Source organism: Eurosta solidaginis, chromosome 2 (genome assembly GCF_040869045.1).
Source record: "Eurosta solidaginis isolate ZX-2024a chromosome 2, ASM4086904v1, whole genome shotgun sequence".
NCBI lineage: Eukaryota > Metazoa > Arthropoda > Insecta > Diptera > Tephritidae > Eurosta > Eurosta solidaginis.
Window position 1 is genome coordinate 57,798,364 of NC_090320.1, and position 65,562 is coordinate 57,863,925.

Below are 65,562 nucleotides of genomic sequence, written 5' to 3' on the forward strand. Positions count from 1 at the left end.
GACTTCGTTTATTTGGGAACCAACACCAACACTAGCAACAAGATCACCACTGAAATCCAGCGAAGAATCAATCTTGCCAATAAATGCTACTTTGGACTAGGTAGGCAATTGAAAAGTAAAGTCGTCTCTCGGCGAACGAAAATCATACTCTACAAGTCACTTATCGTACCCGTCCTGCTATATGGGGCAGAAGCATGGACCATGACAACAGCAGATGAAGCGGCTTTGGGAGTGTTCGAGAGAAAATATCTTCGAAAGATTTATGGACCTCTACGCGTTGGCGATGGCGAGTACCGAAGAAGATTTAATGATGAGCTGTACGAGCTATACGCAGACATCAACATAATCCAGCGAATAAAAACACAGTGGCTGCGCTGGCTAGGCTATGTTATGCGAATGAATGATGATGCTCCGGTCAAGAAAGTGTTTCTATCGGAACCCGCCTATGGAAGCAGAGGTAGAGGGCGGCCCCCACTCCGTTGGAAGGACCAGGTGGAAAACAATTTAAACTCCCTTGGTGTGACCAATTGGCGCCGGTTCGCGGAGCGGAGGAGCGACTGGCGCGCCTTGTTGGACGGCCATAACCGTTTTGACGGTTAAGCGCCAATTAAGTAAGTAAGTAATACTAATTTCACACAGACGGCTTATTGAATAATAAAGGCAATTTTCTACATTAAGACGCTTATTGAGCTCAATCTTCCCTACAAAATTCGAATCTATTATTATTTCATTAGTAGCTAATCGAATGCCTAATGAAGTCAAAAGCACAATGCAACTCTGTTGGCAGCGTTCCGCTTCCGTTTCCGTTTCTTAGTTTTCAAAGCAAATGTCATTGTCTGCATGGCGGAACGATACAAGGTGGCCGCATCGAACAGCTGATTATAACCTTTTTTATTTGATTTGATACATCAACTACCGGCGCAGTACGATTTTGACATTTGTCCATCGAATTTACAAGTACATGGAATTTTTTTTGTTTGTAGGTATGTCACCATGCTCCCACCTTGTATCGTTCCGCCATGATTGTCTGTCTCATCCTTCATACTAATCGAGCAGTTACTTCTGTGTGAAAGCAAAAAATTTACGATTTCATTAGCAGGTGAAATGAGATCATTAAGTTTCTGTGTGAAAACAGTATAAGATAATAGGCTTTATAGGCTATAATAGGCTGTGGTTTCGAAGTCGCTGAACATGATGACGGCATTAGTTTTTCTCCGCAACCAATATATCTTGCAAAAATCACGAAAACTTGTATTGTTTTAATCATTTTTGGATTTTATAGAAAAAAAGCGAATGGTTAATTAAAATGGGAACTTTAATGCATATTGTAAATTTAATTTTCAAAAGTTAAAAACAAAAGTTAAAAAAATATCGGAATTATTAACGAACTAAAAGTTTAAAAATTTAGAATTAACCTCAAGAGTCCATTCCTAAAGTCATTGACCCGATTACACGTAATATTACTGTTTTTCGTATTATGATTATTTAAGTATTTTGTTCATATCTAGAAGCGAGTTGATTCTGCAGCATTTCATGTTGGAAAACAAATTTTAAACAGTTTTATTTTACCATTCAAAGTGATAATTTCCTATTTTTTGTACATTTTTTGTGAATTTATCGTAATTTTTGCGAGATATATTGGTTGTAGAGAAAAAATAATACCGGCATCGTGTTCAGCGACATCGAAAACATATAGTCAACCTATTATCGGATACATTTTGTATCAGCTATCCCCGCCTTCTCTGCAAGGAAGCTCTAAAATGGAGTCGTAATAAAATTATTAAAAAAAAATTTTTTTAATTAAACGGTTTTATTGAAAACAATAGTTCTGAAGTAATTATAATACGAAAAGCTAGAAAATAATTAGGTAGGTCCTAGGTACTAGTCATCACACTCCTTATCAATCTAGGGCGTTTATCAGACAATAAAAATAAATAAAAGCGTTGAGCGCGTGAAATTTCTAAAAATGTGAGGCGTAGAATAACCTGGTTAAGGTTGAGTTGGTTTTACTTATGACTATCAATAGAAATATGACGCGTCCAATGCTTTTATCTAATTGTCTGATCAACGCCCTAGATTGATAAGGAGTGTGATGACGTACCTAGGACCTAACTAATATAATTTCTGGCTTTTCGTATTATTATTACTTCATGTATATATTGTTTTCAATAAAACCGTTTAACTTTAAAATTTTTTTTAATTATTTTATTTTCAAGTTTTTAGTATTTATTTAATTACCTATTATTTCTGTTGTTGTTGTAGCAGTGCTTCGCCCCATCCAATAGGTGCGGCCGATCACAAATTGTCATCAATACCTATTATTTCTCATTCTATTTAGTTCATTTAGTGGCTCATTATTACAAGGACCCTTTCCTGACAATTCGTTACAACCTAAGTCCTCAATACATGATCCTTCCAAAGACTTTACTCGACTCTGCGCCACGTATGCTTGTTCCTCCTCCAACTCCAAAATATTTTGATGTCACTTCTACCGGACTGTATGCAATATTTGTTCTTGTATATGTGTTCCAAATATGAGCCAAATCGGACCACAAATACGATTTTTGTGAGTATCTCGATCCTTGCGCCACCTACCGGCGATTTTTTCATAGGTCGCTTTCTATTCTTGTATGTATTATGTGTTCCAAATATGAGCCAAATCGAGCCACAAATACGATTTTTGTGAATATCTCGATACATGCGCCACCTAGCGGCGATTTTTTTCATAGGTCGATTTCTATTCTTGTATGTATTATGTGTTCCAAATATGAGCCAAATCGGACCACAAATACGATTCTTGCGAATATCTCGATCCTTGCGCCACCTAGCGGTGATTTTTTTCTTATTATTCCGGGTTCTGAACTATATTCCAAGTTTCAAGCTTGTAGCTTATCGGGAAGTTACTTAAATTTCAATTACAAAATTGGTTCACAACGGCCGTGCATGCGGCCTGCCTGTCAAGTCAAGCTAAATAAAACCGTTTAAAAAACGAACACTCATCGGGTAAATTTTCGAGATCCGCCTCCAAACTCTGGGAAATGACTTCTGAGACCTATTCGAAGGTGTTTAGCATTCAGCACCAAAAATATAAAGATATGATGCAAAATCGGGTCAGTGTGCTATTCATATATTGAATTGCAGTTTTTAACTGGGAAAAATTTTAGAAAAGTACCAATAAGTGGGAAAAATAATTTTACTTTTAAAGGTGAAAGCACCCTTAGCCAAATTAAATGTCAAATTTTTCATCTTATTCTTTGCTTGCAACAAAAGTTGGAAGATGGCTACTTTTTCATGTTAGATGGCGCTAGTGTCGCTAAATCTGCGGTTGTCCATAATAATACGTGCAAACTACTCATAATGCATAACACTGTGTTAAACACATCTATATGAAAAACTGCTTATGTGACACGGCTTTTACTCTCCATCGTTCTGTCGTTAGCGAGATAGCAACGAATAAACACTGCGCACGGCTGTCGTAAAAATGCAAATCTAATAACAAATTGATACATATGGATAATATTGTTGTTGCATTTGCATATTCATTTTCTATTGTGATCTGGATCACTGTCCATTGGAACGCGAGGATTGTGAACATTCGCCTTATTTGTATAGCAATAATCCCGTGAGTTACATATTTAGCTCCGTATCACGCTCAGTTCTCCCGGGAATGCTATGAACTATTGGGAGACTTGAGAAGCAGAGGTCGTATTATTTATGTACACATGAATTGTGATAGGTAAATGTCGCTGCTGTATTTTATTTAACACATACGTGTTGCGTTCCAATGAAGCGTGATTCAGATATGGATAAAAATTTAACATGCATATGCAACAACAATGTGATCCAAATGGATCAATTCGTTGTTGCATTTGCATGTTAAATTTTTATCGGTATCTGGATCACTGTTCATTGGAACGCGAGGATGGCTAAAAGTATAACAATAAAGGGCCAATTAATTGTGACTTATTCATAATCAGATAAACAACTGATCGAACCAACCTTATGGAAATCAATGTAATCGATTAATGGTGCCATACCATAACGCTAACGCCATAACCATACCATAGCCAACCAATTGGTTTTTGGTTTCTCGCCATATCCATAACCTAAAAATATTTGAGTTGGTGAATTTATTTTTGTAGATTTAATTCATTGTTTTAGATACGTTATGACTAAGAGACTTATTTTTTGTGGAATATGTTTGTAATTTTTTGCGTTTTCTTCATTTTTATGAAATTTTCACGATTTTTAGGTTAAGGCACAATTAATCGATCACATTGGAGATGGTTAAACTTCCGTAACAATGAAAAACAATTTATTGTTAAGGCCTCGCGCTCGATTCGAACCCACGATCTCATAAACGTTTTTCATTTGAAGGTCCAAAATCCGAATTTTCGCTTAAAAGAATTTCAAAACTTCCGATATTGAGTATTCAAACTAGACTTGAAAGGCGGAAACAAAAAAGATATAAAAAAGTGAAAACAATGCACACTCTAATACGTAGCTACTAAACAAATTAATTTGTGAGCTTATCATTCTCTAACTTCGAGGTTGAAATACGTAAATACGCTTAGCTCATACGAAAAACTTAATCTAGTCGAATTGAATATAAATGAATTGTTTATATATTTGAAATTTTACTTTTTAAATAATTTTTTTTTCGGTCTGCAATATTTTCATGGAATGCGCTACTACATTTTTCACAGTCTAATAAATCAAATTCAAAAATTACTTTAAAAAGTCCAGATCTCCACAAGAGATTTACCAAACTCCGCGGGTTGAGTTTTTGGTAATTTTCTATACTTTCACTCGAACACGTTTTTGTGAATCCATTCAGTGTGTGCGAATCAGATATTTTCCACTACTAGGTACCAACTATTGGCGGCCACCGTGGTGTGATGGTAGCGTGCTCCACCTACCACACCGTATGCCCTGGGTTCAACCCCCGGGCAAAGCAACATACAAATTTTAGAAATAAGGTTTTTCAATTAGAATAAAATTTTTTCAAGCGGGGTCGCCCCTCGGCAGTGTTTGGCAAAGCTCTCAGTGAAAACTCATCTGCCTTGCAGATGCCGTTCGGAGTCGGCATAAAACATCTAGGTCCCGTCCGGCCAATTTGTAGGGAAAAGCAAGAGGAGCACGACGCAAATTGGAAGAGAAGCTCGGCCTTAGATCTCTTCGGAGGTTATCGCGCCTTACATTTATTTTATTTTTTAGGTACCAACTATTTTCCTATAAGTACCTCCACCAGACTATGGGAAAGACGTCCGCCCAGATATTGAGTCGCTTTAACTGCAGTATTGAACGTCGGTAGAGAAAGTGATGAATGATGAGCTCCTTTTTCTTCTCATTGCGACGGCATTTGCACAGAGATCTTGGCCCCAATGTTTTGTAATGCTTTGTTTGGTTTCAAAGAAAAGCTTCCTCATTTCCTATCCTATCCTTGCAAAATTTAAACAGTTTGTTATAATAAAAATGCGTCATAGAAAAAACGACATTGAGTCGCTTCCAAAATGTGGTGTTTGTTGCGGCTTATATTTCTAAGCATGCTAGATTTAGCACCTCCTTTGTCTAACATCTTCCACTTCACTAGTTGGGGAATGAACGTAGTAGCTATGTTACGAATCTAGCCTCAGCCAGACAAGACACAGGGGCGACCCTACTCCTCATTATAGGGTCAATCCATGCTTCCATAGGCGAATTCCGAACCCTCAGTTCAATTTCACTGCAGATGGCCCTTTCCAAGGTTTGGATGGTCCGCTATGAAGTGTTTTGTTAGCTTTGTTTTTTAAGTAACAGTGTTCACTTGCGGCCTTTTTTTCGGAAGTTCTTGTTGTATCTTATGTGCAGGTCAGTAATCCTTTTCTTGTATCGAATAACGCCCATCCTTGAAACACTTCTTTCCCAGGATCAGAACATCATCACCCCTTGCTATGGGGCCCACGCAATGATGCTTTTGGCTCCGTAAGGCTTCCAACAATATGACTTTAGCTCCGGATGGCTCCCAACAACAACAATAACCAAATCGAAGGAATTTCAAATGCGTTGCGGCCGGCATATCACACAATGAAACTAACGGAACAAAAAAAAAAGTGAAAATAACTGCTAAATCTTTTCGTGAGCGAAATTGAGGATTGAGAGGAGTACTATTGAAACAGGGTTGATTTCAATTTGCCACCATTCGTTGCAAATCTACATAGGTTTGTGCATAACATAAATTGTACGGATTGCATACAATTTTTGCGTGTATTTTGTTGTTGTGACTTTACAATCCGTGCAATCCATGCATTTCGTGCAACCCGTGCACTATTTGCAAGACATAGTGAATTCCCCTATTGTATTTCGTATCTTGTGTTGTTGTATATTCCAGAATGAAACCAATTTTGTGTGATTTTTTAGTTTTCATTCCGGCAGGGAAGCTCTTGTACTTAGTCTCTTGGACACTGTTGTGTTCATACCACTCATTGCAGCGCCTGGAACAGCCTCGTCCACAACTACGAAAAGATAAGGGTCACATTTACTTACTTACTTAATTGGCGGTTAACCGTTTGTCACCCCAAGGGAGTTTAAATCGTTTTCTACCTGCTCTTCCAGCGGAGTGGGGCCGCTCTCTTCCTTTGCTTCCATAGACGGATTCCGATAAAATAGCTTTCTTATCCGGAGCAACAACTGCGTTTTAATTCGCTCGACTATGTTGATGTCTGCATAAAGCTCGTACAGCTAATCATTAAATCTTCTTCGGTACTCGCAGTCACCAACGTGACTTGTAGAGCATGCTTTTCGTTTGCCGTGAGAGGACTTTACTTTTCAATTGCCTACTTAGTCCAAAGTAGCATATATTGGCCAGAGTTATCGCTGGATTTCGAAGCTGATGTTGTGTTGACGCTAGTTCCCAAATAAACGAAGTATTTTACTATTTCGAAATTATGGCTGCCAACAGTGGCGTGGTCGCCAAGGCGCAAATGCCCTGACTTTTTGCTCGATGACAGTAGGTACTCACATTCAAACCCATCTGACTCAGCTGACGGTATTGCTCAGCGTTATTTTGCACAACTGCAAAAGTTTTGTGGGGAAACAAAATTCAGACATTGCGGCATATAGGCAGCTCCTTTTCGAGGGCGGCTTTAAAATCGACGAGGAGGCAATGTGTGTCAATACTTTTTTCGCGGTTTTTTTTTCAGGACTTGGCGCATTGTGAAAATTTGGTCGATGGTAGATTTACCATGTCTGAAGTTGCACTGATAAGCTCCAATCAGTCGATTTACGGTGGGCTTCAATCTTACGCACAATACGCTTGACAGCATCTCATATGCGATATTTAGAAAGCTGATTCCGCGATAGTTGGCGCAGTTTGCAGGATCCCATTTCTTGTGGACAGTGTAAAGGACTTTAGGACTCCAGTCGTCGGGCATGCACTCGTCTGATCATATTTTGCAAAGAAGTTGATGCATGCGCATTACCAACTACTCGTACGCCGTATTTGAATAGCTCGGCAAGCAATCCATCAGCACCCGCGGCTTTAACGATTTTTAATCTGGTTATTACTACTTTGACTTCATCATAATCGGATGAGGGGACATTAATTCCATCTTCATCGGTTGCGGGATTGGGTTCATCATGCCGGTGTGGTACAGCGCTTTCTGCATTAAGTGTTACCTTGATAATCTATAAGTAATCTCTGCACATCGGTTACAAGGTCGCCGTTCTCGTTCATACTTCAGTTTGCCGCGTACTTAAAACCTTTTGTTTGTCGCCGAATTTTTGTGTAAAATTTGCATGCGTAATTCCTGGTGGCTAGCAGCTCAAGCTCCTTGCACTCACGCCTTTCTGCTTTTTTCTTCCTGTAAAGCCGTATCGCTTTCCTTTTCAACTCGCGGTTGCTTTCTCACACTATTCTTGCTGTAGCCCTGTAGCCAGCGCCTTTTCTTGGGGCTGCAACGCGGCGTTCTTCATTGTACCAGTTGCTTTTTATTGGTCGCTGGTAACCAATTTTTTGCTCGTCTGCGTAACGAAGTGCTTTAGAGATATGCTCTCACTGCTCATGCATGGCATCGGGTTGACTGTGCTCTCAGAGTGCAGGTGTGAGAGTTGGGTTGCGAAATCATTGGCAGTCTGTTGCGATTGCAATATTTCGACGATAGCTTTTCTTTTGTTTTTTGTTCCCTGTGTTAACTTTTTTAAATATGGAAATAAATATATATCAACAATCAAATTTTCAGCAAAGAAACTGTACCTAGTCGTCATTTAACGAAGTTATAGATACAAATTATGCTTTATACAAAACGTCATGTCATAAAAAATATATCCTAAAAGTACTCTCAATTACTAAGTATGGAGTTTATTGAAATTGTATTATGTGCGTATTTAAAAACCCATTAATTAAGTACACTATGTATATTAGGGTGGGTCGATTTGTATGGACGAAAGTTAACCTATATCGCGCCATTGATTTTTCGATAGGATTTGGGGTCAGGAAAGAAAAGTTCCACTACGTATACCCAAAAAAAAATATTTTTCGAGCCTGCGAAATTTCATTTTTTCTACTTTTTCGGCTTTGATTTTTAAGGTTTTTTTCATGACCAACTCAAAAAATTTTGATATGTATACCCAAATTTTCATATGGCCGACCCAAAAATGTCTGCTAAAAACGTTGGCGATAACAGTTTTTTCAAAAAAAAAAAAAAGAAAAAAAAGAAATAAAAGAAATATTTCCGACCCAAAAATGTCCGCTAAAAATGTTGTCGATAACAGTTTTTTGAAAAAAAAAAACAGGGTATACATGAAAATTTTACAATCAAATGAAAATTTTTTAGTAGGTCATGAAAAAAAGTCAAAAAATTGAAATTTCGGAGGCTCAAAAATTATTTTTTTGGGTATGCGTAGTGGAACTATTTTTCCTGAGCCCAAATCCTATCGACAAATCGATGGCGCGATATCGGTTAATAAATCGACCCAGTCTAATGTACATAATTTAAGTTTAAGCTAAATTCGAAAAATTAAATAATTTTGTCCAAAAAAATTTTGTGTTTATGCAAACTTATCATTTTTAAATTTGCATTATATTATTTAAAAAATTGTTTCCTAATCATAAAAACTACAATAGTAAAGTTTCTCTAAACTAAATATTAATAAAAAAAAAATGCTTAAATATTCGTAAGCGTTGAAAAATTATTAAATCTAATTGTAATCATATTATGAATGCTTTAGTTTAAAAAATATGTAAATTAGAATTACTAGCATAAAGAACACCAATTAATTATAGTTATAATATTTTAGTTGTTGTCTCCAATAACAATAAAAAAATTTTTAAACAATCAATAAAAAGATGCGCATAAAATTCAGAAAAAGCAAAAGCATTTCTTATTTAAATCGTGGACCCATTTTAATATTTTTCTTTATACCCAGCTGTACTTGTACACAGGGTATTATAACTTTGAGTGTATAACGGTTGGTTGTACAAGTATAAAGGAATCGAGATAGATATAGACTCCCATATAAATTACTTTCGCTCTTCAATTTAAATAAAAACGAAAGAGGGTTTTTATGTTTACTTTATTTTTAATCACCGATTACAATGTCGATTAGAGCCTGGCAAAAGACTAAACGTAAATATCAGAATCAAACTATTTTATCTAAAGCGGTGGCGAAGGCAGCAGCGGTCGCAGTTGATATTGTTGTTGCATTTGTCGCATTTGCTGTTGTTTATCATTCATTTCAAAGCATTGTTGTTGTTTACTACTTTACTTCAATATTGCCACGCGCACCTTCACAGACATAGCGTCAGCGTTTTTGGTGTGGACGGAATGTTCACATTAAATGCATTAGTAGGTTTCATATTCGGCAATTCATATGGGAAGATATTGTTTCCCATAAATCTGCTTAGCAGGTGTTAACTACTCGCCTCGTAAAAACGGAGCTGTCCTCGGCTTCTTTTATAACTCTTTTTACTGCTGTTGCATTTTTGCGTCGCTGATAAAATTTCCAAATTGTGACTATTACGATAAAAGTTACAGCGATGATTATTAGGAGGAATAATGTCATTGAAAATTGTTTTGAGTGTGTGTATGTAATTTCCCGCAGGGATGCAATCTGGTCTAGATTCTCCAAGTTTCCACGATGAAGGTAAGGTAAGGATAACAGGGGAATAAGCTCGGTCATATTCAGTATTTCAGCTGGTGCAGCTCTCGGATAGGAGCGAACGGTTCTCGTCCAGTTTGTGTAGCTGATGTTGTTAATGCTGGCGTTATTTTTGAAGGATACAAGGAGGGTACCTTTAATTTTAACTTGTGGGAAACTGTCTTCGCGTACTTCAACCGTTTGATCGTTGATAACCACCAATCCATCGTCAATTTCTTCCAGAGGAGCAATATGGTCAGCTGGTATCGACTTGCATGCAGCTGGTTGACGGCTCAACATATTCAGTAAGCATGTGTTCCTTGTGTATGTAATTCGACAGATAGCTTTTCATGTTGTTTCTTTACATTCATTAAGTTGATGATACTCGCTACTACACTCCGCTAAAGGAGAAAAAGGTCATCAAAGATTTGCTTTGTGAACCCTTCTGCTGTCGACCAGAACTGTTGTGCCTAAATCTTTAGTAACTGTTCCTTCCAAGTACAGCTTAGTAAACTTATTGCCTATCCTCTCGTTGGTTGTCACAAACACTTTGTCACCTGGATGGTAAGACTTAGTCAGGCAATTCTGGTTCCGATTCTTTAGATCGTTATGCTGTTTCTTAACTAACCTATCTCTCATCTCGTCAAGAAATGCCTGCACATTGTGATGAATGATGCCAATTGGTCTTTATTTTGTTACTGAATGAATAGTTCTATTGTACTTGTAAGCGGAGAGGAGAATAAGGTCATTTGTGTCGTTTAAGCCCTGGGTCAACTTAATGCAGCGGCCTATTTCTGCAAGCGTGCTGTGAAATCTTTCCACGTGGCCATTTGTAGTACTGTGGTGAGGGGAGTTGTGTAAATGGAAACATTGAAGTGGTCCTGTAATAGGGCTTTTATCGTACTTGAGTTCAAAGATTTTTCGTTGTCACAGATAAGATATTTTTTGTCCTTGAAGAAGTTCATGATTTTGATTATGGGTTCCTTTAAATCTACTATTGATCTTTTCGAAATTGACTGGACCACAGCGAATTTAAAAAATGTATAATGCAAGTTAAAAAAATTTTTTTGTCGGTTGAATAAATATCCATGTGCAAAATTTCGCCGGGCCTACTTGGAATGGGAGTTTCGCCTATTCCAGGGTTAGGTGGGTGGCGTTGATATTTAGCTTCTTTGCATGTTTTGCATGAAGAAATGATATCCCTCAAGGTTTTTGAAATATTGGGAAAGTAGTAGTCTCCAAGAACCTGATTAATATTTTCCTTCAGTGAGCGGCGAGCTCTTTTATGCGCAGACTGCAAAATCTCTACCTGGTCGTCCTTGTTAAATATGTCGGTTACTTGAAGTTTCGTGTAAACGAACTTGACCGCTGGAAAGCTCAAAAGTATTTGGTTTTGTATTTTCCCCAGCACAGGAAGTTCACACAGCAATGCGTTGACTCTATTAGGGTTTAGGCAATTCTTTATTAGGGTGGGTATTCTTTCAACCTTAGTGAAAATAATGCGATGCCTGACTTGAATTTTGAACAGAATTTTCGTAGTTATGGATTCATTGTCCCCATTTTCAAGAATTATTTGGTTCCCGAAACAATTGATAGGATTTTTAACTGTTTTAATCGTCATTGTTGAGGATTCCTCACTATGAACAGTTTCATCAGATCGGTCAGTGCTAAGAGCATTAATATGCTGTCTTGACAACGCGTCAGCGACAACATTTTCCTTTCCGGGTTTATAGTGAAACTTAGGGAAGAACTCCTCCACAAAAGATCTCCATCGCTTTAGTTTTGAGTTCGGATACTTATCCGAAATTGAGAAGGTCAAAGGTTGGTGAACCGTAAATATGTTAAGGTTTTTGACACCGTAAAGGTAATTTATGAGCTTTTGTAATGCCCAAACAATGACGAGTAATTCTCGCTCGTTAGTAGCATAATTCTCCTCAGTTTTGGTCAGTGTACGCGAAATCATAGTAATAGGCCGACCTCCTTGAGAAAGAACTGCTCCCAAAGTATGAGAGGATGCGTCTGTAGTTAAGTCGAAGGGTTTTTGAAAATCGGGGTAAAGGAGAAGCACATCCTCGAATGACAGAATATCTTTAATTTTCCTAAAGGCATTGTGGGCTTCTTCGTCGAATTCAACATTAGTTTTCTTTGAAGCGGTGGTGCTTACTGTTCCATTTTCGCCACATAAGTACTTGGTGAGGGGTTTAGCTATTGACGCATAGTCTTTTATAAAACGTCGATAGTAACCTGATAGCCCGAGGAAAGAGCGCAATGCTCAAAGTGTTCTCGGGACCTCATAATTAACAATATCCTGAACTTTGTCCTTTGACGTTTTGATACCACTTTGTGAGACTACAAATCCGAGGAATTCGACCTCTGTTTGAAAAAATTGGGTCTTTTCTAAAGAAGCTCTCATATTAGCCAAATATGACTTCTGAAGGACACGGCTGACATCGCTGAAGTGACTCTCGTAATCTTTGGAAAACACGATTATATCATCGATGTAGACGTGGCATATTTTCCCTATTTCCTCCCTCAGCACGTCGTCGATGGCACGTTGGAAAATACTCGGGGTATTTTTCAGCCCAAACGGCAGTCTACAGAACTCGTATTTTCCATTGTTTACGGAAAATGCGGTTTTCTCTCTATCCCCCTCAGCCAGTATTATCTAGTGGAAACCCGATTTAAGGTCTATCGTTGTGAAAATTGAGGATTTACCTAGGTTCGCTAGTATGATGGAGGTGTCAGGTATAGGGTATCTATCATTGATGGTCCTTTCATTGAGCTTCTTGAAGTCCACCACCATTCGCATTTTCTTTTCACCAGATTCGGTCAATCCTTTGTTAGGAACTACCCATATAGGACTATTATAAGGACCTGGAAGGTCTGATTATTCCATCGCCTAAGAGGTTGTGGATTTCGCTATTTACAAATTCTGATGCCGCCATTGGATAAGGATATGATTTTTAATAAACTGCCTCGTTGTCTGTGGTTCTAATTGTTGCTACAATATTCGTATTGTAAGGAAGGGACTCCTCTGGTTTAGAAAAGGCATGCTTAACTTTAAGCTCTTCGATTAATGGGGTCAGTACAATACTGTTAACGTCTTTACAGTGGATATGTTGCAAATTTTCTGAACCAGTCTTGTATGCAAGAATTAATTTATTGAGGTCAAGTTTAGCATTGATTTCACGCAAAAGGTCATAACCTATTATACCGTCGAATGTTTCAAGAGTTGGTAACAGAATTCGTGTCAAAAATATTGATAGTGCATTTTTGCGTAACGCGATTGGTACCATGAATGTATTTCACCAGGAATGTTGACTCTACTGCTTTTACACCTTGCCATCCACAGTTCTTTACATAGTTTTTAGAAGCGCCGGTGTCGATCAGAAATTTTACTGGTTTACCTTTGAACTTCCTGCTAACAAACGGTAGCAGGGACGCTACTCTAAAAAATTTATTTCGTCGCTCGGAACTTCTGCTATTGCATTGTCATTATTATCAATTTCCGCATTGATTCGCTGCATTTTATTATAATTAAATTGGTCACTACCATGTGGTCTTTTTGCACTCGCGGCAGTGCCCCGGTTGAAACTGGATTTGCAAATGGAGTCCTGCCTGAAGGGTAATTTGGGTGATTACGAGAAGAGGAAGACGTTTGCTGAGTAGGATACCTGAATTTAGAAGGACTGGGATCAACCTCCATTGGAGTGACATTTTGTTGAACTTGATTACTTGTTACTCTTTTGAAATGAGGGCTATTGGCAATGGGAAAGGACCTAACATTAGTTGGTTTTGCCAAACGATTTTCTGAGGTTCTGCTATCGGCAAACCTTGAGGCGAACAATGATCTAGCTTGGTTAGATTCCAATTACTGCGCCAGAGAAAGAGCTGATGGCATGTCCTTCGGTCTAGATGAAAATAAGATGTCACATAATGACCTACTAAGTCCGGATATGAATACCCTAAGAGCGTCTTGACGATATTTGGTCACAAGTGATTCAATAACCTGTCGCTCGCTTCCATAGGTCATAAGAGTTTTATTAGTTATGGCCGTCAGTTTCCTTTCGACCTTGTCATAAAAGTCATTAATTGTCAGGCCTCCCTGGCGGAGGGTGGACATTTCCTGTTCTATAACATGGATAGGTTTCTTATCAGCATAGGAAAAATCAAGTCTTGCTATAATGGCTTGAAAATTAAGGACGGTGTTGAACGAGGAGAGCACAGAAGCTGCGCGTCCTGTAACCTTGTTACGAATAATCGCCACGGCTTGGTAGTGTTTACAGCTACCAGCAAATGATTCAAAAATTTTGTAGGCGGCATGAGCTGCCTGCCGCCATGACACATAACGTGTCTGGTCACCAGAAAACTCTGGCAAAGATTTCACCACGTCCAGTGATAAGTTACACTCAAAATCATGGCTAAATGTTATTTCCTGATATTCTTCTACTGTAGTGGGTGTTTCCATCCTTACGAGTCTTTGAGTCATTTTGTCTATAGTTTTCTGAAAGTCACGTTTTGTTTGGTCCGTGGCTTCTCTTATAGCGGCACTAATGACTGAACGAAGTTGCGCTTCATCCATTTTCTTTTATATTAATTTACAATTTAATTCACAAACTTTTTAGATTCGCTGGCTTACAGCTTTTTGCTTTCTTGATTTTCAACACGTAATTAATTTGAGCCTACTATGCTTTAATTTATTTTTTTATTGAATTCACTGGCTTACAGCTTACTTTTTATAAATTTTCAAAACACAATTTAATCAATCAAATTATTATGTTTTAACGTAATTTTCGTTTTTAATTCACTTTCTTAAATCTACTTCCTTACTATCATTTTTGTTGTAGCTTGACTCTCCTTGCTGCTGCTTTGGATATTCTCTGGTTCAATTCTTCCTTGGTGAGTCCGAAATCACGACCACGCGGTTCGTCCAATAAATAGGATTTAGTTAAAACACGCGAGGCCCCACGTTGGGCGCCAATTACTTTCGCTCTTCAATTTAAAAAACGAAAGAGGATTTTTTATGTTTGCTTTATTTTTAGTCACCGAATACAATGTCGATTAGAGCCTGGCAAAAGACTAAACGTAAATATCAGGATCAAACTATTTTATCTAAAGCGGTAGCGAAGGCAGCAGCGGTCGCAGTTGATATTGTTGTTGCATTTGTCGCATTAGCTGCTGTACGAAATAAGGTTGATTGATTTTATGACGCAAAACATAAATTCTAAAAATTTTTGATTAAGAGTGTGGCACCACCCACATTTGTAAGAAGAAAATTTCAAAGTTTAACAAGCCGCCAATCAAAAGCCGTTAAAGATATTACTTTGAAATTTGACGGAGACACTATCTTTGCGAAATTATATACACATAGTAGAGACCACGCTCACTTTTCCCAAAGGTCTAACATTAACAAAGTGTAATAACTCTATGGTATTCAACCACATTTGATTGATATTCAACCACAGTAGTAGTATGGTTGAGCTAAGAACAGAAATTAAAGAAATTTTGAAAATGGGCGTGACCCGCCCCTTTTTTTGTTAATCTAATCTAGAACTATTAACCACACGAAGCAAACAAGAACAGCTTTTGAAGTCCAAAGCTGTGTATGTAACGTTCGGTTTCAGCCGAACTTACACTTTTTACTTGTATTTTATTTTATTTTATTGAGTCAAAAAATTCCAGGCCAAACAATTGTCCTAGGTGCAAGTTTATGAGATCCTAGGCATCCTCATAGCATTTTCATAACAAATCATAGTTAAGTTGAAGGGGCCGGTCAATAATCACCTCACAAGACTGAATGTGTCCATAGTGTTACCAGAATTTGTTTGAAGACGAACCGCAAAAACCCCAATTAGGCACCAGTACTTATGTTATATAATGGACGGAATGGCAAATACTAAAAGTTTTTTTTAAAACCCAGCTTAATTGCTGCCTCGAGATCTGGCAACTCTGCCGCTCCTACTAGCTTTAGCTTTGACCTCGCGCGCGTAGGGCACTAACACAAAACTAGCTCATCCGTCTTCTGTTACTGACTAAACCTTATTTATAAGCATGCGACGCCAGAAGGCAGTGTCCAGTTAGTGTGCCTGTCGTGATCAAAACTCTTCTCTCCTTAGAAATATGAGCAAATTTGTGAGTCTTTCGTCGTAAAATTTGCACTTGAACTTAGAAATTTTGCAGTACCGCGCTTCTGTTCACGCCTTTCCTGCTTGATGGATCATATGCAACTTCTGTTACCTTTTAATTTATCCTAAATGTATTGAGACGTCTACCGTCGATTCATCGAGTGCTGCACCCTCCTTTGCCAACTTGTCGTTAACTTATATCGCTTTATGACCTGGATCCCATTTTAGTTGCATGATCCGGCTTGACTGAAGTCTCTCCAATGCTTCTCAACACTTCAAGACACTTCTTGATGAAGTAGTGTACCCAGATTATTGCCTTGATCGTTGCCTGGTTATAAATATATATGTATTGATGCGAGACACTGCTGTAATCTGGCAGCCTGTAGTATCTACTTATTACGGGATCAATACAGTAAACAGGCATACCCGACCCCTTTCGTTAATTTGGAACCATCGATTTACACGTGTAGTGTATCTTCTGCCATTTCTGCACCCTTGCGCCAACCATTTGGCTCTATTGTAGCCCCAATATCTCTTTCGACCCGTTCGCCCATATTTAATGGCGCTATACTGCTGTGGCCTATCGAGGTAGTTTTTAAGGCTCCCATTATGCTAATCAATGATACTCTGCATACACTCTCAAATTTTTTGGTAAACCTAGTTTGTTGTATGGCTGTCCACCAACCAAGGACGCTCTAGTAAAGTATGGGCCTGACATTTGCCATCAAAACACAATGTGAGAGTTTGGGCGATAGGCCCAGACGTGCAACCTAGCACTATCTTGTATGCATACAGTGCCACGGAGGCTTTCCTCGCTCTCTCCTCCTCATGAAATGTCGACGACAAATTACTATCTAGTATAATTCCTAGATATTTTGTGCTGTATTTGGCATACAATAATCAGCTACATTTAACCTCGTTTTTCCAGCGGGGTGAGTGTCGATCTAAATGAAAAAAGATGCTGAAGGCCGCCCCCTAATTTGAAGCTTATGGTAAGAGGGTGGCGGAAAAAAAAATTTCTTGGAGCCTTGAATATTTTTGCTTTGACCGAGTCTAATGCACTTCATTGATATACTGCAATTGTTGGCCGCTTCTCTGACCATTAAACTGCCACCACTAACCCGTCGTATCTTATCTGCAGGAGGTACAAGCATTTAGCTGTATCATAGTCATCGCCCGCTATCTGTCTTACCTAAGCTCAGCTGTTGCCAAAAGTTGCCGCCCTGCGACTTTTCGCTTACTACTATTACTTGGCCGCCTTCAGTTGCTCTGTCGCTCCCTCTTTCATCCAATCAATTATTTCTTAACACCGACAAGCTCCCCGTAGTAATAATCTCCGATCCATCCGCTCTAAACGCATCCATTTTCCGTATACAGATAATGTAGACCCCTCGCTTATCCGCTCCCATTCCTCTAACAAACCAGCTCATGTGTGTCCACCAGCAACATAAAAATAATGTGTGTTTATGCAGTGTGAGTGTGGGACCTCTACTTGTTACACGAATGACTTGAGTGTCCTCAGAATTTGACAAAATTCATCATACACTGAGTCGATAACTTGTCCTTGTGATGAAAAGCTCGTTTGGAGCGATCACTGCAGAATACTACAGCGTCTTCAAAGCGAAGGTGTTTGACATTATTGCCGCACAGTGTATTAACATTTAACTCGATGGCCGAACAACGGATGTGACGACTTTCACCTCTCCCTCTCACTATCAGTTTCCTGCTCTCCTTCGAATTAGTTGGAACTATTAAATTAATAAAACTTTTAGGGAACAGCTCAGCAAGGTAAGATCAAATAAATCGTCTCGCAGCAGTCGAGCTAGTAAAAGAAGATGCTAATGTTGCAGCGGATCGGATTCATTGTCGGCAAGACTACGAGAAACTTATAAAGTATTTTTATGATAACAAAGATCACTTAAGTTTTGGCCCCACAGCGAGTTAATGGACTTAGAATATAGCAGTGGTATGTCGTAGCAGTACACTTGAGTCCACAAACCCAAAGGTTCGGGAACTAAAAAAGGTGAAAATGACTTTTATGGTTACAACAGCAGGAATAATGGATGGTGTGCAGAGAAGATAAGATGGCTCTTGGAGTGTTCGAGAGAAAAGTTCTCCGGAAGACTTATGGCCCAGTCCGTCATGCCGACGGCGAAAATAGAATGAATTATAATGATTGGTCATGTTATGCGAATGGATGAAGACGCTCCGGCCAAGGAAGTACATCAGTGGACACCGCAGTTTGAAAGCAAAGGAAGGAAGAGACCTCTACTGAGTTGGGAGAAGCCTCCCTTGGTGCTCCCAATTTGCGATAGATGACTGGCTGTCCCTTGAAATTCTTCAGCGTTGACTCATTAATCTTACTAAGATATCAAGTATTGATATTAGGACGTTACCGAAGTGTGTTGACTCCACAAAATAATTCGACCCACTTGGTATGATAGAGTAAGGCGAACTTCTTTATTGTTATATACAGACTATTTTGAATTACACAGACATATTTTTGAGATCGTTACATTGTAAAATATCTGAAATCAATACCACGTGCTGACAATTTCTCATTTGTCCAATTCCGCAAATATGGCACATTTGCATATACACCGGGAACATGCTCTTCACCACAACCAATACCCCAAGCCACAATACCGGCCTGATAGTAACGTGTAGGATTCTGTGGATCGGGACATACCAAAGGTGAACCACCATCGCCTTTGCACGTATCCTTGCCTCTTTCGCCACCAGCACAAAGGAAGCTGGGATCCAAATTAAAGTATTTACCTAAACGTGTGCGACGTAAATTGGCTTGACAAGTGTCGTGCGGTACAACAGGTAAATCGATTTTCTTCAAAATCAATTGATATGTGCCGTCTTTGCCAAACTTATCCTTACCCCAACCTGTAGCATAGCAACGTGAATAATCGAAATTGGCATTCGGTTCAGGCAAACAAATCGGACGTACATTCTCTTCCCAGTAGTAGGGTGTCTCTAATATCAGTAGTGCTACATCATTGTAGAGCGCGCCTTTATTATATTTCTCATGGAGTATGATCTCCTTAACTCGGGCATCTTGATGTGCTAATACTTCTTGTTTCGTTTGTGTATCCCATTCACCAGCACGTGCTACCAAAACTTGTGGTTCTAAATTTTTAACACAATGTGTAGCGGTCAATACAACATTGGGTGCGATAACTGCGCCACCGCACTCATAAATATTCAGTGTTTCACCGCCAATCACTTCATCGCGTAGGATCGCTACCATCCATGGAAATTCGCCAAATTGTGATTCGCCTTCCTTATCGCCTGTAATTCTAAAACCAACACCATTTGGATTACGATAACCACAACCTTCGTGTGATACTTCTGGTTTAGCTGGAACTTTCGGTTCAGTCAACTGTAATTAAAGAAATTCGAGCTTAACATGGCCTACAGAGTGACAAAAGCGTTTAAGTTACAATTACGAATAAATACCTTTTCTCCAACACTACAGCAAACTTCCAAATAAGTACATTGATTGTCGCCATCGAATCGTATATCGATAAGGGTCGCACCATCTGTATTTACGGCACCATCTTCGTTACATAAGAAACGCGGTACACATTCCTTGTTGAGTCCACAAACCTTTCCACTTCCAGCATCCGTTGGTTGTGGATTTGGTTGAGGCTGTGGCTGTGGCTGAGGTTGTGGCTGAAGCACAGTAGTTTTGGTAGGATGTGGCTGAAAGTTTGTTGATTCCGTTGTAAAGATCTTCTCTAACAAATCATCAAGGTTGGGTGTTGCCTGTGTTTGTGCTGCAGTAAACCACAAAGATAGAAGACATACGCCGCTGACCGTCAATTTGAAAAACATTTTTAGCTACCTGTAATAAGGTTTTAAAAAAGTAGATATGTGTAAAGCGTAATACTAAAAGTGAAAGCAAATCATAATCTTAACTCAGAGTGCAAAAATTAGCTTCCCTGTTACCGAAACTGTTACTACAACTAAAACTTCCATGCTAACCGTAACAGTTAACGTGACCTAATAATAATCTAAGCGGTTGAATTGTTGAGAGCAAATCGAGCGAATAGAGAATTCAGTACGTAAGAGAAGTAAGTAAGAAAGTAAGTAAACAACTAATCGAGAAGGCTGCATGCGTAAGTTTGATATCAGCACGCTGTAAGTGATGTACGCGGATACATTAAATGGTGCAGGTCTACTACCATAGTAGTGCTATTAATGAGAGCATTTTACATACATAACATTTGCGTTTATTTATTCGACAATTCAGTGATTCGAGCTATAACAGAAGCGCAGATGTATCGAGAATTTCAGAAGATTCGTTACAATACCATAGATAAATAGATAATTAATTGAGGATCGCACTGCGACCATTGGTCTGTCGTGCCCTCATATTCTTCACAGCACCTTATCCAAGCCGACCTTCCTGATAAAACCTAATAGTTCACTTGGCTTGAGAGATTTAAAGTGAGAATGCTCTGGCTATGGTGAGCCCATAAACTTAGCCCTGCGTCTTGAAATTGCGTCACATTCCAGGAGGATATGGTCCGACGTTTCCGCTGATCGATCACAAATCGGCATGCGTTTTTCGATAGTATGGCCAGTTTCTGCATGTGGCTGTTCAGTCTGTAATGTCCTGTTAGAATAGCTGTTAGGATTCTTAGGTTAACTTCCGAGAGGCCCATATCGGGATGTGCCCACTAACAGTAATTTAGATTGTCTCAGGCCTGACATTTTGCACCAGTGATCTTCCCTCTTTTCCCTCTCTTCTACTAATAAATGCCCCCTAAATTCCTGTGGGCCTACTTGCAGGAACGGCTCTGGACCGATGGGTCGTGTCGTTGCTGCCTCTCTGGCCAGGCTGTCCGCCTTACCATCAACTCCCCTGTGACCTGGACCCAGGCCAACAGTAGTACGTTGTGTTGCAATACCATAGGGTTTATCTTATTTTTAGGCTGTAAGCCTAAATCATAGAAACCGAAGCAATAACTATAACTGTGATCTTGACCGCAGCCACTAGCCTTAACTTTCGATTTCTGCATTTTTTACTTCGTCCCACAGTGTTTCGTGTAGAACAAGCTAGCTGGACAAAAACAAAGTTCTTAATCCAAGAAAGGTGTAATGAGAAATGAAAGTAAACAAACAAAATAACGGGATTTTCGCTTTTTTTGATATTTTTCTCATATATATTGAGTAATTGAAGTAAGAAGGCAGGAGTGGCCGTAAAATGCATTGATTAATTTGCAAAATTCTTGTTGAATATTAAGCTTCATATTTCTTTTAAGTGAACACTTTTATATAATTTTTTTGATGAATTCTAAGCTCGAAGGTGAGTAAAATTTTTTTAATAGTAATTCTTTCGCAATTAGAGTATTTTAAGTATATTTAACATTCCGTTATTAAGAAGAAAAGGTATTTTTTCTCTATATTTTTAACTTTAGGGACAAAAAAGTTACATACATCCACCGACATCCGGGCTAAATTGTACATATGTTATAGTCGCAAATATTCTCTAATAGTACAAAGAAAAATCCATTGCGAATTCTTTGCACATCTATTTTTAATTTTTTTTTTGTAGATTTAGTTATCTCTACATATAAAATAGCTCCGACGAGATATTTGAACCTTTAAAGCTGATCTACAAACGGCAAAACCAATCCCCAGGTACAGGGAACAAACACGTAGCCATAAAACACACAAAAATAAACGCGCAAGGTCAACAAGAGCACACCAAAAGCAAAAAGGCGAAGATCACTGACTTCAACCTGCCACAACCTACCGCACCAGTCACCAAGGCATAAAAACAGGTACATACAAAGCAATCCTAATGCAGGTATAACCACAAAGGAACGCTACACAAAACAACCCCATTTGGTAGCATCTACGCCAATACCTGAATGTAATATAAATACTGCGCAACTGATAACAAATCAGAACGATCAACGACACTTAAGATGGCAGCACAACAGTCATCAACTATTCACCCTGTCGGAAAATCAAAAACACAAAGCAGTTTAGTTATAACCGTACCAAGAACGGAGTTTTTTGACATTTGGGTTCAACATTTGAAGGAAACCAGATATAAAGAATTACTGAGTTTTGTTGTACTTAAGTACAATTTAAGCGAAGCGGCCGAGTATTCGATAAAAAGTTTAAGCTTACAAATATCGGCATATTCTGCGAAGCTGGATCAAAAGTGGAACACTTCTGGAAGACATAAGTAGCGATTTTTGAATAAAAACTTGGAGTGGCTTTCGGGTCCAGACTTCACATTTACAATAACGGTGGATTCAAAGTTGCCATCAGGCCAACCAACCACTTCTTCAGGTAACCCCGGCCGGAAGACGAATGAAGGTCTTTGTTAGCTGCAGTGAAAAACCCAAACGGCGTCGAGTGGATGACCTCTTGCAATCTAGAAGTCCTGGTGAGTTACTTTATGCGGCAGAAGTATCAACGCGTATGTCCGGCAACAGAAATGTTGCTAACATTATAAAAAAAATCAAAGGAAACCACTCAAATATCCGGAAAAAAGATGACATGTGAGCCAGATGCAAGATGCTTGAGCAGTGTAGAAGCTTTAGCATACTACGTAGATAGCAAGTCGACGACTCATGGGTACAAAACGACTCGGAAGTGGAGCATCAAGGCAGGCCATAAGGTTTATCCATCATTTTATATTCTAAGAAAAGCTAAGGAAAAATGCTATCCAAATGAAATTGATGTGGGTGAAACACGTGCGGAAATTAAAGTCCAGTCCGTATTAGATAAAACTGTTGAGCGTTTAGTTTTAGCAAATCAAGAAGTTTTTGTTAGTTTATTACCTACAAATTTGACGTATACTTTAATCAGCAAGTGGGGTTGCGTTGGAAGCTCTGGCCATAGCACATATAAGCAAAAGTTGACATGCAGTTCTGACACTAATGAATTTTTGTTTATATTTTCCTTCGTTCCTCTTCAATTACAGGATGAAAAAGGTAACATTGTTTGGAAGAATCTTCGACTTTCTTCTACCATGTATTGTCGTCCAATTAAAATTATTTTTTCTAAAGAAACAAAAGATTTTATTGTTTTTGAAACGAACAAAGTTTTAGAGGAGATAAATGCGTTGTTGCCAACAAAGTACATGCTCGAAAAATACGTGGCAGCTTAGGAATGAGGCAGATAAAGAGAGTGTAAAGCTACGTTCCGACGAAATCCAGAATAAATTTAAAAGTGTACTTGGATTGATAGTAGATAAACCAAAACCAAGTTTCGGCAATACCAATGACGGCAACACTGCTCGTAGGTTTTTCGAAAATTCTGAGGCTAGTGCTGAGATTACGGGATTGGATGTAACGCTCATCAAAAGATTCGACACTCTCCTTCGCGCATTAGCATCTGGGTACAATATAAATATCCAAAGATTTGAAAAATTTGCGGTCGAGACTAAAAAACTATACATAGATCTCTATCCATGGTTTAATATGCCTGTTGCAGTTCATAAAATCTTAGTGCATAGTACTAATATTATAAAATCAGCAATTTTACCTATTGGTCAACTTTCTGAGGAAGCACAGGAAGCCCGTCACAAAGATTTGAGACGATTCAGGGATGATAACACACAAAAGCAGTCGCTTGAAGCCACGAATAGAGATCTTATGAATATGTTGCTTATAACATCGGATCCTTTAGTTAACAGTTTTAGGGAGATACCTAAGAAAAAATTTAAAAGTATGACTTCAGAAGTCTTTAATTTACTGTCCCCCGATAATGTTGAGGAGTCAATAAATACCCCAGTTGTTTCAAGCTTTCACAGTAGTGTTGCTGATGCTCATGACTATTCCACAAGTGACTCATCGAATGAAAGTGATGATAGCGAATAATAACATAATTATAAAAGATAACCTACCCTATAACTTTTTGTTGGATCAGGTTTTATTTAATTTAAATCTATTGTCTTTTCTACTTTGTATTATACTTTACTTTTAAGTTTTTGTAATAAGTTATTTTCACATAATTAATTTAATTATTTACATTGTTGTTATTATTATTGTAATTCACTTTTACATTCCCGACTGGTACTATAAAATAATTTTGTAAAAATTGTAGTGCCAGGATAAATACAAAATATGTATGTACATATGTACAGTCACTCACATAAATAAGGAGACACTCCTTTTTGGACAATTCTTACAATCTTCGCTTTCGCAAATTTATTTTAACTAATTTCCCATAAGAAAATTTGTCACGATCTATAACAAAAACTAAATTATATTTAAAAAATGTTTGAAAATTCGATGAATTTTCATAAAAAATTTTAATTTTTTTTCGGAATTTTTTAGAGTATTGAGATTTGTAGCCCATTCAATTTAAGTACAATAAAGTAATATTCTTAAGTCCTTTAAATTTTTTTGGATCTATGTCACTTATTCACATTAGTTACTGTATATGAAATAAGCAAATGTATGCATATGAAGTAAAATTTTGGAAAAAAAATTAAAAAAAGAACATATGCCTAAAAAAATGACGTAGTTGCAATAAATGACTGCATATGAAACGGAAAATCTCATAAAATAATTTTGTCCAGCTAGATTGTTCTACACGAAACACTGTGCGTCCGTATCATCGCCTTTTCTTCAACATTTTCAGCACCATTATCATAAGGTGAAGGCGCCAATATCCGCACTATAACTATCCTTCTTTTAATTTTTTTGCTCTTTTATTCTGTGTCGTATCTACTTTTCGGTTTTTTTTTTAATTTTCCTTCTAGTTTGGGCTTCAGATTTATTATACACAGCGTGTATGTTTACCCAAGGATATTATAACTTTGGTTGGTTAACGGGTGTTGTTGTTGTTGTAGCGATAATGACACTCGCCGAAGGCATTGGGGAATGTTATCGAGTTGATGGTCCTTTGCCGGATGCAGATCCGGTAGGTTCCGGTACCAAGCCCGACCATCTCGGCCTCCCACCCCCTACATCCATGAGGAGTTCGGGGTCGCCAGAACAGTTGAAGAAGATGGAAGAAAGATCTCATCTCAGCCGTCGATATACATATATAGTCTATTGTGACGAATGTGAAGCAACCAGAAACAACTGTCACAGTTGAGGAAATTCCTGTTGAAGAGGCGTCCGAGGATGTCAAGGAAATGCCTGAAGAAGTTCGTGTTGTAGAAACTATTTCTGAAGACGGCAAACCAAAGAAGAAAAAGATTCGCACTCGTGTCATCAAAAAGGTTAAGGGTGACAAACAAGAAGTCACCAAAATAGAAACCATTGAAGAAGATGACAAGCAACCAGAAACAACTGTCACATTTGAGGAAATTCCTGTTGAAGAGTCGCCCGAGGATGTCAAGGAAATTCCTGAAGAAGTTCGTGTTGTAGAAACTATTTCTGAAGACGGCAAACCAAAGAAGAAAAAGATTCGCACTCGTGTCATCAAAAAGGTTAAGGGTGACAAACAAGAAGTCGCCAAAATAGAAACCATCGAAGAAGATGACAAGAAACCAGAAATAACTGTCACAGTTGAGGAAACTCCTGTTGAAGAGGCGCCCGAAGATGTCAAAGAAATGTTAATGATTCGCAATGTATAGGAGAGGTTGAAAATGGGGTTTGGAGAAGCTATATATTGCGCTGGCAACATGAAAAGATTGCGTTACAAAACCCCTTGAATCTGGTATTTAGTCGCCTCTTACGACAGGCATACCTACTGCTGGTATATTCTAACCCCCTAACCCACTGGGGGTTGGATAACGGTAGCACGTAACAGCATAAAGGACTATCAAAACTATGAGCGTTGAAAAAATTTTGTTTGATCGGTCCATCCGCCCATTAACTTGAGATATATTTACGAAATTTGATACACTGGCCTATCTGAACCAAGAAGAGATAGCCATGCCCACTTTTCAGTATTGACAAAAATGAAAAAAAAGTCCATACATAAGCCATTTCTAAAGTTACTTGATACGTGGGATGACGAGAAATATAAATTTGGAAACTTTTTGGAAAATGGGCATGTTAACGCCCACATTTAGAAGAAGAAAATTTTAAAATTTGTTATGCCGTAAATCGAAAAAGCACTATTAACATATACATATAAAACTCCCCAAAAATGCTCCGGAAGTCTCCTTATAGATTTATACAAATCTTCTGGGTTCAAGTCCTGCGAAAAACAGCATCAAAATATTTTAGAAATAAATATTCTAAGCGTTGTCGCTCCTTGACAGTTGTTTGGCAAATACTACGAGCGTTTTTCTGCCATGAAAAACTTCCCAGCTGCCTTGCAGTTCCCGTTCGAGGTTGGCATACTACATGTAGGGTCTTTCGCGCTACTTCGTAGGAATAATTAAAAAGAAGCGCTACGCAAATTGGACGAGAAGCTTGGCCCGAGTCCCCACGGAGGTATATTCTTTATTAACATTCTTTACAACTTCATCTCGATAATTTCACTTTGGGATATACGGCTTATGGGCTATATAAGTGAATAACATACATGAAGCGCTACTTCGAGAGTGAGTTTGTCTGCATAGTCGATGGACTGGGGACGGCGAGTCACTTTCAATCGAGTGGAAGCACTTGCCATTGAAAATTAATGCCAACTGATGATAAGACTTTCAGTTTTTCCATGATGACCAAGGGAAACGTTTTAAGGACCGTTAATAGAGGAGTCTGCCGTAAAATATCAATAGCCTTATACACATCGATTGATAATGCTGTTGTTGTTGTAACCGCAAAAACACTTCGCGAAGTCGGATATGAACTCGGTACGCTGCGATGCTGGCACCTTCTTGTGCACGGTTAAACCTCTTGAACCTTCGGGTATGTGGATATTAGGTACGTTTTACCCATCATCGCCATATACGAAATGCTGTGGACAGAAATATATCTGACATTTCAAAACCAAACTTATGATAAACATGCAGTTATGCCTACAATCTGTGGCCAAGGCATTTATTCGGTGCACCACTTTCAGACAGCTTAGATACGCACGCATACAGCTTATATTTTTGTATGTTTTAAGAAATGCTTTTTTAGTTGTTACATAATGCGCCTTGCAATCCTACATAGTTACATTTAAGCTCGTGGATGACTGCATTGAAATCCTTAATGAGAGCCAAAATGGGAGCCAAAAACAAGGTTTTGTTAGGATGGGTTCCCGGATATCAGGGGCATGAGGGTAATGAACATGCAGATTATCTAAATAAGCAGGGTGCTATAGCAGCATTCTATAGACCAGAGCCCTTTTATGGACTCGCAAAAGCATATACCACGGAATCCATAAGTAACTGGGGAAACAAAACAATTCAGACGTCCTGGATTGGCTGCCCAGGACAAAGATAGGCCAAAGGGCAACGAAAGTATTAGCCATATACCAAACTCATTAATCTAAGCAGATATAATCTAAGAACTCTCACTGGGTACTACACAGGACACTGTGGTCTACGATATCACCTAAGTAAGTTAAATCTATCCGATACTCAAATTTGTCGTTTCTGTGAGCTGGAGGATGAAACTCCGGTTCACATTTTCTGCGAATGCGTCGCTATGGCAAGGCAGAGACCCTCCCATCTATGTGATATGGAGTAAAAAACCTGAAGGGGTACTTATTAGATACATCAAAAGCCTCCATCAATTGTCGCAGTGCCATCAGGCCAAATATTAATAATTGTTAAGTAAGAAACTATATTTTATTTTGTGTTTTACGACAACATGTTTCAGGTAATTTTTGGTGAACACGGTAAAAGTTGGACTGTAAAGGGTACACACTCAAAACAATAAATAAACAAATAAAAAGTAATTTTAATTATAGTGTAACGAATTCAGGGAATTTTTTTCTTTATTTAGAATGCTTTGGGAGTAGTACTTCACAATTACACTTCACAACCAATAGCGTGTTTAAATCAAAACTGATTGCTGATTATTCAGCTTGCGCTGCGCTTATATTCTCCGGTGCTTCGTTCGCATGTTTCTCCTAAGGTCTAGTAATTTCGCGAATAGTTGTAGCTCATGCGTGGTTAGTTACCAGCTATATACAGGTATATCTGTAGTCCACGCCTCTCCCATAGCCATATGCGTGTGCATGTGTGAGTAACTACTTCGGCTGATGACTACATATTGGTGTGTGTGAGAAATCTCTCGTCGCCTGCTACATAATATTGACTGCTTTATTGTTGTTCTGGATTTATTTAGTAGCAGCTGATGCTAATATTCGTCACAATAGACTATATATGTATATCGACGGCTGAGATGAGATCTTTCTTCTTGGACTGTCGATTCGAAACGCCCCATTTTAGGAAACTTTTCAAAAACGCCCCATCTAAAAATTTGTTATAACAAGTAAGAAAGTCTAAGTTCGGGTGAAACCGAACATAACATACCCAGTTGTGTGCTTAAAACGCTGTTGTTGGTAGAATCTCAGTCAAATGTAGTGAAATACCAAAGAGTTATTGTAAACTTTGTTAAGGTTAGAACTTTAGGAACAGCTGAGCGTGGTCTTTAACCGATTTTGATTATCTTCACTCAGTCTATAAAATTTTGCAAAAATAGTGTCTCTGCCAAATTTCAATGTAATATCTTTAACGGCTTTTGATTTACGACTTGTTAAACTTCCAAATTTTCTTCTTCTAAATGTGGGTAGAGCCACGCCCAAATTCCAACATTTTTTTCGATACTGATGATTTTGATATATGGAAGTTTTTATCTATCTCAATCGCTTAATATCTGTAAAACCAACCGTTATCCAATCAAAGATATAACATCCTGTGTACAAGTACAGCTGGGTATAAAAATATACGACTTTGAAATAATGCATTAATTTTTCATTGAAAAAAAAAAAAAAAACACAAAAAATGAATTGAACTAAAAATCGATTTGTGCTCATCTATATTTCTATAAATATCTGACATCACCGCCATCCAAGAAATGCGTTGGACGAAGCAAGGAAGAAAGAAGATCAAAAATTGTGACATCTATTGGAGTGGCCATACGAATAAGCGCAGTTTCGGTTTGGGATTCGTGGTGGGAGAGAGACTTTGTCGCCAAGTTCTGACCGTCACGCCTGTGGACGAGCGTCTCGCCGCTATCCGAATAAAAGCAACATTTTTTAATATATCATTCATCTACGCCCCTGCGCCGACAGAGGAGAAAGACGATGAGGTATACGAGCGCCCGTTATGATATAAAAGTCGTGCTTGACGACTTTAACGCCAGGGTGGGCAAAGAAGATGTATTTGGCCCTACAGTCGGAATGTTCAGCCTACACAATGAAACTTCTCCTAACGGACAGAGGCTGATTTACTTTGCCGGAGCTCGAAACATGGTCATATCCAGCACGAGGTTCATGCATAAAAAGATACATCAAACTACATGGCTGTCTCCTGAACGAAATACTCGCAATCAGGTCGATCACGTTGTGATAGACGGACGGTATGCCTCCAGTGTTTTAGATGTGCGTACTATCCGAGGACCTAACATCGACTCGGACCATTATCCCGTTGCAACCAAAATATGCACCCGCATCAAACACAAAACAACAAAAACACAAAAAAACACAAGGAAAGCTAGACGTCGAAAGCTTCAATCACAACAGACTGCCAATGATTTCGCAACTCGACTCTCACACATGCTCTCTGAGAGCACAACTCAGCCTGAAGGAATAAAGGAGAAGTGGGAGCATATCTCCTAAGCACTTCGTACTGCCGCTGAGAAAAAATTGGTTACCGGCGGCCACGAAAAAACAACAGGTACCATGAAGAATGCCGCGTTGCAATTGAAAGAAAAGACGCTGCCTACAGGGCTACGTTAAAAGCGAGCGCAACAAGAGGAGTGTGTGAACGCTATCGTGAGTTGAAAAGGGAAGCGAGACCACTATTCAGGAAGAATAAAGCAGAAGCAGAAAGGCGTGAGTGCGAGGAGCTTGATCTGCTAGCCACCAGGAATAACGCCCGAAAATTTTACCAAAAAATACGACGACAGAGAGAAGGTTTTAAGTCCGGGGCAAACTCCTGTAGGAACGAAAACGGCGACCTTGTAACTGATGTCCAGAGAGTGCTTAGAGTATGGCGGGAACACTTCTCTGCTCTTCTAAATGGAGGCAGCGATTCACCGCGCAGATATGACGAACCCGATCCCGCAATCGATGATGATGGAATATATGTCCCCCCGCCCGATTATTACGAAGTTAGAATAGCAATAACCAGATTGAAAAACAGCAAGGCCGTGGGCGCTGATGGATTGCCTGCGGAGCTATTCAAGTCGGCGGTGAGGAGTTGTTAAGGCGTATGCAACAACTTCTTAGCAAAATATGGGCGGAATAGTGCACGCCCGACGGTTGGAGTCTAAGTGTTCTTTGCCCAGTCCACAAGAAGGGGGATACTGCAAAATGCACCAGCTATCGTGGAAGCATCCTTCTTAATATCGCATATAAGGTCCTTTCAAGTGTATTGTGCGAAATATTGAAGCCGACCGTTACCCGGCTGATTGGACCTTATCAATGCAGCTTGAGACCTGGTAAATCTATCATCGACCAGATTTTCACAATGCTCCAAATCTTGGAAAAAACCCGTGAAAAGAGAATCGACACACATCACCCCTTCGTCGATTTTAAAGCCGCCTTCGAGAGCACGAAAAGGAGCTGCCTATATGCCGCTATGTCTGAATTTGTTTTCCCCGCAAAACTTATACGGCTGTGTAAAATGACGTTGAGCAACACCATCAGCTCAGTCAGAATTGGAAAGGACCTCTCCGTGCCGTACGAAACTAAACGAGGTTTCAGATAGGGTGACCCCCTATCGTGCGATTTCTTTAATTTGATGCTGGAGAAAATTATACTAGCTGCAGAACTTAACCGCACTGGAACAATATTCTATAAAAGCGTGCAATTACTGGCGTATACTGATGACATTGATATCATCGGCCTAAACACCCGCGCTGTTAGTTCTGCTTACTCCAAACTGGAAAAAGAAGCGGTAAAGATGGGTTTGATGGTGAATGAGGACAAAACGAAGTACTTGCTGTCACCGAGCAAAGAGTCAGCGCATACGAGCCTTGACAACCACGCTACTGTTGGCAGCCATAATTTCGAAATAGTAAAAGACTTCGTTTATTTGGGAACCAGCATCAACACTAGCAACAACATCAGCACTTAAATCCAGCGAAGAATCAATCTTGCCAATAAATGCTGCTTTGGACTAGGGAGGCAATTGAAAAGTAAAGTCCTCTCTCGGCGAACGAAAATCATACTCTACAAGTCACTTATCGTACCCGTCCTGCTATATGGGGCAGAGGCATGGACCATGACAACAGCAGATGAAGCGGCTTTGGGAGTGTTCGAGAGAAAAATTCTTCGAAATATTTATGTACCTCTACGCGTTGGCGATGGCGAGTACCGAAGAGGATTTAATGATGAGCTGTACGAGCTCTACGCAGACATCCACATAAAAATAAATAAATGTAAGGCGCGATAACCTCCGAAGAGATCTAAGGCCGAGTTTTCTTCCAATTTGCATCGTGCTCCTCTTGATTTTCCCTAGAAATTTGCCGGGCGGGACCTACATGTTTTATGCCGACTACGAACGGCATCTGCAAGGCAGATGAGTTTTCACTGAGAGCCTTTTCATGGCAGAAATACACTCGGAGCGCTTGCCAAACACTGCCGAAGGGCGACCCCGCTTAGAAAAATTTTCTTCTAATTGAAAAATCTTATTTCTAAAATTTTTATGTTGCTTTGCCCGGGGTTTGAACCCAGGGCATACGGTGTGGTAGGCGGAGCACGCTACCATCACACCACGGTGGCCGCCACATATTCCAGCGAATTAAAACGCAGCGGCTGCGCTGGCTAGGCCATGTTATGCGAATGAAAAATGATGCTCCGGCCAAGAAAGTGTTTTAATCGGAACCCGCCTATGGAAGCAGAGGTAGAGGGCGGCCCCCACTCCGTTGGAAAAACCAGGTGGAAAACGATTTAAACTCCCTTGGTGTGACCAATTAGCGCCGGTTGGCGGAGCGAAGGAGCGACTGGCGCGCCTTGTTGGACAGCCATAACCGTTTATTCGATTAAGCGCCAATTAAGTAAGTAAGTAATGAGTGCACGGATTGCATATAATTATTTGCGTATATTTTGTTATTTTGACTTCACAATCCGTACAATCCATGCATTCCGTGTACCGTTTGCAAGGCAATGCGAATCCTCTATTGCTTCTTCGTAATCATTTGTATAATTTAAGTTCATTAGTGTTATCAGACCAATGCTGTGGCTTATAACCTGATCTAAAATATTCAAAAGCTGGCGATATGCTTAAGTATGTACTGTTCTTGACTAGGCTATGTTTGGCTTTAGCTAAATTTACTCTCAGCTGTCATTTGGTAAACTTTAATTAGCAACAATACATATGCCTTGATGTATCGAAGTCAGCATAAAAGCTGTAGGTTCCATCACTTTGTAAGAAATAATTAAAATCATTACACGAAAATTCTCAAAGAAGCTTGGCCTAAATTACCTCGAGAGTATACCGCACTATTATTTTTTCAATATGATGTAGCTAACAAAGCCGATATTTTCGACAACTTCAACTTAAAGTAACGGTATAATAGGAAATCTTGTTGTCTGTTGTCGGTTTCGAATGACTCGGATAGATCTTTACTGAACCTGAAGGAACCATAATTTTTCCTCAACTACTTTTAAGTGGACTGAGAGATGATACGTGTTGTTTCTTCGGTCATACGTCTCCTTCAGGACTAGAGTTTGGATAACTGAGAAAACAAATTGATTGAAAGGTTCGACGCACTATAGCCGATAACAGCAACCTGGTTTCCGCTTTTGCTAGGCGTGCTTATTGTGCATAGAAAACCTACTTCGAAACGTGAAAGCTCGAGATAATTTTTATGGAATATTTATTAAACGAAACTGTGTCAAGATAAGGTCTACAAATATATGCACATATCCCTTGAAACTATGACTTCATACGAAAGCCAGTTTTACTCCCACAATTGTTCTGTTGACGAATGTCTCGCGGCTTCGAAGACAGAAGAATGATGCCTACTTAGATAGATAGGAGCGATTTTAAAGCGCGATTCAAAGCTTCCGCAACCCAAATGTCAGCCTCACATACCATAGGCTATTCCGCTTACAAATATAAAGGCTCATATAGATATTTAGCAGGCACGGCTCTGGCGACTATAAGAAGAAGAAAAATTAACTTTAGATGCCTGACAGTTCAACCATAAAATTCGTCGGATGATAGAAGGTTTAAAGACTAGAACACATTACTATACGAAAGATAATGTCGACCTGTTAAACGACGTACAAAGCGTGCTACTTCTTTACTAAAATAAACTAAGTAATGGAAAGGAAAAAATGCAGGTGAGAGGGAAGGAAGGAAAATGAAGGGAAAGTGAAGAACAGAATAAAGAAGGAAGGGAAAGAAATGGTAAAAAACTAAGGCAGGAACCTGATTAATTTGGAAACCGAAACGAGATAGATATCGCGACCGAATCTGAATTCTAAAACGAAACAGAATCTGAAACCCAAACTGATTCCGAAGCCGAAACCAGAACTAAAACGAAACCGCGCTCGAAGCCAGTACCAACCAGTACTAAACCGAAACCGAACCGGAAGCTGTAACTAAATCGAAACCAGAATCGAAGCCAAATCAAAACCAGGCATAAACTAGAACTAATGTCGTAGCCGAAAACAATGCAGAAATCGAGACCAAAACAAGATTCAAAACCGGATCCATAACCGCGATCGAAAATTGAGCCGAAAACTAAATTAGGCCGAACCTGAAACCTGAGCCAAAGGCGAATCCCAAATCGAAGCAAATCATAAACTGACACCAAAAACTGGATCTCAAACCAAACTAGAAAGTAAACCTAAATCAAGACTGTAACTGAGAGTGGGAACAAACCGGAACAAAAACCAACCATTAGTAGAGGCCAAATCAAAATCGAAACCGAAACCCGATTGAATACAGAACCACAACTGGAACGGAAACTAAAATGAAACCTGAATAAGAAGCTGGTACCGCAATCGGAAGCAACTAATGACCTAAAGCCAGGACCGTTATTGGAGCCGAACATACAACCGAAAACGAGAAAACTGAAGCCGAATTTAAATAGAACTAAGAACAGAAATTGAAATCGGAAGCAAAAAACAAGCAACAATGGAAATTGAAAGTGAAACCAAAGGAGGCACCGAAAGCAAAGCTAAATTGTAACGACATTCCAAATTTTAACAGTAACAAGTTTTCTGCCGTACACGAAATCAAAATTCCCGTAAAGGTAAGTAGATCCTTGAAACTTGGAACATAACTTAGTGATGAGGCAGGGGTCGAGGTATATAGAAAATCCATTCATAGTATGTTTAATCTTGCGATATATTTTTAAGTGGGTTTTCCGCTAGGGGACACTTAAAATCTTGCAATCGATTTTTAGGTAGATGTGGCATCGTTAATTAGCGCTTAACCACTCAATCGATTTTGGCCGTTCCGTATCAATTCAAGGCAGCTATCCCTACCTCGCCATAACTGGCGCCTATTGGGGCCACCAAGAGAGATCAAATTTTCTTTCCACCTGCTTCTTCTAACTCAGTGCAGGTCAAATCCTCTTCCTTCCAAAATATAGGTGTCGATTGAAATACTTTCTTGGCGGACGCGTTTTCGTCCATTCGCGTAACATCATATTTGTAAACCAGCAAAATCAATCAGCTTAGAAATATAATTTAGATTAACCCTTTCCAACAAGTGCTACTTGGACTATATAGGCAATTGAAAGGTAAAGTTCTCTTGCGACAAACAAAAATCTGCCGGACAGGAACATAAATCTCCGGAGAAATTTTCTCTCCAACACTCCAAGTGTCCTATCATCTTCTCTGGACACCGTCCATGATTCCGAGCTATACATTAGAACAGTAGAGTAGAGCGTCCTTTACAGCGTGATTTTTGTTCGTCGAGAGAGGACTTTACTTTTCAATTGCTTACTCAGTCCAAAGTAGCATTTGCTGGCAAAAGTTATTCTCGGTTTAATTTCTAAGCTGACACTGTTTTTGCTGTTAATGTTGGTTGCCAAATAGAGGAAATCCTTCACAGTCTCGAATTTACATCCTTCAACAGTGATGTGGCTGCTAAGGCGCGTATACGCTGATTCCTTCTTAGATGTCAGCAAGTACTTCATCTTATCTCCATTTAACGCAAGACCCTCTTTTTTAAATCTTTATCCAAACCAGAGAAGGCAGGATTCACAGCGCATTTGTTCAAGCCAATAATGTCAAAATCATCAGCCCGCTTGACCAATTCTATAGCATTTAACTGTCCGCGTGCCGCCAAGCGAATGTTCGCCTAAGGGAGGAGTGTTTGTTCTAAAAATTTTGCTTAAAACTTGGTGCATGAAAAGCTATCTGACCAAAACAAGGTCCCACCTAATAGAGATGTCCCTTAGTATAGGTTTTTCTGTATATGTTAATGATAATGATATCATCAGCTTTAGCAAACGTACCGTGACCTAGAAATATTTTGGATTTCCCGCGCTGTTTGTAGTAACTTAAAGGGAATATCCAGTCTAATATCCCATCTCAATTGGAAATGTCAATTGAAAGGAAGTAAGAAAGTCTAAGTTCGGGTGAAATCGAACATTATATACCCAGCTGTGCACTTGAAACGCTGTTGTTTGCTTTGTGTGGTTAATAATGTTATAAGGCAGCGCAATAATACATACATATATGGTTCTATTCTGAACTCATTTTTATTCAAAAGAATCAAAAAGTATACAGAGTCTACCCATCACTAATGAACTTGATGGGGTAAAAATGCAGTTTAAAAGTTGTAGCTATAAAAAAATTAATATGTTAAATTTCGTTCGGTTTGGGAGATTTTTGTTCGACTTATGACATTAAAAGCATTTTGGAAAGCGTAACAAAAAAGTGGGCGTTTCATGCCCATTTTCAAAATTTGTTTAAGCTTTATACTTAGCTCAACCATATCACTACTGTGGTGGAATATCTGTCAAATTTAGTTGAATACCATAGAGTTATTGCAAACTTTGTTAAAGTTAGACCTTTAGGAAAAGTGGGCGTGGTCTTTAAGCGATTTTCATTATCTTCACTCAGTCTATATAATTTGACAAGAATAGTGTCTCTGCCGAATTGCTATGTAATATCTTTAACCGCTTTTGATTTACGGATTGTTATATTTCCAAATTCTCTTCTTCAAACGTGGGTGGTGCCACGCCCATATTCCAAAAGTTTTTGGATTTTGTGTATTGCGCCATAAAGCAATCCACCTACCAAATTTCATCAGCTTAGCAGTATGCGTTTTTGAATTATCTCATTTTTTCCATTTTTCTAAATTTTCGGTACCGAAAAAGTGGGCGTGGTTATTGTCCGAATTCGCTAATTTTTAAAACTGATCTATTCTGGGTCTAAGTGAACCCGTATATCGAATTTGGCGAAGATATCTCAATATTTGTTAAGTTATCGCATTAACGGACGGACAGACGGACACACGGAAGGACGGGTATGGCTTAATCCAATGTTTTCGATATTGACGATTTTGATATATGGAAGCCTATATCTATCTCGATTCCCTTATACCTGTACAACCAACCGTTATCCAAGTTATAACACCATGTGTACAGGTACAGCTGGGTATAAAAAATTTAATATTTTGACCCGCATGAAAACGTACTGATAATCGCTTATTGCGAATTATATTTGTAAAACCATTTCTTCAAAAATTTGTTTTTTTTTTCTTTTGAAATTTTTTATCGCAATATTTTCATAAACGGTTATGTATTTTTTTATATTTTTTCCATTTAAATTATTTTCTACAATCACGGTTTTTGTTCACAGTCACGAATGTTAGGTAGAGATATAAATTTAGTGAGTTGTACAAATATAAACAAATTTATGGTAATTAAACAACAAACAAAGCACCTTAACAAAAACATAACATTGTTATTATTTATATATTATGTATGTGTATATGTAAGTTTATTAAACTAACCGATTTTTTCTTTGTGCGTGATTTGCTTAAAAGCCGAAACGAACTTGACAACGTTCAAAAAGTTACTGATTGCCAATAAGTAGAATCTTTGCATCAAAACAGGAAAATCGACCAAAAACCTGTATATACAAGTAATTATTGAATAGTGACTTACATACGTACATTGATAGGTGAGTTAAAGCTGTGATTGCGCTCCGGATTCTAGCGGAGAATTTCAATTGATGATAACTAAGTAATGAAGATGAGCTACGAGCATACTTGCATATAAAAATATTACATACACTGCGGCTAACTTGAATAAGTTCAAAATTTTGTTATCCCATAGCTGTGATACAGTTGCCACAATCACGATCAACAAAACGGGTAAATTGATCCAAATTCGATGCAGAAAATGGCTGTATTGGCGACTCGACATTACAAACACCGTCAAGTGGCATCACTCCCAGCGGGTTAGATAGCTTAGAATATAGGTACCCGCGGTAGTTATGTTTGTCGTAAGAAGCGACTAAAATATCCAAATGATTCAAGTGGTTGTGTAGCGCAACCATTTCAAGAGGTTGCCAGCGCAATTTATACCTTCTCCAACCCAATTGTCAACCTTGCCTACCCGTAGCACATCCTGTTTCTTATATTAAACTGTTCCGGAGATGGTTGGGTTTATACTTTAATGGTGCTTGGTAGCGGAACGTACCGTATATACAGTTATGTTCATATTAATAGCAGTGCTTTCTTAGAACCCTAATAAAGTGGATTTATCTAAAGTAAATCAAACCAAATTTAAAAACGTTTCCGTTATGTAATAACGCATTAAGGCTGATAATATTAAGAACAAAAAATTTGTTCCTACCTCTCGCCAAGTTGTTGTAAATTTGAAAAAGATTACACAAGTGTCAGAAAAGAATGTTCATAAAAATAGCAGTTTGAAAAGATTTTTATTAAAAAGTTATTATAACTAAAGATATATAGTGAAGTAACTCAAAAAGCACAAATAGCTGACTAATATTTCGTTGTATAACCCCCATTTCGGATGACGGCGGCACATCTACGAGGCATGGAGTCCACTATGCGCTTACCTCGGTCCACCGGTATATTTGCCCAAGCTGATTGCACTGCTTCGCACAATAACTTTGCATTGGACCGTTTTTTTTTCATCAACGGCGAGCTTTATATCCCCCCCCCCCCCCCCCCCCCCCCCTAAGTTTTCAATGGGGTTCAAGTCCGGGGATTGAGCAGGCCACTCCATTACTGAAATTTTGTTCTCCCGAAAAAATCCTTTGCTCGCTTGCTCGTATGTTTTGGATCGTTATCCTTTTGGAAAACCTATGTTAGGATTTCCTCTTGTACATACGGCAGACGCAGACGGTTATTGGAAGCGAAATTGAAGACCCACAGCCCTCGGAAGGTACCACTTTTGACCAAACGCTACTTGAAAAACATACTACAATTTGCTAGAAACCATATGTAAGCTGGCCGGTTTCAAAATGGCGAAATATTTTACGGACAGATGAAAGTAAGGTGGTACTTTTAATTCCAAATGTCGGCGGCAGTATGTAAGAAGACCACAAAATACAGCTATTCGGCCTCAGTTTACAATAAAGAGAGTAAAACATGGAGGAGCAAAAACATTGGTTTGGGGCTGTTTTTCATACCATGGTGTGGGTCCAATATATAAAATTGATGGTATCATGGATCAGCACAAATATGTGGAAATCCTTCAAGATGTTATGCTACCGTATGTAGAAGAGGAAATGCTCCTATAGTGGGTATTTCAACAGGATAACGACCCAAAACATACGAGCAAAGGATTTCTTTCGGGAGAACAAAATTTCAGTAATGGAGTGACCAGCTCAATCCCCGGACTTGAACCCCACTGAAAACTTATGGGGGGATATAAAGCTCGCCGTTGATGAAAAAAACGGTCCAATGCGAAGTTATTGTGCGAAGTAGTGCAATCAGCTTGGACAAATATACCAGTGGACCGATGTAAGCGCTTAGTGGACTCCATGCTTCGTAGATGTGCCGCCGTCATCCGAAATGGGGGTTATACATCGAAATATTAGTCAAATACTTGTGTTTTTTGAGTTAATTCACTATATATCTTTAGTTATAATAACTTTTTAATAAAAATCTTTTCAAACTGCTATTTTTATGAACATTCTTTTCTGACACTTGTGTAATCTTTTTCAAATTTACAACAACTTGGCGTGAGGTAGGAACAAATTTTTTGTTCTTAATATAATTAGCCTTAATGCGTTATTACATAACGGAAATGCTTTTAAATTTGGTTTGATTTACTTTAGATAAATCCACTTTATTAGGGTTCTAAGAAAGCACTGCTATTAATATGAACATAACTGTATCTCTGGCAAAGGACCACCAATTACGATAGCACTCGTCAAAACCATCGCGAGGTGTCTTTATTATTTTATTAATTAACTAGCAGACCCGGTAGACGTTGCTCTGCTCTAACTTTGGTCTATCTGCATAACTTTTAAGCAGATTTTACTTCTTACTCTCCCTTTCCCTCTCTCCCTCTTTTCCTTATCTTTTTAATCACTTTTCCCTCTGACATTCTCTTTTTCTGTATCTCTTTCTCCCTCTCCGGCTTTTTCTTCACTTCTTTTTGGCATCATCTATCCATATCTCTCTATGTTCATTTAACTCTATCTGCTTCTCCTTTCCTCTTTTCTATTCTCTCTAGTTCTTCTTGTTTTTCTCCATCCCTTTTTCCCAGTCCCGGTCCCAGTCCCAGTCTAAGTTTTAGTTTCAGTGCCACTCCCAGTCCCAGTCCTAGTCCCAGTTCCAGTCGGTCCCTGCTCCATTTCCCGAAAAAAGTGCCATAAATACTAATCTAGGCAAAGGACTACCTATATGCCCAATTTCAGGTAAATCGAAACAAGAGCAGAATTTCAAGGTTCGATTCGAGCTCAAGGCCAGAAAAAAATGTTTTTTCTAATGATAATTATTGTTATTTTTAAATTTTTCTAAATTTGAAAAATTGTATTTTGTTTTTGGAATTTTTCGAAAAGATCGGTGCTTGGTCCTCATCCCAGAAAATAAGAATCCCAAATTCTAATCTACCTACATACATATATATAAAATGTAAGGCAAATCGAACCGTGTATAGAATTTGTTCCAATAGATCGACCCCTGGTCCACTTCCCGGAAAGAAACTTCACAGTAACGCTATTCTATCTTTCAAGTTGGATCAGGAACGCTATCCTACCTTTCAAGTTGGATCAAACTGTACACGATGTGCAAATTTGAGTGAAATCGGTTAAGTAGCTTAGGAGTACATTCCGTACAAATACCATTGCACGAAATTTATATGTATATTTTAAGATTAGCAGACTCGGCAGATGTGGTTTTGCCCTAACTTTGGTTTAGCTGCATAACTTTTAAGAAGTTTTTACGTCTTATCCTCTCTCCCTCTTCTCTTTATCCCTTTATTCACACCTCTCTCGGCGTCTCTTTCTCTGTCTCCAGCTTTCCCACCCTTTATTTTCTCTCAAGCTCTCTCTTCTTCTCCCTAGCCTGCTCCATCCATTCCTATCTCTCTATCTTCGTCTAACTCTATCCCTCGTTATTCTTCTTTCTAGTTATTTTTAATCTTCTCCCAGTTTCAGCTCCAATTCCAGTACCAGTTCCATTCCCAGTCCCAGTTCCAGTCCAAGTTCCATTTGGAGTGTGAAAAATAGATAACATCCCATATTCAGATTTACTCCATATGTTCGCAAAATTCCTAAAGAATCGGTAGAGCTGTTTCGCAGGAATTTAACGACAAACACTGTGACACGAGAATTTTATATATATAAACAATCTTGCACAAAATAGTTAATTAATTTATTTATAAATATATACTTCACCGATGGGGATGTTGTATGACTGGACAATGTTTAAACAATTACTGATTGCCAAAGAGTAGAATATCTGCTTTAAATTTGAAAAATGTACGATGTTGACATATTTGGCTTCAAGAAACGAATATCAATTGATAAGAAAAGGCGATAGCCTACAACCCTACAAGACGGAGGTAACCAGTTCACCCACACATTCAAAGCTTTTTTCGCTCTCCACTAACACATCGACGTTTCATGCTGCCATCGAAATGACAGTTCATTAATTATTCCGGAAAAATTGAAACGCAAAAAAAATATAAATTGTTTACAACGAAAAATATCTTGTGCTTTTAGTTGTGACATGTGACGGAAATTAAAAATTTTGTTGCAGAGACCATCTTTTTGCGTTGGCGGCCTTCGCCCAAAATAATATTAAGGGTAAAGTTTTACAAGACGGTACACCACCTAATTTAAAAATATCAAATAATAATAAAAACGGAGCTCGAAGCGCGCCTTTTGATTCCACGTTTGATAATTTTTGATAAAAATTGGGTGGTGCACCGTCTTTTAAATCGTTACCATATTAAGTTGTATAGAATCGACGGGATGGCCTACAAGGTTTTATGTCAACTAAATCGCTCCCGATATGGTCGGGCTAGTACCTTAATGGTTCCCGGAACGTACCCGATCTGCATCCGGCAAAGGACCACCAAAGTCCATAACGGGGAGTGTCCTTATCGCTACAACAACAACAACATTATTTACTTTCTGATTTTCATTCATACGTATGTGCATTTTTAAATAATATAAAAATGTTATATTATTCTAATAGATAGCATCTCCGCCGGGTTGCGATTCAGCTCAGAATATGCCAAAATCAAAGGAAATCTACAAAAACAAGGTACTTTACAAGCAACATGCTTTGGAATACGGTACCAAACTGGTTGGATGTATTTCCCTAAAAAAGGCTGGAACTACGCATCTTGGTTTGCCAGTATTTGCTTCGGTAATTTATATTGATTTGTAGTGATTAAAAATTGCAATAGTAGATAATGTAATGTGAATTAAAATTGAATAGGTAGCCGGAGCAAAAAAGGCAACTGATCGGCCTGCAACTGTTATTTATGTGGTGCCACCGGGAGCTGCTGCTGCTATCCTAGAAGCATTAGAAGCAGAAATGTCTTTGATTTTTTGCATCACTAAAGTTGTGCCATAACATGATAGGGTTCGCGTTAAGCACGCTCTCTTAAGGCAAAAAAAAATCGCGTCTAGTCAGGCCCGACTGGCATATTGCGCCAGTGTTCTCTCTTTTCCCTCCCTTCTGCTAATAAATGCCCCTGTGGGCCAACTGGCAGGAACGGCTCGGGATCGATGGGTCGTGCAGTTGCTGCCTCTGTTGTTGTTGTTGTTGTAGCAATGCTCGCCCCACCTAATAGCCGCGACCGATCACAAATTGTCATCAATATCCTCTAACGGGAGTCCAAGGAAACTTGCCGTTTCAACAGGGGTGGACCATAAGGAAAGGGATGTTAGAGGCGTTGGTTCCACATTACAATTGAAGAGATGGTTGGTGTCATGTGGGGACACATTGCAAGCGGGGAATACATTTTGTATGTCGGGGTTGATTCTGGATAGGTAAGAGTTTAACCTGTTACAGTATCCAGAACGAAGTTGAGCAAGAGTGACACGCGTTTCCCTGGGGAGTATGCGTTCCTCTTCCGCAAGTTTTGGATAATTTTCGTTAAGTACTGGATTCACCGGGCAATTCCCGGCATAAAGGTCCGACGCCTGTTTATGGAGTTCACCAAGGACCTGCTTGTGTTTTTTCACTTCATACGGCTGGGTTCTCAGGTGCCGTATTTCCTCAAAATGCTTACGGAGATGACTCCTTAAGCCCCTAGGCGGTGCTGGTTCATCAATCAGATGTCTGTTGGGATGCCCAGGTTTCTGGGTATTCAACAGGAACTGTTTGGTCAGCATTTCATTTCTCTCCCTGATGGGGAGTATTCTCGCCTCATTATGCAGATGGTGTTCTGGGGACATAAGAAGACAGCCCGTGGCGATTCTGAGAGCAGTATTTTGGCAGGCCTGTAGTTTCTTCCAGTGGGTGATTTTTAGGCTTGGCGACCATATGGGTGACGCGTAGCACGTAATCGGCTGGCTAATTGCTTTGTATGTAATCATGAGCGTTCCTTTATCTTTTCCCCAAGTACTGCCAGCGAGGGATTTGAGGATTTTGTTACGGCTCTGAATTCTCGGAACAATTGCGGCTGCGTGCTCCCCAAAATGTAGATCCTGATCAAACGTCACATCCAAGATTTTGGGATGTCGGACAGTCGGTAGCGTAGTGCCATCGACGTGGATGTTCAAAATGGTCGACATTTGGGGCGTCCATGTTGTAAATAAGGTCGCGGAAGATTTAGTCGGTGATAATGCCAGGTTTCGCGAGGCGAAAAAACTGGAGAGATCAGGGAGGTAGCCGTTTATTTTATTGCATAGCGCATCGATCTTTGGGCCTGGGCCTGTGGCCATTATTGTGCAGTCATCGGCGTAGGAAACGATTGCGACTCCTTCCGGTGGTGAAGGTAGCTTAGATATTTAGAAATTAAACGAAAGTGGGGATAGGACACCACCCTGTGGCACCCCCTGTTTAGTTCTCCTTGGTTTTGAGGTTTCGTTTCTAAATTGCACCGATGCCTGCCGACCACCCAGATAATTTGCGGTCCACCTTTTAAGACATGGGGGAAGGGTAGACCCTTCCAGGTCCTGCAGTAACGAGCCATGGTTGACCGTATCAAAAGCTTTTGATAGGTCTAGCGCTACGAGTACTGTTCTATGGTGGGGGTATTGATTTAAACCGCAATTTATCTGGGTGCTAATGGCATTCTGCGCGGTGGTACTGCTATGGAGTTTTCTGAAGCCATGCTGATGAGGGGCTAGCTGCAAATTTGCTTGGAAATAAGGGAGCAGAATGGCTTCAAGCGTCTTTGCCACTGGCGATAGGAGAGATATCGGACGATACGACTCACCTATGTTAGCTGGTTTCCCAGGCTTTAGTAGCGGGACCACCTTGGCCATTTTCCATTTCTCAGGTATGACAAAGGTGGAAAGAGACAGATTGAAGACATGTGCTAAATATTTGAACCCCTCTTTCCCTAGGTTTTTAAGCATCGGCATGGCTATGCCGTCTGGGCCCACTGCTTTGGATGGTTTAGCACGACCAATGACGTCCTCAACCTCTTTAGCGGTGATGGTGATTGGTGACGCGCTGAATTTGTGTTTATGTGCGCGTCTATTGGCTCTCCGTCTATCTTTGTCGACCGTAGGAGCGCTCGCGCATTTTTTCGCGTCCGACAGCACTTTGTCGCCAAAGGTGATGGAAACTTTGTCTTTATGCTTAGTCGGATTCGATAGGGACTTTACGGTGGACCAAAGTTTACCCACACCGGTAGAGAGGTTACAACCTCTTAGGTGCTCTTCCCATTTCGCCCGCTTGTGTTCGTCCACTAGCAATCTGATGCGTTGGTTTATATCCCTTATTTCGGGGTCGCCTGGATCAAGCTGTCTTATAAGGTCGCGTTCCCTCGCTAAGCTCGCGGCCTCCGCCGGGAAGTGGGGCCGGATTTCGGGAATTCTCCCGGCGGGAATGAAATGTGCCGAGGCGGATTCAATGACCTTACGGAAGGCACGCTCCCCTTGGCGGGCATCAGTCGGGATAGGGAGGGCAGCAAAGCTGCTGTCTGTTGCAGATTTATATTCTTCCCACTTTCCTTTTTTGAAGTTTAGGAAAGTGCGTTTTTCGGTGACGATGAAGTCGGTGGTACGCTCGAACGAAATAAGTATGGGCAGGTGGTCGGATGCCAATGTTACCATCGGCTGCCAGTTGACGCAGTTTACGAGTTCTGCGCTCACGATTGAGATATCTGGCGAACTGTGACAGCTTCCTACCATACGTTTGGGGGCGTCTCCGTTGGCAGGAGGTATGTAGATGTTGATGATTTCTAGGTTTGCATCGCCTGACCGGACAGATAGGCCTTGACGTTCTAAGACATTGTCCCTGCGGTCGATGCCAGGATCAAATATACAATATTGCACAGAGTGGTGTACGATAAACGCGAGACCGCCTCGATTTCCGCTCTCGCGGTCTTTCCTGTGGACGTTATATCCAGAGCAGGTCTGCAATGCAGATCTTGCTATGAGTTTAGTCTCTTGAATCGCAGCAATGCGGATGTTGTGCCTCTTCATGAAATCGACTATCTCCGTAATCTTCCCAGTTAGTCCATTACAGTTTAACTGCAGAATTCTGAAGTGCATAAGGGGAGACGTCGCCACCCTGGGGGTAAGTGACGGGTGACTACGCCTGGGTGGGGGAAGGACACGACGCAATTGCTGTTGTGGCCCTAGGACTGGGCGTCCTTGGGCAAGCATTGGGGTACCCGGATGATTTGGGTTTGCGGCCTGGCAACATGGCGCGATGAAACCCGTCGGGGGGTTGCCGTCGCGGAGACCAGAACATCTAGGGAAGTGGCACCACCCAAGGCAGGAGCTGCATTGGGCGGATGTCGCAAACATATATATTCTGTGCTGGCAAACGGTGCAAACTGAGGTAGGGACTAAGAGTCTGTTTCCCTGATCTACACGATTGCTGCCGGAAAAGAGGGGTGGAGAAGACGGGGGCAGGGGCTGCTGCTCAGCATTGCTTCCGACTCTTGCTGCCTCTCTTTCCGTGTTGTCCGCCTGCTGTTGTTGTAGTAACAGTGCTTCGCCCCATCCAATAGGTGCGACCAATCACAAATTGTCATCAATGTCCTCTAACGGGAGTCCAAAGAAACTTTCTGTTTCAACAGGGGTGGGCCATAATGAGAGGAGTGTTAGAGGCGTTGGTTCCACAATACAGTTAAAGAGATGGTTGGTGACATGTGGGGACACATTACAAGCAGGACAATGTTTTGTATGTCGGAGTTGATTCTGGATAGGTAAGAGTTTAACCTGTTACGTTATCCAGCTCGAAGTTGAGCTAGAGTGACTACTCTCGTTTCCCTAGGGAGAGTGCGTTCCTCCTCTGCTAGTTTTGTTCTTTGAGTACAGGAATCACCGGCATAGAGGTCCGACGCCTGTTTGTGGAGTTCACTGAAGACATGCTTGTGTTTTTTAGCTTCATACGGCTGTGTTCTCAGGTGCCGTATTTCCTCATAATGTAATGAGGCCGTGAACAACAAGAGCCACAAAAGATTTATAAGAGTTACGAGGACGCTGGATTTTGGAATCTAGCCCAGAGCAAACTGTCCGATGCAACCATCCCTTGCACGTGAAACACTGACAAGAGTATTTATTTTTTTAATTTAATTTATTTATTATTACGGCTGTTTAGGCCCAAAACTTAAACTACTAAGTACAATTCATTGTTATAATCACTTATTTCTATTGAATATGCTGTTGGAATGCCATGTGATTCCGATCAGCATATTTACTAGCGTGACAGAGGGACGAGTCTGGGAGCCACTCATTAAAGGAAGGTTGGAAAGGACGCGTTTCCAATCCTCTAGTGCTCCCAGCTTAAGGCAACAAAATTTGGAACTTATATTTTTCAATTATATGTGTATTTTAAGCTGTCGGAATGTATTAGTCTCCGATCAATGCAGCTAAACATGTCTTTGGATGTTGGAAATTGAAAATAACGTGTATCCAATCACCCCCGATTAGCACAGCTCAACATATAATGGGAGGTTGAAAAGGACGTGTTTCCAATCCCCCCCTGCTCCAACTTTTATTTGGCCTTATTTTCGTTATTTTTGTTACACATTATATAATTTTATTGTTATATTTATGCTGTCGGAATGCGAATGATTCCGATCAGCAACAGTAAATACCATCTGGAAATACCGAATTCCAGCGAAATTAGTTGTTGGAACTGTCTGGAGCTACAGGTGGCGACCGATTTTCTTTTCCTTAGGGCCGGATGCATTGTTTTTGCTGCTTCCAATATTACCATTCCGTTTTCGCGCTCCAGTATCGGATATATCATGTAAAAAATAAGAAGAGAAAAACTTTATCTTATTGGAAGGGTTTTACAATGCTCCCATAAACTTTTTTTAAAAGTATTGAAGTTATTACTACTTTTTATGTGATTAGGAAATTCATTGAAATATTTCAGGCCCTTATATATATGGCCGACCTAAAAAGATTCTTTTCCGGCAAACGCAGCAAACCCATTTCTCAGTACTGGGGTCAGGAGAAGGACCCGGATTGGGGTCGATACCTTCCCGGAAGAGGAGAGTATGGCGCAGATCCGCTGCAAGGATCTGCTGGGGGGTTGACAATTTGTGGGAGAGACGCAACAAATTAAACATGGATTCCGCCTGCTCATTGCCCTCCACTCCCCTGTGGCCTAGGACCCAGGCCAACAGTACTACGTTGTGTGCTCCTAATTGATTCAGCTTTTCTACGCACTGAAGGACAAGTGCTGACTTTATTTCGAACGCCGCAAATGCCTTTAGTGGAACCTGACTGCCTGACTGAGTATGACAATTGTTTCATTGGGGTATCAGCGCTGAAGGTTCAGCTTAGCGCACTAACTTATGGCGAATACTTCCGCTCGAAAATGCTCGGATGTGCTTTTAGAGTTACTGATATTTTGGTTCTGGGTCCGAAAACTCTGGCTCCAATCCCCTCTGGCGTCTTCGAGCCATATATGTACCATACCATCTTGAGCCTAGTAATACATTGCATCCGCCTGTACCTATACAGCCGTACCAAGAGACGGAGCAGCCCATTACATATTGGTACAACCGGAGCACTGCTGGACATCCATCCTATATGAAAGCTATGCATTCAAAAGTGTTTGTACCAGTGGCTGGTGCACACCGAACTGGACCAATGTATGCTATATTGAGGCCTGCACAAATACCAAGCTATGTTTATGTAAATAATGTTACTGCTAATGTCAATTTGCACGGTTGAGCACATACAGTACCTACGTTTATAGAAGGTGGAACACCACACTACCTACATGGCGATGTAGCCACCGATCAGGTTGTTGTAAGAGATTAATTAAAATATGTTATTCATAAACACTGATTCTTATATTTTTATTATCATTAAACTGTAGGCTAGACTCATGACGGGTATTTTTACTGGACACTGCCTTCTGGCGTCACATGCCTTTAAATTAGGCTTGGTCAGTGATAGCAGATGTAGGAAGTGCGGGTTGGAGGAGGAAACGATCGAGTTCATTCTGTGCTCGTGCCCTGCGCTTGCCGGGCTAAGACTCCAGCTGACAGATGTCAGATCTAGAAGCAGCAAGTGGCTTAAGTTCTAGGAAGCCGCTAACCCGCTGGAGCCATGAGAAGCGTGAGTGCACTTTGGGTGCCCCAAGACAAGTTCCGTACCTGCTCCGAATAATTTGTAGCTATTTAAGCGACAAAGTACTCCCTTTTGATACAGATGAGGGACTAAGAAAGCACAACACTACGGGCGGTGTCCCTCAGGGATCTGTTCTAGGTCCAACTCTTTGGAATGCGATGTATGGCGGGGTGCTACAAATCGACCTTCCCGGAGGCACGGAAATTGTCGGCTATGCAGATGATATTGTGGTAGTAGCAGTGGCCAAGAAACTTGAAACTTCTCCAAGCATTATGTAATGACGCCATGGGAAGAATAACGGAATAGTTGACGAACACGGGGCTGGAGATGGCTAGCAATAAGACAGAAGTGGTTCTGATGAGCTCAAAGCGGACTGTGGATGAGTTGGTCCTAACCATAGGAGATTTTCAAATAAATTCAAAGCCCTCCTTGAAATATCTAGGAGTAGTCATTGACTCAAAATTAACTTTTAAGGAGCACTTCAGGGCGGTGGGGGACAAAGTTTCTAGAGTTAGTGGAACCCTAACGCGAATAATGCCCAACATCGGCGGCCCAAGCGAAGCTACCCGTCAGAGATTATCCAACGTAACCAGCTCTATAATATTATATGCAGCACCAGTATGGCACAGATCTAAAATGGTCCACCAAAAAGATATACTAGCAGCCTACCGCATTACTGCTATACGAATAACATGTGCTGTTCCGACGACGCGATCCATGTTTTATCCAGGAAAATCCCACTAGATCTACTCTCAGGTGAAATGGCCGATCTGTATGGCATTGGATTCAGCCGACCATCTGAAGATGCTAAGAAAAGCGCAAGGTCACGAACAATAGTTAGGTGGCAAGAACGGCGGGAAGATTCGAGAAAAGAGCGCTGGACCTTCATGCTAGTCCGGAATATAGCGGAATGGTACGAGCGAAAACACGGCAAACTAAATTACCATCTCACACAGATATTGAGCGGGCACGGTGGCTTCAAGGAATATCTACATAAGCGTGGGATAGAGGAGGATCCTTTCTGTCCAAGCTGTCCGTCCGAATTGGAAAGCGCAGAACATGTAATATTTCACTGCCCTCGTTTTCACGGCGAAAGACTGTAAACAGAGTTTTTGGAGAGGAACCTTCCATTAGGAATTAGTTCCACGAATTTGCGGACAAATAGATTGTTGGATTGCTGTGAGCAAGATGGCCTTTATAGTAATGACGAAATTGATGATGCATGCCGAAAGGGAGCGCAGAGAAATGCGCATACGAAGTAGTGGCGACTTAATCGCCTTTGAAGTTACTTTACCAGGTCCTGATTCTAGTTATCTGAAATTTCTCTTGTGCCTTTGGAAAAGAGCTATGTGTGGAGCCCTATTTATGGAACACTTTTCGGCTTATATTAAAAACTTTTAATCTATTCTTACTGATATGAGTTTCTTTTTCATTCTAGGTAATTTGATTTTGACGATGTGAGGATAGAAATATCCCAAATATTCCAGCTGTGGCTGTAAGAACATACATTTGCTCAAATTAGAAGAAAACTGCACGGTTGAGCACATCCAATATCTACGTTTATACAAGGAGGAACACCACACTACTTTCACGGGGATGTAGCCACCGATCACGTTGTTGTAAGAGCTTATTTTAAATATGTTATTCATAAACACTGATTCTAATATTTTGTTTTGGTTTTTACTTTAGAGTCAACCTGTTACATAAGCGATGTCAGCTATGCCTGTAACTTAAGCGCCTTCAGATGTAATAGTTACCGCAGACGCGGTCACAGGAGTAGTTCACTACGTGGGGATTACACTAATCAAGGACTTTCAATATCGGAAGGTTTTCCAGCACTATAACACACCAACAATATGTGCAATCACCCGAATAAATTGTACAACAATCGTTAACACCACATCATCAGCCAGCAACAACAACAACAAACGCAACAAGTTGAAACTTCTAAACAATTAATGACTAGTGAACCACCAACATATCCGCAATATGCGCAAACATCAACACCAACATATGTCGCCTACTTTGCAACACGGTGAAGATGGCCAAGGCCATTCTGATTCTAAAGCCGAACCATTGGCAAATTTAAAAACTCAAACAGACCACGAAAAATGTTGATGATGGTATTAATTCTAGTACGGATAGTAAAGAATTTAAACCTAGGAAACTTGATAAAAGCTTAACCAAAGATGACAATGTTTCTAATTCTAATACTAAGGAAGATGAACCTTTGATAAATATGAAGCTTAAAACAGAGTTATCAAAAAATGACGATGATGATAATGATGTTGATGCAAAGTCCAATGTTGAAAATGATGAAAATTATGAAACAGAATCTGAAAATAGTATGAGTGTGGATTATAACCTGAAGCAAAACTGTCATATCCGGTACGACCAGAATTAGATGTTAAGAAAAGAGCCTACATAAAGAGGCTCAGCATATTTATGGAAAATTTATCATGAGCCAATGCCCAATGTATGTATTTCAATTAAATTAGCACATTGTTGGAAAAAGCATCTAAACTTTATGCATCGGGTAGAGAAACCAGAACATTTACAATTTAAATATAACGAACGTGGTGCAAAATGTAAATTTTGTGATTTTGTGATGGTGTGATACACCAAGCTTCAACAAATTATTGGACCATGAGATTTACATATGCCTAATAGTCATTATTTAAAATGTAAATTATGCGATTGGAAGACGAAAATACATTCAAGTATGAATTTTCATTTACGTGTACAACACGCTGAAACAATTGATGTAACAACGAAAAGTTTGGAATTGAATGTTTGTCCATATTGTAATCACAATGGTATTTACGCAAACACTTAATACATCTTTTCTATGTTTAGAATGTGGTGAATAATTTAGAACAAATACAAGTTTACGTGTACACCACAAGATTTGAACGGAAATATCTTGAGGGTATGGTTACACCTATGTGGCATCTACAAGATATTTATAATTACTAGTATGGAATGAATCCGGATATGGAAGAAAACGGAGGTGACGAATCACCATGCTTCTTTGGATTCTGGTGATACTCCTGACATGTTTCCTAATTTCCCTACGTCTGATGTTACTATACCTACCAAACTAATATGACTGCAAACTGATGAGCAACACTACCAGCGCAGGAAAAATAAGAACTTCAAAACAAGGTTACGGAAAGGGCACGACTACGAATAGACGTTAATGTATTTATATAGTTTATAAATATAAAAATTCACATATGTAAAGTTCGCTAGAGTAATAAGGCAATAATTTAAATTCTAAAAAAACATTGTATATATGAATAATTTATAATTAAATATTATCTGAACATAAAGGACGCGTTTCATTCATAGAAAAAGCGATTTGACAGAAGGTAACCGATACGGGTAACCGATAGACCAGTTACCCGTATTGTTGTTGTTGCATATGTTTTGGTTAGCGATAACGAAAACATAACTGATGAAGTAACTTAAAAATGTAAATAACATCGAGCGAGAAGGAATGCCGGAAACACAATAGGTAAGAGCGAGAAAGAGAGTCACACGTACACTATTTTGAGAGAGCACATGCGTTACCTTTTTCACGACAGCAATGTAAAAGTCATTAAGACGATAATTGGTGAACAAGTTATTGATGACGATTAAGTAATCGATTAGGGAACGGGTACCTGTCTTGTAGGGAAGCCATAGTGTTATGAGCAGTGTTGCCAGAACTTTTTCAGAAAAAAGGATAGATTGACAAAAATAAAAACCTAAAAAAGGCGAAATAAAAATTTTTAAGGCTAAGAAAAAAAGCTAAATGTTTATGGCAATTTTCTATGCGTTTTATTAATTTTTTTCATAAAAGACATAACAGAATAAAAATAAAATAAAAAAATTTTAAACACTCCCTTTATAAAAATGCACAAAACTCAGCGAAAATTATCTCCCTATATGAAGAATTCTTGCCAAACTTTGATTTTTAAATTTTGACAGAAATTGCTTAAATATTTATGAGAATTAAAAATATAAAAGCGGAGCGCAATTGATTGACTAATAATATCTCCTCTCCTACCAACTTTCCAATCCAAGTAATGTGAGAAAGACAGTTGGTTTGTCTCCATTTATATAAAGGAAGTGTTTAAAATTTTATAATTTTATTTTTATTTTCTCCTTTTCTTACATTTTCTCGGTGTCTTAATATCTGTTAAGTTTTACGCTTATAGCTCAATGAGAACTTACATAAAATTCAATACCAAAACTCCCTCCGTTCCGTTTGATTTTTTTAAATATCTCAGTCCGTGCGCCCCCAGCGAAACGTTTTGTATTGTGTCACCGACCTCTGAATTAAGCTCTAAATTTTTAGCCTCTAGCTCATCGAGAAGTTACTTGAAACCCGGTTTCAAATTTCCAAATTATTATCTAAGTGTTTCGATCCGTGCGCCACCTAACGGAACTGTTTTCTCCTTTTGTTCCTTTGTCACGGTGTCTTAACCTGTCTCTGAGGTTTCGCGTTTCTAGCACAATGAGAAGTTACTTAAAAATCGATTGCAAGATTTGTATGAAAAGCGGACAAACATTCAACCAACCTAATATAAAGGAAGTAAAATTAAATTAATTTTTACTAAAATTTCGAAAAAAATAAAAAAGAAATAGTTAGCAGATGCTATCTGTGTTTTGCCAGATAAATAAAACTCCAATATACTCTATAAGTTTTGTAATATGTTTGAGGTAAATGGTTTTTTACTTGCAAAATAAAAACGCCGATAAAACTATATTAAATAAGGAAATCTACTTTTTGTACTTTTAAAGAACCCATGAAAGATGTAAACTCTACATTGTACACTGTCTGAGAACCTCTTTTTCAAGTTTTTGGTATGTGTTTGACACCGACTCCAAACGATATCTGTCAAATTTTCATGACGCTTTCTGGGCTTTGAAATGGGTTATTATGAATATTATGTAAGGCCCATTTTGGGTGGGCTATACATAAGTTTTATATAAAAGGTCATAATACAGCAAGCGGTTTCTTTTAATAAGGCCTTATGCAAGTAAGCCTTATTTTTGTTGGTCCACAAGCCTTATAATAAAGTTGTTATAATCTACTTTATGGCTTATAATAATTCCTTACATAAGTTTTACTTTATATGAGCTATAAGCCTTAAATACAACGGTATTTTTCAAATAAATATTATGCCTGTTGATATAAGTATAGAAAAACTAGGAGTTATCTCAATCGTGTGGATCCGATTTGCAACGGGTCGATTCCGTCGTTTTACGCAGCATATATACATATATGTATAATTGTATAGCTCTTTTGACTACATATGGACTTAGAAAAACAGTTAAATGTTTCTGAAATAAAAAATTCAATTTTGCTCGGAAGCGGTTTCGCAGCAGATGAAACACTCTTAGAGTCGAGTGGAAAACACAGGGAATGAAAATGATATTAGGTTGATATTGCCTTAATATAGTAACTACGTTTCGATTTATGCTGTAGTATGTCTTGAGATTCATTCATTTGTATATACATATATTCTACTCCGTACGCTGTCTCGTAACTTGAAGCTTATTATATTTCAGTTTAAAGCCGACTAAATGCTCACCACAAGCCTTTACTTGCACACAAATTATTCCCACGATTTATTTATGCTTAAGTTGCATTTCCCACAACTTATTCAGTTTTGCTTAGTTAGCAGTTCCCAGGGAACTGAATATATACGTATATAGTACACTTAGTTCGTAAGTATTAGTGTAAGTAGGTATTTTAGCATATAGAGAAAATTGTATAAAATAAACAACTTTTCAATAAGGAATTCAATTCAGTTTTTACCTCATCAACGGTTGTAAACTTACTATACTACCATAATGCCAACATTATCTGTTCCTTAGCCCCTCAAATTTTTTAAATCTAATCATTCAATATCTTCAAAATAGAATCTACATAAAACTCTTAATCTAGATTTTCTAAAATTTGCGAAAAGCTGTAGAGAGCAAAAAAATGTCTAAAAAAGCTTAAAGCTAAATCGTAACTTTTCAAGCTCAATGGAGAAAAAAAGTTAAATCTAGCTTGAAAAAAGCTAAAGATAGCTGATTATGAGCACAAGGGGTACGTATTAGAGTGATCAATACTCAGTAATGTCATTATTCAATTCATAGCACAGTACGACTTGGAGGTGGATCCCCCCAGCAGGTTAGTGGGCTTAGTATATACCCGCGGCAGGTATGCTTGTCGTAGCAGGCGACTAAAATACCAAATTGATTCAAGGGCTTGTGTAGCACAACCCTTTCAAAGGGGTTGCTAAATTCAATTTATAGCTTCTCTAGCCCAATTGTCAACTCACCTACCTGTTGCTAATCCGGTTTCTTTAACAGTCGAGGCTCTGGCGACTCAGAGTTACTCATGGATCTAGGGGGTGGGAGGGCGTTATGGCCAAGAAGGTTTCATGTGGTCATTGTAAGTCGTTCCCGAGTTGGTCGGGCTAGTACCTTAATGGTGCTTGTTACCGGAACGTACCGGATATGCATCCGACCAAGGACCGTCAATATCCATAACATTCCCCACGGCCTTCGTGGAGTGTCCTTATCGCTACAACAACAAGAACTTGGAGGTGGAGAGTAGTAAACGCCTAAATTTGTAGCCTTTGTTGAGACGTTAAACGAAAAAAATGATTGCAAAGCGCCTTGGTTCCATTTTCGCAGTGGGGGAAAACCGCGAACAGGACAAACTTCCTGATTTGTCACAAAGTTTTTCTTAATGATTCTAGTTTTATGCAACTCTAATAATTTTGGTCATCTTTGAAGTTGTTCCGTTAGAATAAAGAAAATTAGATTCTAAATTTATACTGAGGACTGAGGTACTATAAATTGGGAAAAGGGGCAAGCCTTAAGTGCAGTGTAGCCGCTTTACCACATTTGTTATAGATCAACTAAATTTTTGGAAAATTTTCGCTGCTACCACTTTCCCGAAGTCCCAAAGTATGCACAAAATAGTTACAAATTAATTCTAACTGTTCTTCAAATTATCAAGGTAGTGCAAATGTGCCGAAATGTTCTCAGAAAAAATTCTAGAAAAGTCTCTAATTTTTCTTTTAAATATTCCCGACATAATTCCGTAATAATGCCAAATTAGTTCCGAAACGATACCGAAATAGTGCCGAAGTGTTCCCGAAATACTTGCAAAATCTATATATATAAAAAGAAGTGTACATTTTGATTGTCACTCCATAACTCGAGAACGGCTCAACAGATTGCCATGAAATTTTTAGGAAAGATACAGGAAGGAGAGATGGTGGTTAGTTGATTTTGAAATCCCAAATCGGTTCAGCCATTTATATATAAAAATCAAATTCTGTGTGTGTGTGTGTTCGCTATGGAAACGTATTTCCCACACATCAATCATCACCAAATTTTGGTTATGGGTTCCTTTGATGAACGGGAAGGTTTTAGGCTAAAAATAATTTCGATATATAAAAGGGGCACCTCCCATACAAATGGAATCTTTGGTACTGCATACCTTTGAAGGTATACATGCCAGAACAATGAAATTCAATGAGGAGTTATATGAGGTCAATCCCTAACACCACATAGAAAATGCGGAATTTGGAGAAAGGGGGCGTGGCACCTCCCATACAAATGGAATCTTTAGTAATGCATAACTTTGAAGGTATACATGCCAGAACATTGAAATTCAGTAAGGAGTTATATGAGGTCAATCCCTAACACCACCAAGAAAAGGCGGAATTGGGAAAAATGGGGTGGGGAACCTCCCATTCAAATGGAGTCTTTGGTACTGCATAACTTTGAAGGTATACATGCCAGAACATTGAAATTCAGTAAGGAGTTATATGGGGTCAATCCCTAAAACCACCAGGAAAATGCCGAATTGGGAAAAAGGGGACATGGAACCTCCCATTCAAATGGAATCTTTGGTACTGCATAACTTTGAAGGTATACATTCCAGAACATCGAAATTCAGTAAGGAGTTATTTGAGGTCAATCCTTAACACCACCAAGAAAATATGGAATTGGGAAAAAGGGGGTGTGGCACCTCCCATACAAATGGAATATATTATATTGCATATATCTGGATGTCGTAATGGTAGGATAATTAAAATTGATAAGGAGCTATGTGACGTTAAGTCCTAAAACCTCCAGTAAAATGTGGAATGGGGAAAAACTATGGCCGCTGTACAAACTTAAGTTATTTTGACACCTAAACTTTGACTGCATTGTTGAGTTTAGTAATCTGCCGCTGTTAAAAAAATTGTTTAGCTTCAGTCTATCTATATCTTTTATAAAAATCAAATTCTGTGTGTGTGTTCCCTATGAAAACGTGTTTGCTATACTTCGATCATCACCAAATTTTGGCTCGAGGTTCCTTCGATCAAGACGAAAGTTTTTCATATTTCAGAATTAAGAATTTTAAATTTAAATGTTTTTGTTTTTTGGCTATGCGAAAGAACTATCTTAGCTCCCAAAAATGATCATGTTAACAAAATCAAAGATCGCTTTCAAAATCAATTTCCTGGTGAAGTGACGAAATATAAATCGATCGACACAGTTACAGATGAAGATAAAATTGTGAATTATCCAAATGAATTTCTATACTCCTTAGAACCAAAAGGAATGCCTGCGCATATATCAACTTTGAAAATTGACTCACCAGTCATGCTTCTTCGGAATGTAATCAAAGCAACAAACATCAGCGGTAAAAGCAATACAATAATATAAAATAAGGTACAATAAGATACAAGAATAAAATGTTTTAACAGAAAATTTCACCAAATATGCGTACAAAATTCAATTCAATTTACAGAACAATAAATTAAATTATCAACAAACAAAACAGAAAAAATAACGCAACATCCATTCGATCTCGGGCGTTACAACGTACGCCTGGTAAAGCTAGTTGTCTATAAAATAATCATGGACAAGTTTTAAAGAAGTCCCCATATAATTCAAATAGTCTTCATGCATTGTCGAAAATAGTCTCGATACAAGCCAGTCAGCCAAAAATTTACCGAACTCAATAAAAATTAAATTTCAATAAAAATACCACAAAAGCATTTGTAAACTTATTCAGATGGCAAGCAGTGTATTTATTATAATTATATGCACTTAAGCCAGGCTTTAAATTACGAGTTTAAACTACAGTTAGAGTCGACTGGAGTTTAACCCTGCCGCTTAGCCGAGGTGAGCAGCAAAACTTTAGATTATGTAGTATGTAGATTATGTAGTTTAAACATGCACTAAAAACCGGGCTTTATATGTTCTCACCAATTCATCAGAAAAAAATTTACGATTCGGGGTTTTGTACAATTTTTTTTTTATATTTTAGTGTTTGTAGTACTTTTGCTTACTACTTATTGCGCGTATATGCGTATACATTAGACGGATTCAGAAAAAAACATATTTCCTCTTTTCTTGCTATCCGACTGGATGAAAAGTGCTTTATAACCGATGTAACCGGTGTAACCGATAATTATATACTCAGCGTGAGTTTAAATTGTATAATGCATTTCTGCAACTTGATAAGTGAGATATTATTGATACAAAACTATTTTTTGCCAAGATAAAAGCTTATTTTTCTAGTCTACGGCCCTTTTTAACACGTTTTATACAAAAGTTGGCGTGATCCTTGACCGATCCCTTCCATTTTTACTAAAAATATTTCCTGCTATAAAGAAAGTATGTATTCACAATTTTATTACGATATCTTGATATTCTTCGAGTTGTGCCTGCCGAAACATAGAAAATTGCTTAATCAAAAAAGAGGCAGTGTCACGCCCATTTGCAAATATTTTATTATTTTCTAACTCTTTGTTATAATATAGTAAAAGTAAAATACCATTACTTTTAAGCTCTTTTTCGCAAAGGTAAACTTAAATTAACTGCTGTTAAACGAGTAGCACAAAGTACAGTAAAAATTAAAATTTTTAGGAACACGTAATACTCATAAAGATAACATATACCAACTTTCGGTTCTATCTGAAACGAATTTTGGGAATTTCCACTTATTCCAAACCTTCTGCTAACGTTCGAATAGCTAAACTGTTGAATAACTCACTCCAACTCCACTTCTGTATTGCAATATGGTCTTTATTTAGTCTACAGGAGAGTAGTACAATTATATTTCAATATCACGTACTTCACAACAGCGTATTTAAATCAAACTGATTACTGATTGTTAAGCTTGCGCTGCTTTTATACTCTCCGTTGCTTCGTTCGCATATTTTTCCAAAGATCTAGACGTTTCACCTTCTAGAACTCTTGTATCTCCTGCATTTCGATTATTTATATGAGTACATTCATATTTGTAGTTTATAGCCATATGTGTGTGTATGTGTAAGCAACTACTTCGGCTGATGACCACATCTGTGTGTGTGTGAGATAGCTCTTCGTTGCCTTCTACATAAGTGTCGCTAGCATTAATGTGTACATGTATACAAGAGTGGCTGCTTTATGATTTTGTTGTTGTGTGATTATTTACTAACAGCTTAGTGATGCTAATATTCGTTACATATTGAGGACAGCGAAGGCACGCCTCAAACTTCTGACTACCCTATGAACCGTCTCCACTCCGCACTTAAACTTACAAGTGATACCCCCAACTACAGCATTACCGAGCATTTTAATTTTTATTAAGTCTTCAAAGGGTAAACTGAACTTTAACCGCTGTGTAGCACATCTTAAGCATCTCACCTCGGAAATGAAATTTATGTGTGATAACTTAGACTGTTGTATTACTGTTGGAAGCGCTGAAACTGATAATTATCATTCATTTAATTTTTTTGGGACCACCCTAATGAACATACATGCACACATATAATCATTATTTATATCGTTTGATGAGTTTTTCGAACGTTTGTACATTCATTGCACGCAATCGTCATTGTATCACCCGGTGTACAGGTTTTCTTAAAATAATAATTTTTACCTAATTCATCATCATTAATTGGCGCTTAGTTAACTTTTAAGTGATAAGTGGTGCCAATTGGTACATCAATAGCGGCCATCTTCGTCTTGCTCCCGCATTACTTCTATATTATTTCCAGAATCATTTCGAGACTGTGTCGTGACTAATTTGTACAATTTCAAATTCATTTCGGGACTATTTCGAGACTATTTCGAAAACATTTTAGAGCTGTTATAAGATCACTTTTGGACTATTATTTGAATAATTTCGAGACTATTTTGAAGCCAACTTGGAAACATTTCAGTTTTTATTTTAGATATCACAACTGTACTACTTCTGCATCATCTTGAACACATTTCTGGACAGTTACATGATTACGCCGGGACTATTTTCTGGTTTGGAACAATTTCTGGATATATTCGTGATCATTTTAGAAAAGAAAATGCATTCTTTAACCCAATAGTTGATTCATTTATGAATTACAAAAATTTTATATGAACATTTTTTGTTATTCAAAATTTAATTTTTAGACAACTTTTTTTGGCATGCAAAATTATCTTCCAGTAGCATACCTGGCAAATTGCTGGTATTCCCGGCAATTGGAATGCCTAAAATGGAAAAGAGGTCCTCCCTAGCCTCCTTATCACTCTCTTTCCCATCGTCTTCTGCTTTATTTTCCATTGCTTTTAGATTTTTGCTGCCCGTTCCCTTTCCTTCTATTTTACTATTCATCTCACTCTTATTGCCTCTCACAATGCCGCTCCCATCCTTTCTCAAGCTCCTACTCCCAAACAGACTTTGTCCTGCTCGTGCCTATATTTGAAAATTGTTCCGGCAATTGAAACGCTGAACTCAGTCATCGTGATGTGGGGGGTTATAAGGGGGTATCTGACCTCGCGACATCGAGCTACTTTATTATCATCACAGACCTCTTTTATGAGGATGTCTTGATCTGAGCAGGCACATGTACAAAGACACCAAGTGATCATATAGACTACTGTGAAGACTTCGTCAAGATCGGCCGCGAACTTTGAACGCCTATGAAAAATACACACACGCATATTCGTTTTCATTTATAACACTAAATTAAAAAAAAAAAAAAATTGTGTAATCTTCTCTAAATGGGGTGTCGTAATCTCGCGATCCCGAATTACCCTATAGGAAAGTCTTGGGACATCGGGATTGAATGCTCTAGCAACTTCCTATATGTGCTCCTATATGTGCAATAAATAAAATTCGCAATAATGTATATAAGTATTTATTAACGCTAACAAAATGTCGGAACAACTCATATTTTTACTCTTGGGGTATATCCATTAATGATCATTGATATTTCCAAGTATGGATGTTCGTTGAAATGTGTTTAAGTATGAAATCACAAAAGATGGAACATCAACTTAAGTTAAGTGTTTGCGTTGCGAGTATTTCTAAGAACCGTATTTAGTTTTGTTCCGATGCTGTCTTGTACTCGATGCCACTACTCACTTAAAGGAATAAAAATATTATCAATACAGAAAGGTTTCTGCACACACCAGTGAAAGCAATAATTTCGCATAGCACAGCTTCTAAAAGTGTGTTAAAATATAAGAAATCCCTGGGAAGAATCGGGATAAGGAGAAGCATACATCTCTATTGGGTCACAAGGCATATGGGAATAGATAGGCGTCTGTTGACCACTCATTTAGATCAAGAAAAGGCAAGATTTGCACATGATCGACCAACTGGGAAAGGCGTGGACTAAGCGCGAGTCGGTCTTACAACCTTAGACTAACAAAGTTGCTTCTATCATTAAAAAGAGAGGACTGTAAACTCATGACGGATATTCTGACTGGACACTGCCTTTTGACAGCACATGCCCTTCAATTAGGATTGGCCAGTGATAGCAAATCTGGGAAATGTGGTTTGGAGGAGGAAACGATCGAGCCTGTGAGCTTGCCAGGCTAATACTCCAGCTATAAGGAGAGATCAGGCATGACAGATCGGGAAGCTGTGTTTAGCATAGGTCAGAGAAAGTTTATTGTCTTTGCCACGAGGACTGAATTATTTTATAACATGGGTTCTGGTTTTTAGGTTTGGTGTATAAACAAACTTCTGCTAACAACACGCACTCATTCAGTCTTCGCGCTGTTCTGACAGGCCGCTCAGTTAGAGCTGATCTAATCTCAGCTTGCAGATCTGAGACTGTGAAAAAATCAGTTAGTCTTATTGAACTTATACCTGAGTAACTGGCTTATATACAAATTTGTTGTTGTTCGTAGTTGTAGAAAATAATTTTATTTAAATAAATCATATAACATAAAGCTGATCACTTTAAAAACGAAACATACTTATACTACTTAACTTAAGCAACAATGAATAAAAAATAACTTAAAAATTACGACGTAAAGTATTTGGAATCAATACTTCTCGCAGCAAGCTTCTCATCGATCCAACTACGCAAGTAAGGTACGTTAGCATAAATGCCTGGAATATTTTCCTCGCCACATAGAATGCCCCAAGATACAATACCAGCTTGAAAGTAGCGATTAGGATTGCTTGGATCTTGGCATACCAGCGGTGACCCACCATCGCCTTTGCAAGTGTCTTTGTCCTTTTTGCCACCAGCGCACATAAAACTTTTATCCAATTGGAAGGAATGGCTCAAACGGGTTCTAGGCAAATTTGCTTGGCACTTGGCATGTGACACCACAGGTAGATCAATCTTCTTAAGAATAACCTGATAATGATCATCCGTACCATATTTGTCTTTACCCCAGCCGGCGGCAAAGCAACGGGAGTGATCAAAATTTACATTACGATTAGGCAAACAAACCGGTTATACATTTCCAGGCCATTTAAATGAAGTTTCTAAGATTAGCAGCGCAATATCATTACCAACTGTACTCGGATTGTATTCTTCATGAATTAATATTTCTTTAATTTGAGCATCCTAATGTGGCAGAGGTTCTTGAGCTGTTTGTGTATCCCATTCACCAGCACGTGCCCACAATTTGGCCGCTGGTTGGTTTTGTACACAATGTGCTACTGTTAGTGCAACATTTGGTGCAATCAGTGATCCACCACATCTGTACATTATACCAACTCCCTCCAGTTTGTAAATGGCCACCATCCAAGGAAATTCGGCAAATTCCGCTTCACCATTTTCTGCGCCGGTAATTTTGAAAAGCACACCATTCGTATTGCGTATACCACAGCCGTTTCCATCGACATCTGGCACAAGTTCGGGGGTGTCTGCGTCAGCTGTAATGCAAAAATTTGATTAATCCAAAAGTGTTATTGTGATAAGGAAGTGGTCTGGCATTAACTTACCCTTTGTTGAACATTGCAACATTTTTCCAAATAAGCACACGGACTATCACCGTCGATGCGTAGATCAGCCATATCCTCGCCAAATGCTTTAACAGTACCATCGGCCTTACAAAGCGATCGTGGTACACATTCTTTACCAATTCCGCATATCTTGATTGGTGGCTCTGTTATTTCCTCCTCTGAAGTATTATTATCAAATATTAAATCCAACATAGCATTGAAGTTTGGTCGCTTTTGAGAAAGGCTCGTACCGATGCAAGTTGTTAGCAAGCAAATGTGGAAAATCATTTTTCGGGAGACAATGGTAGATTACATGCACCAGCGATATATTAAAAATAGATCGAAACATCTCAAATCGTTATCTCTGGAATTGCACCCAGGAGTCTGCGTCAGATAGTGCTTTATACGGTTTTCTCGCTGGGTAAGACGTGTGAAGTAAGCTTCTACTACAACGGCTTCGTCATCATATCAACCGCCAGCGGGTTAGGGTGCTTAGAATAAACCCGCGACAAGTATACCTGTCGTAAGAGGCGACTAACATACTCAAACGATTCGAAGGGTTGTGTGGCTTCTTCAACCCTATTGTCAGCCTCACCTAACCGTGTTTCCCTAGCAGCTGAGACGCTGATAACACCAAGTTCCTAATGAAACCAACGAGTGGGGGACGCAATGGCCTAGAAGTTTCAATCTGGTCATACTCAATCGTTCGCGAGAAGGACGCCATACTCACAACTCTTTCCCAAACCTTAATGATGTTTGTTACCGGAACGTACCGGATCTATGTATATCTGGTAAAGTAACTTCAACATCGATAACATTCCACAAAACCTTCGGTGAGTGTCTTTATCGCTACAAAAGCAACAACAACCAAAGCGTGCAAAGAGGCAAAACCAAATTTTTCCTATTGTTATACTGTCTCGTTCTTTTGAACACAAACAAAAGCGACGCCTCCAGACGTGTGGTTGAAAATTGTCATAGTTCGCCAGACATCTTCATCGTCAGCGCAGAACTTGTTAACTGGTTGCCGATATTAACGCTAGCCTCCTACCACCTACCCATACTTTGATCGCTAGAGCGATCAGCTGCATCCACCACATCTGAGCACCGCACTTTCATCAATTTCAAAAGAGGAAAGCGGAACACCGCATACAGACCTTATTTTTGAATAGTCAGAAGTTATATATACCCATTAAACCAGCTACCCGCGAAGCATTTACCGACTCGACTAATTCTCCACGATATTGATGTACACTGAGGACTTATGCCAGCCCCCGTGGTGTGGTGGTAGCGTGCGCCACCTACCACACCGAAGATCCTGGGTTCACGCTCCAGGCAAAGCAACATAAAAAATTTAAGGCAAACCATGTACTTGGGATTAAATAATTGATTATTTAATATTTTAAATCCCAAAATTCTTTTACAAGAGCTATTCTTAAAGTTTTTTAGTCAAAATTCAACAAGACTATGTCTGTATTAAAGGAAAAATTGCCTTCTATTTTTTGGTACATTTATATAAAGGTAGTCCTTAAAATTGTTTTATCATCTTTTTATTTTATTTTTTTTATTCCTAAATGAAAATTCTTAAATTTATTTATTTGTTTAAAATAGCAAGATTTAAGAGAATTAGTGGAATTTTCGCAACAAAACATAGAATTCCACCTCGTTGGTTAGCTACTTAATTTGCACAGCTGAAAATCGTGGTGAAATCCGCATACGCCTAAAAGTTTAATAGAATCGTGTTGAAAGTCTCGTATGCCTAAAAGTATGCAAGGACGTGCATTGAGTTGGGCCTTCAACGAGGTGGAATTCTACAACGCCTGCAACACTCAGGAGGCCAGCCATGAAGGTACAGTATAATATTGTAAATAGTTCGACTTGTGCGTTACGTAGCTCAATTTTTTTGATCAAACATTGCACTGTCACCGAGTTTTAAACTATATTTCAGGTTTAAAGTCTCTAGATATCCAGGAAGTTAGTTAAAAATCGATTGCAGGATTCCCAGTTTAAAATTGGTTTTCTCAATATCTCGATCCATGCGCCACCTAATAGAATTTTTTTGATAAAATATTGCATTGTCACCGGGTTCTGACTTACGGCTCAAGTTTCATGTCTCTAGCTCATCGGGAAATTACTCGAAAATCGATCGCAAGATTCCCCTCGTTTTTCAAGGATTTGTAGTTATCTCAATTAGCACGCGACCTAGCGGAACTTTGTTTTCTATAAATTGTATTGTCACGGGGTCTCGAACTACGTGCTAAGTTACAAGTCTCTAGGTAACCGGGAAGTTAGTTAAAAATGGATTGAAAGATTCCCAAATTAAAATAAATTTTCTTAATATCTCGATCCATGCGCCACCTAGTGGAATTTTTTTGATAAAATATTGCATTGTCACCGGGTTCTACCTTACGGCTCAAGCTTCATATCTCCAGCTCACCGGGAAGTTTCTCAAAATTCGATTGCATGATTCCCTGCGTTTTTTCAGAGATTTTCGTTTATCTGGATTCGTCTGCCACCTGGCGGCATTTTGATTTCCGCGAATTGTAGCGCCATCGACTCGCAAACTATGTGCTAAGTTTCAAGTCTCTGGATAACCGAGAAGTTAGTTAAAAGTCGATCGCAAAATTTCCATTTTAAAATAAATTTTCTGTATATCTAGATCACTGCGCCACCTAGCAAATTTTTTTTCACTTGCAATGTAATGTCTCTCAGATCTGAACTATGTTCTAAGTATCAAGTGTCTAGCTCAAGGGGAAGTTACCGAAAAAGACTTTTCCGTAGGTCAAAAATTCGTATGGGACAAACATGAAAGCGACTTAATATAAAGGTAAAATAAAAATAAAAAAATAAAAATAAAAAATAAAGATAAAAATAAAAAAACCTAAATCACTGAACATGTCGGTAAGGCAGTGCAAAAGAAAAAATTTCGAATTTTTTTGTTTTGGTGTCGGTTAA

At 39.0% G+C, this 65,562-nt stretch overlaps 1 protein-coding gene, 1 long non-coding RNA gene and 1 pseudogene across 6 annotated transcripts; 1 reads left to right on the forward strand and 2 right to left on the reverse strand.

The window, feature by feature from the left end:
• Positions 1 to 18,677: 18,677 nt before the first annotated feature.
• Positions 18,678 to 41,184, reverse strand: LOC137239802 (phenoloxidase-activating factor 2-like). 3 transcript variants are annotated; one of them, XM_067765490.1, is made up of 3 exons: positions 41,073 to 41,184; positions 19,710 to 20,097; positions 18,678 to 19,632 (listed from the first exon to the last, which is right to left on the reverse strand). In XM_067765490.1, exons 2-3 carry the CDS (start codon positions 20,085 to 20,087, stop codon positions 18,754 to 18,756), a joined length of 1,257 nt encoding a protein of 418 aa, XP_067621591.1. In that variant the 5' UTR covers positions 20,088 to 20,097; positions 41,073 to 41,184; the 3' UTR covers positions 18,678 to 18,753. The 3 variants fall into 3 exon arrangements, with proteins under 3 accessions (XP_067621591.1, XP_067621592.1, XP_067621588.1); XM_067765491.1 differs by having other exon boundaries at positions 41,068 to 41,168; XM_067765487.1 differs by lacking the exon at positions 41,073 to 41,184 and adding an exon at positions 37,207 to 37,325.
• A 185-nt stretch (positions 41,185 to 41,369) lies between these two features.
• Positions 41,370 to 42,274, forward strand: LOC137242143 (uncharacterized). 3 transcript variants are annotated; one of them, XR_010950094.1, is made up of 3 exons: positions 41,370 to 41,483; positions 41,878 to 42,051; positions 42,124 to 42,274. It is a non-coding gene; the product is annotated as an uncharacterized lncRNA (long non-coding RNA). The 3 variants fall into 3 exon arrangements; XR_010950095.1 differs by having other exon boundaries at positions 41,438 to 41,830; XR_010950096.1 differs by having other exon boundaries at positions 41,438 to 41,830; positions 41,882 to 42,051.
• A 19,257-nt stretch (positions 42,275 to 61,531) lies between these two features.
• Positions 61,532 to 62,950, reverse strand: LOC137242144 (phenoloxidase-activating factor 2-like; annotated as a pseudogene).
• Between the last annotated feature and the right edge of the window lie 2,612 nt (positions 62,951 to 65,562).

What these genes read in the sequence shown, in the direction of transcription:
- LOC137239802 (XM_067765490.1), bottom strand. Translation starts at nt 20,087, where the DNA reads ATGTTTTTCAAATTGACGGTCAGCGGCGTATGTCTTCTATCTTTGTGG. An exon ending in GCTGTAGTGTTGGAGAAAAG is followed by an intron (nt 19,633 to 19,709) that starts GTATTTATTCGT and finishes CTTTAATTACAG; the next exon opens with TTGACTGAACCGAAAGTTCC.